Raw genomic sequence first — 72,089 nt, 5'->3', positions numbered from 1 at the left:
AAGTCTAAGAACAAAATTTTTTTTGAGGATTCAAGGTTGCCTTTCTTAAAAGGACTTAGAAATTTATTTAGTATCAAGTGAGAAAAATAGGATTTATAAGACTACCACCAGAATGAGAGCACTTCTATTAAAAAAAAATGAAAAAAAATACATTACTAGAATGCATTAGGATTTTTATTGGCAACACATCCTAAAATGTATGAAAGAGCATGTTTTATAAGCTAAATCAATATGACAGTCACGGAGGCTTGAAAAGTAAATAGTCATGATAAAAACTAGTTGACCGGAGTCGTGTTAATTGTAAAGTAAATAATAAAGTTTAGAGACGCGGAGTTTGTGTTTGACGTGAGGTACTTGTGAATCTCTCTTCTTCTTCTTCTTCTTCTTCTTCTTCTTCTTCTTCTTCTTCTAGTCTTCATGATGATCATAGTGATCATCATCTCCTACTTCCTTGGCATGACCTTGACATGTTATGTCGTGGAAGATCATGGGAAATCGCTTGTTTGCCTATTACTTAAGTTGCTAAGTCTAATCTCTTTGTAACCACAACATCTTCAAAGTCATGAGAATAATGGTAGAGATTTAAGTTGTGTCAAGGTGGATAAGGGAGCACTAGGAACATGCAACTTACTCCACTCTCCTAGAATATAGGCTTGATGCTTGATGCTTGAGAGAAAGAGGCTGACCTTTGCCATTGCTGGGAAATTACCACAGGATCCTCCTTCGACAATATTAAGAATAAAAGAGAAATTGAACTTGAGAATAGAAATACAATCACAACACAAGCAATTTACGTGGAAAACTCCAAACTGGAGAAAAAATCACTAGTGTTGCCAAAAGACAACCAGAGAAACTTTCACTGTATGAGAAATTTATACAACCATATTCTTAGTGACATTCTCTACCTAAGAAACCCAAGACTATCCAAGATCCCAAGAGATATCATAATCCCCACTCTAGAACCTATTCTCTACACTCCCTACATCTTGGAATCTCTCACAATCCTATACCAGAACCCAATTACACCAAGAGATAAATCACAAAGTTTCCCCACATTGCTTTCTCTCTCACTAGATCTGGCCGCCTCTCTAACCCATGTTTAGAGAAAACAAAACAATACGAACTATAATTCTATTTTTGAAGTTATTTAAGACTAAAAAGTAATTAATGTTATTGCAGATAATGTAGAGAAATATAAGTCTATTTTTGAAGTTATTTTAAGAGTAATATGTAGAGAAAATATAATAACTTAAAATATGAAACAAGATTTACATATGAATATGATGAATGTACTGAAGAAAGTTGGAAGAAATAATAGCATTATATCCACATAAAATGACAGAGTTCTAATGTTATCATTTCTAAATAGTGACAATGTTACTGTTTTATTATACAACCAAATACTTTGACTGATTTTCTTCAAATTTAGTTTTTTTTTTTAATTTCCCCATGTTTACATGTGTCACACAAAGTCAATAAAAATAAAAATCTTAGTAATATACCCACATGCAATGACATAGTTATAATGTTACTGTTTTAAAACAGTAACATTAGACTAACATTTATCTGTGTCACCCAACGTCTATAAAAGTAAAAAATATTATCATTATATCCACATGCAATGACATAGTTATAATGTTAGACAAGTTAGACATTAGCTTTAGTGATGTCTCTTTGGAAATTTTATTCGAGATTCTTTCTTGATGCCTCTTTGTCAATCTTATGCTTATGCGAGCGAGGTTGGACCTCGCTTGGATGATGCCTTTTTGGTAATTTTGTGTGAGGCAAGACCTCGACTTTGTCTTACGCCTCTTTGGCAATTTCTTATGAAGACTTGTCATGGTGATGCCTCTTTGGCATATCATTCTAGCTCGTGCGAGGTAATACCTCGTCGTGGTGTGCCTCTTTGGCATATCATTCTCATGCGAGGTTGTTTTTCGGTTTTGTATGATGCCTCTTTAGTAAATGTTTGCGAGGTTGGACCTCCTCTTATCTAATGCATATTTGATAGTTTTGTACGAGGTAAGACATCGAGATGGCGACACTTGATGCCAAGGAGTGAGGTGAATGACAAACCTCAGTACCTGCAAGAACAATAATGGATGACCCTTTGTGGCCTGGAGACACTCCAATGCTCAAGTCATAATTTTGTTAGAGAGAATCAAAGTGCTCTAAGTGGTAAAACTCAAAGTCGACCTCTCGTCTCAGGTAGATGATGCGTTTTGTAGACTTTGTGAGACGTTTGTTGGGATTATCTTATTTTGACTATTGAATCTATTAGGATCTTGATTTGATCCTGGCATTGAGGTTTGATATATGAGATGTTAGGATTTGAGCTGAGTCTGTTGAGACATGAGACGTTAGGATTTGAGCAAATTTTCCGTTTTCTATCTTCATCTTGACTTGACTTGACTTACTAATTAGAATCCTTCTTGTATTGACACTAAATATGAGGTTTTCCCTCCTCTCTTTGTCACCTGTCATGTTGACTAGGCATGTAATTTTTTGTTTTATCCAACCACAAAATCCTTGTGGAGTTAGATGGTTGTCGTCGAAAATGACAAAATCGATGATCGTTGGTAATGTGGTATTACAAAGGATTATTATGATCAAATTTTGGGCTTTTGGCCATCATGCTTCACCAACCACTAACAAACATGCAAGAACCTGACATGGATCTCCTTTCAAGACATCTGTAAGCCAAAGCTGCATGAAAAAAGCCAAGTATGCCTCACTAGGACTTCGATTTTCTCGACTCAATCCTAACCCAGGAGCATTTTTCAGTTCCCTCTCTATGTTTGAGATACTGCTTCGAATGCTTTGTCACCGTAAAGTGGATATACAACGAGTCACTGTCATATAGATCAACTTACCAACTAACCTCCGATATCTTTGTGGGGACGAACCAAATGGTCTATATCCAAATATTTGTTATTCCTAACATTCAAACTGGTATGGGGAGACACAGAGTAAGAGTAGTCATTTCATTTCAGAATGTAGTGTTATATTTTCACTGCCTTGAATATTAGTTAGTTATTCTTATCACTAATTTTTTTTTACAATGGAATGGATATAATGCTTCATGCCTTCATTCATTCCTGAAATCTTTTCCATTTGTTAATTTTATCCTTCCGTGGGTTCATGTTCAGACCTCAGTGCTGATAAACAGTTCACTAGCATGCATGCATGATGATGGTTTTTTAATTTGAAAAAAGGCCAGAAAATGCGCTGGAGCACAGCACTGTACTTGTTCAATTCTCGGTTACAATATCATGTGTCTTGTCGTTTTAACGTCGCCGAAGGCCTGAGTGAAGGTGAGGCATGATCAGTACAGGTGAAATATGGTTGGATGCCGAATACAGGCTTAGGAACGATGCAGACGGTGTTGTTCATGACAGGAACGATAGCTCCACTCTGAGTGGAGATCAAACATTGGGAAGCTTTTGATGGACTGATATAATGGACTATTTGGGCTGTCTTTGTGCTTTATAATTTGAACAAGTGGATCTGGCCCAAGTTTCCAAGTGAGCCCGCTAAATTTTTTCGGAAGGGCCCAATTAATCCAAGTACAGTTTATGTCCATTCAGGAGGATTGAGATTCTCTCTCAATTCATCTCTAATCTCAAATAAATGGCTTAAAAAAAACAAAGAGCTGTTTGACCTAGTGGTAGGTTTGAGCCGAAGGTTGACATCCTTTCATAATATTCATAAAAGAAATCTATATAAGCAAATTTTTATGTGTATTTTTATCAGTAGTAACAGTAGGGTTGTTAGACCCAAGTTTAGGTCTAATTTGACATGTTTAAAGGAAAAGTTCGATAGTGTCATTCTCGACTAAAAAAAATAGTGGTATGATCATGTAAAAAAAATAAAACAGTAGAAAAATCCCCCATTTACACATCCATATCTGAGTTTTTTTTTAAAAAAAAAAATAAAATAAATTTATGGGATTTATTTAATGAATTCGTGGTGAGGTTCCGTAAATGACATGCACTATATGAATGTGTATATATTTCCAGACAGGCAAACAGCTCATGGAAAACACTTAAAAAAAATCAAAATAAAAACACCTGATGTTCTTAATTTCTTTTTGAACCAGCAATGATGATAACAGAGAAAAATAAAAACCAACAATATTAAAAAAAGAAGAAACAACTCATCTCTTTTTTATCCTAGACAAAATTGTTGTTAGTGTTGATCTAGAATTTGAAAAAAGAAATTGCACACAACTAACAAAACCCAAAAATAGTAGAGAAAGAGTGTGTACATTGCACTTTAGGTAGGCTGCTATATTAAAAAATTAGCAGGTTTTTTCTTACTTTTGATATCAATAATTAGTAAAATAATCTCGAAAAATAATAAATGATAAATATCAATAATTTTGAATCTAAGGCGTTATTTTTGTTGAATAAAAAACAAAATAATTAAAAAAAAAAAAAGGAGTGAGAAACCTGAGTAGTTCTTCTGAGTCATTGGATGCAAAGTGTGTAACATGTTACTTTTTTTTAACAGATCCAATAATTGAATATGTACATGATCCAACGGTCAAAATCTTAAATACTTTCTATTTATTATTTTTTAAGAATATTTTATACCTATATAAATGAGGAATAGGAAGATCTGCTATTTTTTCTACAATAACTACATTCCCCAATCCGTCACAATGCTACTCATCCAAGTATATATTTATTCAACAAATGAGACCAAATTCCAGAAACACTATCCATAGATAGCTTTCATATCCTAATGACCCCCCCCCCCCCCAATAAACCCTAAAATGGACTAAAGCTTTTGTAAACAAATTGAAGAAGAACAATGTAGAATGCTGTAGTTATTGTAGTTGCAGAAGATAGGGTTTTTGAATAAGAATGATATGGATATGGAGCATTATATATTATAACCCCCAAGAAGAGAATCAAACAAAAAAAGCTGTGATATATAAATATTTATGTGCATCATAACTATCACCATCAGATATAAAGTGATGAAAGTATATGAGAATTAAATACCCAAAAAGTGTATATATATATAATTTAGAACTCCTGGCCATCGTGTCCTTCCAGGGTTTTATGGTCCAATAAAAAAAAAACAGAAATTAAACCATAAGAAAAGCTCATACTATCCCCATTTCTTTTGTTGAGGTGGCAACTAGCGAGTAAAGAAGTGTTCATAAACTCTAAAGGTAGGGTGTCCACAATCGATCCGCAAACCAAAAACCGATCCATAATCGTGGTTATTCGATTTTCGGTTCGATTTTTTTGGTTACGGTTTCGGATATGGTTATGATTTTAGTAAAATTTCGGATATTTTTTTCGGTTACGGTTATTTCGGTTACGGTTACGGTTATAACCGAAAAAACCAAAAAAATATTAATATATAGTATATAAATATCTAAACATTATGATATATGATATATTATATTATATATCATATATCATATAAATATCCAAACATTATATACATTATATATATATATATATAAGTTACATATTTAGATTAAAACTCTGATTAATTATATCTTCATAACAAATTATAAATTTATATATCAATTAACCTAATCGTTATATAAATTATAAATTAAGATTGATTAGTTGAAACTCATGGTGACCTTATCATTTTAAAATTCATATAAATTAAGATTGATTATTGCCAAAGTGAAAGTGGGAAGACATTTTCATGTATGTTTTCTTTTTTTTTTGATCATATTATTTCTCTCTCTTGATCATATTATTTCTCTCGGCCTTGTAAATTTATTTTTGGGAGAAGTAACGATTTGGCCCATGTACTTTCGAAAATGGGCCAACTAAGCCCCTGTACTTATTTTCGTGTCAAAGAAGCCCTCCTACTTTGGATAGTGGACCACATTAGCCCTTTTGTCCCATTTTCTGTTAAAACGTGCTGACATGGCAGTTAGTCAATGGCATGTCATTTTTTTAATTTTTTAATATTCCACGCGTATTTCCAGCGTGTCATTGACCAATTAATCGATGACACATGGCATTAAATTTCTACATGCTTAAATTTTGTTACTTTATGAAATCGATATATTGATGCCCTTATACTTTCATAAATGGGTCAAATAAGCCTTTATAGTTGTAGAAAATGGGTCAATTCAACCCTTTGTTTCAATCAGTTCTAAAATGCCCTGTAATCCAGATCAAAAAAAGTAAACCTATCAAATAACACATAACACACAAAGTCCTTCAATTATAATTCAACATAACATGAAATAAGAGCTTCACACAAGTTGTTGTCACGTGAGTCGCATCTCGAGAATGGACTAAAGTATGCTTTGCACCAATACTTAGGATCGACAAGCAACAAATCCTTGGCAGCAGCAAGATGAACTTTTTCAAGCTCTTTGTACTTCATATCAAAGTCAGATTTGTTTGTGCATTTGGCAAGAGCCCAGAATAGGTTCTTCAACTGCCTTCCTGAATACTTTTTGCACCAATTTGCATATAAATGACGACAGTAGAATCTATGTTCAGTTTTCGACCATGTATCAGCAACAGCACCAACCAAGCCCTACATCCAAAAGCAAAGTATTATTAGTATTGTTAGACAGCAAGGTATTATTAATAAAAGTACATTAGCAAATTGCGTACATACCTTTTGTCTATCACTTATCAATGTTCAGCCTTCACCCTCAGCAGAACCTAGGTCATGCTTCAACAAGTTCAAAAACCAAGTCCAAGTTTCTGTGTTCTCCACTAGAACAACAGCCCAAGCAACTGGGAACATTTGGTTATTCCCATCCCTTCCAATTGCTGTGAGCAACTCTCCTTTAACCAAGCCCTTCAAAAAACAACCATCTATTCCCAACACTGGTCTACAACCATTTAGAACAACTTCTTTACAACTCTTGAAACAACAGTAGAAGGCTTTAAATGCTGGTTTTTCATTTTCATTCTCCCTATCAGTAAGCATATGAACAGTGGTACCAGGATTAGAATGCACAAGCTCCTCAGCATAATCCCTAAGCTTTCCATATTCCTTGATACAATTCCCTGCCAAATCTGCTAAGATAGTCTTCTTAACCCTTTTGCATCAAGTCAGATTCACATCTAACTCCAAAATCTTCTCCATAAAGGGCTTCAAGTATCTAATCTTAATATCAGGGTGTGCCGCAACTAAGTCATAAAACTTAGTGGTTAACCTCTTCAAACCCCTTTTAGGCTCACAAGTGTGTTCAACGACATAAGTCTTAATTTGGAAACCATCTATGTCGTTGTTATAAGATGCAAAAATATGCCATGGACAGTCGACCCCCCCAAAACATTTTGCTTTACACCTACTAGGTTCATTCTTGGTGAAACGTATGTCATGCCTAGTCTTTATTGCATAGGTCGTAACAGATTCTTTGAATACTTCATTGCTATCAAACAACATACTGAGTTCAAAGTTAGGGATACCTATATGCTGTTTGAATCTTGGGAATCTGCTCTTCTTTCGGACTGCATCATCTCTTAATTCAATGTCTTCATCAGTGCTATCTCTATAGCTACCAGGATCAGATGAATTGAAATAATCACTGCATGGACCATCTGACTCACCACCAGTATCCAGTTTAGCATCGGCAACATCCAATTCAACATCACTACCATCCATTTCAACATCACCAGTTTCAGCATCCCCTGTATCTGAAGTAACATCCTCAGTAGCAGCAGCTCCTATGGTAATATCATCTTCTTTGTCACTTTCATTTAGTAAAGCCACTGATTTCCATCCTCTACAATAAATTTTCACCTTCTCTCTCGCTTCCGGAGCTTCTTCATCATCCTCTGAAGAATTATCTTCAGGGAGTAATTCTTCATTTTCTGAATCACTGCTACCATCACTACTAGCATTGGGAAAAAATTCTTCATACGCTGAAATTTGCTTTTTCCTTCTAATAGCTCTGGATTTTTTCACCATTTCAATCCCTATACAACAAAATCAATTGAAAATCAAAACCCAGAATCAACAAAAAATTGAAATCCCCGAAATCCCTAAAATTAGTGTTCATATTTTTCGATTTTGAATGGGTCTCCAAAATCGAAACTCATTAAGTGAAATCTAAGCAAGAACAAGCATGGAAAGATAGCTTAATGGAAGATATCATTCAAATCCATCATCGTATTTCAAAGCAAGATCGAAATTCGAAGCACAAAAGTGAGAGATGAGAGAAGAATCGTACCTAGAAAAGTGAGAGTTGAGACCTTTGCAACAGGTTGATCGAAGAAGAACGAAGAATAACGAAGAAGAACGAAGAAGAAGCAAGAAGAACGAAGAACGAAGAGGAGGAATGGCACAATCTGTGTTTCTAGGGTTCTTGTACGAAGAAGAGGAATGACGCACTCTTTGTTTCTAATTTTGTAAAAAAGGTTTAATTTTACACCTATTTTTTATTTTTACTTAACCTAAAGCCATGTCGGCTAATTATATCCATGTCAACACATTTTATGCCATGTCAGCACGTTTTAACGGAAAATGGGACAAAAGGGCTAACGTGGTCCACTGTCCAAAGTAGGAGGGCTTCTTTGACACGAAAATAAGTACAGGGGCTTAGTTGACCCATTTTCGAAAGTACAGGGGCCAAATCGTTACTTCTCCCTTTATTTTTCTTTAATTGTGATGAAATGATATATTTACTATCATTATCATGAATTTTTATCAAATTTTGTTAGATGGAGTTGGAGTTGCTCATAGCTATTTTCTCACTCTATTTGAGATTTATTCATACCTTTTCATTTCTTCAAAAACCGATCCGATCCGATCCGATCCAGAAAATATGGTTATTTCGGTTTGGTTATCTGAACTATATGATTCGGTTATGGATTCTAAAATATCATAACCGAATCGATTCGGACATTTCGGTTATGGTTAAAAACCGAACCGAAAACCGAATGGACACCCCTATCTAAAGGTGTGTTTTGGATAGTTTAGGGATTTGTAGAGAAATGGGGAAGGTTTCATTAAATCTTGTCAAAATACTTCCTCCCAAAATCGGGTCATTTAATTTGAAGGGGAGGGAGGAGAGAGTTAGGTTATTTATAAGTTAAAAACCTTTTTATTCTTCTAGATAATACTTTAGCATAAAAACAATGATAAATTAAATCACTTTTTTTTTTCTTTTTTTCTTTATGATGATTATCCAAATAAGAGAAATAACCAATCATTTACTTTTTTTTTTAATTTACCCAAACATGAGAGAGGAAAAAATATTCTATCTTTTATTTTTTTTTCAATCCCTTCTCTTCCTCCCAAATTCCTCAACCGAAACACATCCTCAAGTAACTAACCTGTTTGGTGCAGTTAATTTTGGAGCTTATAACTTAGTGGGAAAAACTGTAACAAACATACCAGAAACACTAGTTTATAAGATTCAAAACACTCCCAAAAAAAAAGATCCATAGGAGTTTTTTTTTTAAAAATCTTTTCTTTTGTTTTATAACAAAAATAAATAAAATTTACCAAAAACTTATACAATAATAAACTACAATAATTTTTACAATTCTTATATTTTGTGTAGTTTTTATTCTATGTTTTAAACTAAACATAATATACTTTTTCACAACTTACAAACTAGCGTTAGTTATAAGTTTCACCAAACGACCTGACAACTTATTTTATATCTTATAAACTAACTTATTTTTTAGCCAGCGTTGAAATTGCAAAAATAAACTTTACCAAACGAGGGGTCAACATTAATTTTTTAACATGAAAACCGCATCCACTATCTTTGAATGAACATTGAAAAAATTCATGGGTCCACACAATAACTAATAAACTACAATGTCATACACAGTGACAGACCCAAGAATAGAAATCACTGGGGGTACAAAGTTGGTGCGGGGGCTATCCCTTGAGATATTTTTGGGGTTCTTTATGTAATCTATTTATGCCTATCGCAACTTCATAAGATGGAAATTGTTCTGTCCACAGAGGTGAAATTGCCGTGAGCTACTGGGCTTAGGGCTCCATTGACTGTTGGGACTTATTTGCCGACATATGAGAGAGAGAATGATATTGAGAGATTGAGAGGAATTGAGGGGCTTGGCAGGTGGTCTTGACAAATGACAAGGTAAAATTAGGGCCTAAGATTTATGAGGGTTGGATTGGGTCAAAGTTAGTTAGTGGGTTGGGTTGTAATTAGTGAACTAGGAGCCTTGACTGACACCAAATAGTGCGTGTGCGTACATACCCCAAGTGTAGGGTAGTCGGCAAGTAATAAAATCTAAGAGTCCGGAGTCGAATCCATAGGGAAGCAAATGTAATTTTTGTGGATAAATGCAAACAACTAACTAAAGAACTGAATGCAAAAAATAACAAATAAAGTGAGGAAAAGTAATAGGGCCGAGAGCTCGATAAGCATGTGAACTTGTTTGTAACCAAATTATAGCAAGATTTGATTGAAAACATACAATTGATTAACAACATCTAGCTCCTAATCCTTCCTGGTAAATACTCATTTCTCATGTTCGAGGTATAATTGCAAACACGCACAACCATACACAATGCATTATGCGATACTATTAACTATGCATATGCAAAGGAAATTGGTCATGAAGACTTCGATTCCTATATGGAGGCCATCGGACCTCTTGGTCTACAATGAACGCAAAAGGATAGACACCTATTCTTATGGATTAATGTTCCCCTTTGGGGCTCCGCTTTACTAACACCCTAGTTTCACACTCAAAGACCAATTAACCATAACTCTTCCATGCATATTCCGTAAAATTCACAAAACTCCATCATCAATACACACAATCAATAGCTATGCAATAAAAACTCAATTAATTGGGGAAATCATGGATTGGGCATTAACAATTCATGATTCAAGCATATTAAATTCAATCCCTAGACTATATAATCCAAAAACACAATAAACATGCTAGTCTCATGCACCCAAATACACAATTATCGCAAAACCGAAAGAGAGATCGAAGCTACGACTCTTTAGACATACCTTGAGCAATTGAAACTTGCATCCACCCTTCGAGACTAGAGACTAGAAAAGACAACTAGTCACTCATGATTATTACAATAAACATCAAATATATTGTATCTAAATCAGAGTTTATACAAAATCAAAGAAAGGAATCAAAAACAACAAAGAAAACCTAGAGAGAGTTATTCTACACTACTCCTATGATGGCTATTGAGAGAACGAACAATGTGTAAAAAACCATTATCCTAGGGTTTAACCCTCTTTTTTACATGTCAAAAATACCTATATACCCTTACAAGTTGATTCTCATTGATTACAAACGTTTAATGCCCAAAAATCCCTTACAAAAATCAATTTTTGAAGTGTAGATCCGCGACAGTTGTCCGGATAGCTCCTATAGGCGTATGGATAGTTGGTCTTCATCAAATGCCCCTCGAAGGCTCTGTTTCATTTTTCAAAGGAAGTGGAGGTATCCCAACACCTCATTGTAAAAAAATGCTTAGAAAGTGCTCCAACTTGCCCAAATTAGATCCAATCCTACAAAACAAAATGTAAACACTTGTAAGTGTAAAACTAAGCTAAAACACAATAAAATACATTAGTTAAGTGCTAGAACACTCTAATTAAAGGATATTGTAACCTCAAAATAGAGGTCCAATTAGGCCTCATTTTTTTTTTGATTGGGGGCCTTCAATCAATTTGTTGATTGGGGCTCTTATGATCAGTTTGTTATAAATTTAAAGTGTAATTAGGGTTTTTTTTTTTATTTGACTGGGGGCCGTGTCCCAGTGCCATAGCACTACGTCTGCCTTTGGTCATACAAATGCATGGAATTCCTTGCACGGGTTTGAACTTACATTACAAGTGAGTAAGAGACCCCTTCTTTCTCAAAATTCATGAGTTGTGAATACCACTTATTTACAAACCAATCAACATTCACATTTCTTTTCCATGCTTGAGTGAAAAAGTGATCAACGTTTTCTTTTGACTGTTAAGGATGACAAAAGCATTGCGATTGTGATGACATGCTACAAGAACATATATAATAGTTTAATTTGCAAACATAGACAGATAACATAGGTAAAATGGAAAGAAGAAGCACTACTCATTGGATCATTGATTTAGGTTCGATTCATTTATAGGAAAGTTTGGCAACAACATCAAAAACGAAACAAAGAGGTGTCCCACATAACCCATTAAATTGATCAATAAGGAGGCTCGCGTGGGTCGACCACCGGCTCGTGATTCGGTCACCGACCACACCCCAAATTGTTGCCATTTGTATGCAGCCCTAAAATTACACACCATCATATATTCATGCTCAAAAGCTACTATTACTGGCCATACAAGAAATCAAAAGTTGCCGCCCAATTTAATCATTAATTATCCGTGTATATTATTTTTTATTCACTAGAAACATTATATATATATATATATATATAGGAATTCTCTTATGTGGATCAAAAAGTGTGGATTAACTTTGTGGACCAAAATCCAATGGTTATAATAAAACACAACATAAGTGAGGGTCACACATTTACTATAGGACCCATCACATCTATGGTTGAAAAACAAGTCCACAAAGTTGGTTCACACTTTTGATCTACATAGGAGAATTTATGTGTGTATATATATATATATATAAATGTTGTTTGTTGATGATCATGTTCATGCTGTGTTGTGTGTGTACATGCATTATTCTCGGCTCACTCACTCTTCCACTAGCTTTGTTTTTCCTTTCTATTTGTCGAAACCTCCATACTTGTCCTATGCAAGGCAATGATTGTCAAGTGGACACCAACCTCTTTTTCACATCCCCATTATTTTATAAATGCACTTTTTTCTTAGCTAATTCTTGACAAGTGTTGGGTATATATACTTCATTGGCCAATTCTTTATGTAGATTGCTTCATCTTTGTTTAACTTGACCAAGTGGATCTGGCCCAAGTCTCCAAGTGAGCCCACCAAATTTTGTCTGAAGGGCCCAATTAATCCAAGTCCACTTATATATATGTATAGTCCTAGCCCATTCAGGGAGTGAGATGCTCTCCCTCCAATTTTTTTACAGGGGAAGGGATGGAGAAGTTCGAACTCAAGACCTATGTGAGATACCACACACATGAATATCTTCTAAGTTACTCGTGATTTTCGATTCTCTCCCTTCGATTGAAATCCCTTCAATGCCTCTCTAATATCAAATAAATGGCTTCAAAATGTAAAAAAAAAAAAAAAAAAAACCAAGGATTCTTTGACCTAGTGGTAGGTTTGGGACGAAGGTTCACATCCTTTCAAACTAGTATTCATTAAGAAACCTATATAAGCAAATATATGTGCATTTTTATCAGTAGTAACAGTTGGGTTGTCATGTAAAAAAAATAAAAAAATAAAAATTTCCCCCAGTACACATCAATATCTGAGCTTTTTTCTTTTATGGGATTTATTTGATCTTTAATGAATTCATGGTGACGTTATAAATGACATGCACCTTATGAATGTCTATATATTCCAGACAAACAAACACCTCATGGAATAATAAATAATTATAAACTATAAAACATAAAAACACCTCAGTTTTGTACCGGCAATGATGATAGCAGAGAAAAAAAATAAATTCAACAATATTAAAAAAAAAACAAAGAAACAAACCCTCTCTTTTAATCCTAGACAAAACTGTTGTTAGTGCTGATCTAGAACTTGAAGGAGAGAAGAAGTGTGCACATTGCACTTTATTTTTTGGCATTTGATGTGTTGTAGAATGATTGATACAGGTAGCTCTGCCGGCAAATCTAGTTGATCATGTCAATAACTATGTATGTATCTATATATGTGTGTGTGTCACAATGTTACTCGTCCAAGTATTTATTCAACAAATTGGACCAAATCCCAAAAACACTATGTCTAAAATAGCTTGAGGAAGAACAATGTAGAATGATGTAGTGAGTGTTGTGGCAGAAGATAAGGTTTTTGAATAATAATGACATGGATATGGAGCATTATATATTATAACCCCCTTGAAGAGAATCAAATATAAGAGGCTGTCACTATATATATATATATATATATATACACACATCATAACTATCATCATCATGAGATGTAAAGTGATGAAAGTATATAATATAAGAAATACCCAAAAAATTTATATAAGAAAAGCTCATACTTTCTCCATTTCTGCTGTTGAGGTGGCAAGTAGTGATTGAAGAGTTGTTCCTATGAAATCCAGTTATTAATCAACTTCTTATATATGGACCCATTAATCAACTCCTGGTGCTGGTCCTCACCCCATTATCTGTGTGAACACTTGGACATTTAGGGTTACTAAAAGGTTCCACTTTACTTCTTTTTTTCCCCCATAAACGGATAAAGAAAAAAAAAAGAAAAACTAAAAATGGTATCTATCTATACTATATATAAAAGCAGAGGCTGTAACAACTGTTGATATATTTTTGACAACTGTATCTCTAAAACTGTCAGGTTGTGCCTACGTGGACTGTCCAGTATTTCTCCTCTCTATTTCTCTCTACTCACAATTTTTCCAAGCAAAATTGTGCAAAGGCAAGGAAAAAAAATTAAATAAAAATAACGTACAACGTCACCTTGAACGTTTCATCTTCTTCATATCACAGCGATTTCGGTTTTCTTTAATTCCTATTTTTCCCTTTCAATTAGATATGGGATGCTTTAATTTCTTGGGTTTCTTTGCTTCTCTCTTGAATCTTGATGGTCTCTCCCAGATTTCGGCGACACATCTTTCTGCATCTTCCATATCCGATAACTTAGTGGACCAAATCACGATGCCGATGAGCTTTGTACGTTCGGATTAGCGATTATGGTCCGAGGATCTTTTCAACGGCCACTTTTCGCTCGGTGGCATCGAGGAACCTGATTGGTGCGTGTAGTCGGGAAGCTCATGTTCCCTCTCTGACCCTACTAGGTCCTGGAGCAGTATGGGCCTGTACCAAAAGGAGAAGATGAAGCAGATCGATGGATCTAAAAAAATTATCAAAGCGGATGGTATGTGGGAGGCAGCTCAGAAAAGGAACCAAGTGGATTTGAGTTTCTCAAAGCTTAGTGATCGAGACCCTTTTCTTTGCGTTATTCAATAAGATTTCTCGAAGTTTGCTAAGTTTTATGATAAGGAGTTCCTGAAGCGCAACACTGCTGGGAAGAGGTGATGTAGAAACCAACACCCTTGAGTTTAGGTACGAAATAATTTGACATTTATCGATAAGTTAAATTTTGTTTGATCAAGTATGCTGTTGAGACAAATTCAAAGGGTTTGCTTCTAATGGGTTTGAACAATTTTGCTGATAAAATTGAGGAGGAATTGAAGCGACTTACTACAGGTTAGGATATGAAGTTTGCCCAGCGAATTCTGGAAATTCGTTACGGAGAAGAAAGGGTGGAAGAACTCTTGCCAGTGGCTGTAATGTTGGCAATCGATTCCTTCGGTGAGTTCTTCGAAGATTATGGTATGTTCCTGTTTCTTTACTTGATGTTTCTACAAAAAACAATTACAGCTTTGTCATTGTACGTTTTGTCATGTTTTTAGAGAGCATTGATTCGTTATTGTGAAATATTTTGTCGTCAGAAGCAAATAGTATATTCCACATGTTTCTATAAAAGAACCAAGTTTGGTTTATTAATTTTATCTGGGTGTGGATTTTTGCACGCAGTGTAAGCTCCTTGCCCTTGCAGGCAGTTATAATTTTTAGGGCATATGGAAGATGATGGTTCCTTATTGAAATTTTACAACTCAGTAATAGATTTCACTGGTATACTTGATGCACAAAACAAGATGCCTTAGGTTTGCACAAAGTAAAGTTACCTAAGTGATGGGTCCTTTTATCCAGAAACTGTCCTTTGGCTATTTTGGCGCACTGATTGTATATGTACATGTGTGTTATTCACATTAGTGCATTATCACATACTATTGCATTGTGATGCTAAGACATGGTGTATTTGTCTAATAACCATAGTAAGAGTCACAAAGTTCGTGTTAATATTTTTGAGGGTTAGATAGTTGTACTATCTGTTATTTTTCGAGATGTTATATAGTTTTCATGTTACAAGTTTGGAGAGGCAATTAAAAAAACAAAAAAAAAAAGTAAAAGTCGTTTCGTGGTCTACGGACCTGTTGTCTGCTTTCTATCCCCGACTTAATTTGCAAGGTTTGAGAGAAGCTCAATCTCTGATTTCGCTCCACCAAAATTCTCCCTTTAATTTCTGGCCCACTCGCACGTTTGGATCTAAAAGGCGGAATCGCCACTTGACTTGCTTTGTCTGAATGATTTTTCGACATAGACCTAGATTGACTCGACCAAAGACCACAATGTTCTTGTGGCCGAGCATGAGGCATAAGTGAGGAAGAAGGCTTGCAACAGCATAGCACGCAGCCGGAGAGAGGATGATCTGGTGGAGCTCAGTTAGAACATGCTCAAGAAGCGCCGCGAGGGACTCCTCCACCCATCCCATCAGCAATTCCTAGATGCCTCACAAAATGCCGCAGCCATGGAGAAAAAAAGGTGCTCATTTGATTTTGTGTGCATGCTCTCTCTATATTGGAGTTTTGTTGTGATTAATGGGTTTTCTCGGATTCGTTGCTGGGCGTGATCAGAACATTGATTTGCAAATGGAATATTGGTCTTGAGGGCAATCTGGAATCTTGAGTTAATTAGGTACTGTACTAAGTACACTCTATTTGAATGATATGATTTTGATCAATCTGCGCTAGGTAAGCAAGACATGGGAATTTATATCACCAATTACCAATTTTCTAAGGGTATGATTTTGATTCATCTCTCTGTTAGTATTAGCTTACCTTATGAATGGCATTCATCCTTAATTTTATTAAACTAATGTATCATTCCACTTTCTTCTGATTCATCAATGCGCACATTTTTTTTGGTCTGATTTTGTAATACTAGCTTATTGTAGTCTGTGTGCTTTGTCTCTGTAGGAACGGGAGCAATTATCATGAAGTCTATTGAACTTGATTATTGTGGATCTTCTTAATGGTATGGATCGTTCCACTTATGGTTTATGATATACAAACATACACTTCCTTCATTATTTTCTACACCGTAATTGAAATATAAGACCTTAAGGTTAAATTGTATAAGATATCTATAGTAATATAACTCAATCTCTTCATGTTTTTGCTAAGGTTTGATTAACTGTTTCACTGTGCTCTTAAGCATCAGTTTAGTGGGAGAATAGCTTTGTAATCAATTAAAAAGAGATAAATCAATATTTTATAGGAGATGCCTTCAATAATATTTTAGAGATTCATTAAGGTGAAGGTACTTCTTTCTTTGACTGTAGGAATTGCAATAATCTGATAATACTATTGATTCTATACCATGAGCACAATTGAGATGCTTGAAGCAGGGCAAAACTACAAACAATATTAATTCATTGTTAGTGAAGAGGGGGGTTCTTCGATGATCAGCAAATGGCTCTAGCTCCTAAATCCTTTAAATTGTACGAACATAATATGACATGTTCTCCCAATATTCATGTCGTGCTTATATTTTTCATTGTTAGATAATCAATATTTTCAAGGAAATGACTTCAAATGATTGTGGAGATGCATTAAAGTGAAAGTACTCCACTCTGACTGTATAAATTGCAATAATCTGATAATACTATTGATTCTGTACCAAGAGCGCAATTGAGATGTTTGAAGCACAGCTGAGAGAAACTACAAGCAATTTGGATTCATCGTCAGCGGAGAAGGGGTTCTTTGGTGATTAATAAATGGCTCTATCTCCTGAATCTCTTAAACTGTAAGAATATAATACGGTATGTTCTCCCAATATTCATGCAATACTTATATATTTTCATTGTTAGATTATTTATGTTTGATGAATGGGCATATACTTGCTCATACTAAGAAGAAAAGGCTAATTTACTGGTGGCTACCTTCATATAGAATATTTTTTTTAAAAAAAAATGAATTTCTAGGGGACAGCAAGAGGTAAGTTACAGATCTATGATACCGTTAATTAAATTTAACGAGGAATGGTGTTATAAACTAATGCTATATGTTTGGGCAGTTTTAGATTATGCTGTTATATTCATTGATTTTCTAATAATCAACAAATGCCATCGCTTTGGGAGATTATGTTGTTATATCAATGCTCTAACGAGTGTTGATATTATTTTGACAGCTGGCTTGCTAAAACTCTCAGTTGTTCCTACATGGACTCTCCACTCTTTCTTATTTCTATTTCGAACACTCACGTTGTCTCCATTACAACATCTCCAGAGGCAATTAAAAAAGTTTAATGTTCTACGGACCTGTTGTCTGCTTGCTGTTCCCGACTGAATTTGCAAGGTTTGAGAGAAGCTCAATCTCTTATTTCTATCACCCCTCATCTCTGAATTTGGTGGTGTCAGTTTTTCATTAATTTTATGCTAATTATATATCCAGACACTAAAATAGATGCATCTTGCTCTTACCATTGCCCATCTCTTACAGCCTGTTAGGAGTTTTGTAGGTTAGTATGGCATGCCCCATTGAAGGAGAGTGGTTACATAATGTTTAAGAGTCTTGATCAAAGATTTAAGAAATAACCACAACATATTTATCTCTAATCATTTTTTTATTGCAAATAGTAATCTTCCTTAGGGAGCCAAGCCATTGTTGTGGCTTATCAATTGCGTATAAATTAAGTTCTACTCCAGTATGCAAAAGATTTTCAGTATTTTGATAATTGAAGTCATTAGTATGATTAGATAGTCAAGAGCTATGTAAATGACTTAGCGGAAATGAGGTTGTGGGGCGTGTGTTCTCCTCCATTCCCCTTTTCTTACCTGTAAAAAGGAACAATAGGGAATGTAAGGGTTAACCTATAGTCAATTGGTAAAGTTCCTTCACTGCAGTCATGGGATCATAGGTTCAAATCTAGGAAATACATCTTTGCAATGTCTGTATCTTTTAATGAGTTCTATAAATTAGAAGCATCTCTTTTTAAACCATCGTTGTTTTATTATTTAACCATGTGTAGGCTGCACTTGGTAATGTTTCAACTTTTATGGCTTATTCTCAATAATAAAATGCTCTTTTCCTCTTGATTGCAGGAGCTATACCACAATTTGCAGATTGATGACATTGAATACATGCCAATCATATCTATCAAGAATTTATGACAAAATTCTTCAATTCGGTTTTTGGATCACTATCGCTGCCTAATTACCTTCTTCGGACTAACTATATAAGAGCTTTGGAGGCAAATATGAAGGTGTTTTTTCATGTCTATCATGGAATATTTATGGTATGTATATCAAGTGTGTGCCAAAAGTTCATTGTGCTATACAGGTAAGGAAAAATGTTGTTGATTTGTCAAGGCGATTGGCACAAGAGAGGAGAGCATCTAAATAAAATCCCATGTGCATGCTTGGTCGGCTAATGAAAGACGAGGAAAACATTGCTGGCCTTTGAACAACATGAAAAGGAGTTGTAAGTTCATAGTTAAATATGTCTAGCTATGGAAAGTAGCATTTCATGGCACCTCTCCATGATGGATTCACAGCTGCTAATTAATTTTCATTAATTTTATGCTAATTATATATCCAGGCACTAAAATAGATGCATCTTGCTCTTGCTCTTGCTCTTGCCATTGCCTATCTTTTACGGCCTGTTAGGAGTTTTGTAGGTTAGTATGACATGCCCCACTAAAGGAGAGTTGACATAATGTTTAAGAGTCCTGATCAAAGATTTAAGGAATAACCACAACCACGTATTTAGATGAACAATGCAAATTTTTTCTAATTATGAAAATTAATATATTGTAAATACATTTTAATTAGTTTGATATAATTTCTCATAAATAATTATTAAATCAATTTGAAAATCAAAATAATATCTCTGTATCACAGTATGTGAAACTTGAACAACGAACTTGAAACAAATAACATATGAATGCAACAGTTAAAAAAATATCAATTAAACAAAAAAAACCCGCGCTATGCGCGGGATTTTGACTAGTTGGATTATATGTACAAAGAAATTTAAATCCAACAGCTGCATAGAAACAGGATGGGCCGCAACAGGCAGACATTGATCGTAACAAACAAAAAACTTTAGCCAAAATCCGGCTCAAATTGTCCATTAAAAGAACTCTAAAATTAGCCTATTTGATGCAATTTATTTTGGAGCTTATAAATTAGTTGGAGAAATTGCACCAAACATCCAAAAACGCTAGCTTATAAGATCTAAAATGGTTAAAAAAAATAAACTAATTTATTAGTTAACATAATATTTTTTTTTATAACTTATAAGTTAACTTGTTTTTTAGTTAACGTTGAAATTTAAAAATAATTAAGTACTACTAAACGGAACGAACATTACATTTTTACATGAAAATCCATGTCCACTACTCTTTGAATGTACACTAGATAAATTCATGGGTTCACGTAATAACTCATAAACTACAATGTCATACAAATACATGGAATTCTATGTACGGGCTTAGATTTACATTACAAGTGGGTAAAGGACCATTTCTTTGTCAAAAATCATGAACTCACTTGTGAATTGGGTTCTACCCACTTATTTAGAAACCAAACCAAACCAATTAACATTCACATTTCTTTTCCATTCTTGAGTGAAAAAGTGATCAACGTTTTCTTTTGACTGTTAAGGATGACAAAAGCATTGCGATTGTGATGACATGCTACAAGAACATATATAATAGTTTAATTTGAATAATCAAATCAACAATAATTGCAAACATAGACAGATAACATAGATAAAATGAAAAGACGAAACACTACTCATTGGATCATTGATTTATTTAGTTTGATTCATTAATGGAAAATTTTGGCAAAAACATCAAAAACAAAACAAAGAGGGGGCCCCAAAAAACCCATTAAATAGACCAATAGGGAGGCTCGCGTGGGTCGACCACCGGCTCGTGATTCGGTAACCGACCACACCCTAAATTGTTGCCATTTGTATGCAGTGCAACCTAAACACCATCATTCATGCTCAAAAGCTACCACTACTGACTAATACTTAAGACTATCACCTCATTTTTATTATAAATTCATGTAAAACATTGAATGTTTTCTAAATTCATGTGAAACATTGAATGTTAATATATCTTACATGTGTGTTTATAATCAATAACTATCCCATATAACATATGGATTGAAGATAAAATGAGGGTCATAAATTGGGAGTCTGTAGTATTGCTCTATCAGAAATCAAAAGCTATATACCTCACAATTTTTATCATTATCTGTGTATTATATTTTCATTAATTAGAAACATATATATATTTTTGACAAATTGTTTTTTGTAGGTTGTTGATGATCATGTTCATGCTGTGTTGTGTCTACAATATTCTTGGCTCACTCAATCTTCCACTAGCTGTGTTTTTCCCTTTTCTATTTCTCGAAACCTCCATACTTGTCCAAGTGCAAGGCAATGATTGTCAAGTGGACACCAAGTCACCAACCTCTTTTTCACACGTCCATTATTTTATAAATACACTTTTTTTCTTAGCAAAATTCTTTCCATAGATAGCTTTTATCTTTGTTTGATTTGCCAAGTCTCACGTCACTTAAGTGCAAAGATTGCGCTATTAATTAGTTTTTTGTTGTTGCAAACAAAACAATAACCAAATAAGCACTAATATGTACAAATGGACTTCTAATCTAATGTCTCAAGCTATTCTTTGAGAGACGAGTGCGAGATAATTAGGGAGGGACGTTTCGGAATGATTTCAATAAAAATTCACATATTTTTCTATTGAAATCTTCTCGAAGTCTCTCTGGAGTACAAATAAACACTATTTTTTTTTGATAATTTAATTAAAATACTATATAAGTATGCTCTTTGAACATCCGAATATGAGTGTAAACTACGATAATCAAACCCGCACGAATAAAAGTTTTCCACTTGATAACAAAATAAATTGGGACAAAACGCTGCTCACGACTACAAATGTATTCATCAACTAAACTCTTACTAAGGTGGTTGGTTGGAATAAACACTCCGCTTATATATTTTATTCCAATAATATCATATATATGTAAAAAGGGACCTCCAATTATGTCTTAATCAAGTAAGGTTGTTAGTTGTTAGTAAAGAGAGTAGGATAGTGTGTTGTAAGCCAATCAATAGGTTGATTGTGAGTTGCCAAGTGGAAGTGAATTACATGATTTCAATCCGGCCACTGCATCATCTATGACTGTGTTTTGACCTCCAAAATCCAAATGATAATGACAGAGACTAGACTTAGTCAAAAACTCAAAATTTATTTACTTTAGCTGGTGAGCACTCGTACATTTCTGTGTATCACAATGGGTTTGTTTGGGAGTGCTGTCAACTGCTGTGAGGTGTGGTACGGTGCTGTGAGTTAAAAAACTGTGGTGCTGTGTGGTGTGTTGGAACGCAAAAAGCTGTTTGGCGCATAACATTTTAAAACTGTGGTGCGGTGCTGTCAACCGTAATTTCGCGTTTTACGTATAAAAATAATTAATAATATTAATTTATATTAATATTATTATTTATATTAATATTATATTACTATTATTAATTATATTAATATTAATTAATCATATTAATATAAGTAATCATATTAATATAAATTAATCAAATTAATATAAATTAATAATATTAATATAATTAATAATATTAATATAAATTATTAATATTAATATGATTAATTATATTAATATAAATTATTAATATATATTAATAATATAAATTATATTAATATAAATTAATTTGATTAATCATATTAATATATTAATATACTTAATCATATTAATATATTAATATACTTAATCATATTAAAATATACTTAATCATATTAATATAAATTAATCATATTAATATAAATTATTAATATTAATATAAATTAATAATATTAATTTAATTAATCATATTAATATACTTAATCATATTAATATACTAAATCATATTAATATAAATTAATCATATTAATATAAATTAACGAAATGTTTACATTGCATAATAGTTTAAAATAAAGTAGTTTACATCATTTGATGACGTTGGTAAATAAAAAAAAAAAAGTAATCTAGTACGATGCAAACATTTCAGCCGCAATCATATCGCGAAGAGCTGCCATCTCTAGTTCCTCACCAATGAATGGTTGGTGCTCCGAAGTGCTCGCTCCAACTTGGCTGGTACTGGCTTCCATGCCTGAGACATGAAGAGTGTGGTCATCATCACTATATGCAGTGAAGTCCGGGTCATCCAATGCGCGTAATCGTATGAAATTATGTAAAACTGCGCAGGCAACCACGATCTTCACTTGAGTGCGAAATGAGTAAGGGGGCATTGTTGATAAAATGTGCCACTTATTTTTTAGCACACCAAATGTGCGCTCAATAACCGAGCGGAGAGATGAGTGAGCATGATTAAAGGCTTCCCGTGGTGTCGATACATCGGGACCATTTCGGAATACCTCTAGATGGTATCTCTGTCCCCTATACGGTGCTAGATATCCACTTTGATTCGGATATCCTGAATCAACCAAGTAATATTTTCCTGTAACATATTAGGACAGTTAATGTTACTTACTAATGAATTTTACATTGCATAGTAGTTTATAATAAATATGTTCATATGCCTCACCTGGGGGAGGGTGGGGAAACTTTGAGTTTCCATTAGAGAGAACTGTACTAAAAATTCGCGAATCATGCGCCGATCCCTCCCAACCCGCACACACATATGTGAATAACATATCAAAGTCACATGCCGCCATCACATTCTGCGTGGTCACGCCTTTTCGCCCAATGAATCGTGTCCGATCATCATTAGGGACTGATGCATGAATATGCGTACCATCAATTGCCCCAATGCAATCCCGAAAATATGGAAAATATATCTCGTTATCTTCTATGTACTTCGGGACTGTCGAATATGTTGGATCCCGTGGTCTAATAATATCGTCTGACATCCGAATCAAACTGGCCAATACATTATGAAATTGGCGATGGACTGTTTCCCCAGAATGTTGGAATCTATCCTGCACCGACCGATTGCCGACACCATTTCCAACAGTGTAAACAAACATTCCGACTATTTCTTTGACACTAAGCTCACGAGATGCTTGAAGGCCATAACTCGTGCTTAATTGTCTACACAAGTCCCTGAACACACTCCTATCCATCCTCAAAACAGACAAACATTTGATTCTGTTACCACGTAACAAGTCTGTCATGTACATATGGCCTGTGTAGCATGACCTCCAACAAGGTATTCGTGGAATATGAGACATAACCTCACTGGCCGCAATAATTGCGACCCCCGTAATAGCCGCAAGTTCTTCCAAAATAAAATGATCAGTTTCATCGGCATACATATCCATCTCCTGTTAAGAGCAATGAAATATATTAATGTTAATATTTCTTACCACCATATTCAGATTTAACACAATTGCATGGAATAACAGCACACCTAATTATAAATTCAGCATTTCACATTGACATTTAATTCGAAGCATAACTTCATAAGTATACTTACTGAAAAGATAAAACAAAATGTCAAAATCTAGAAAATTGAACAACTCAAATAATTTTTTTTAATAGTCTAAACATAAAATGATTGAAAATTGAAGCTTAATTTTTTTTTCTTCATTTGCTGCCCCCTGCACCACCCCCCTGTGCGTCCTCGTACATCATCTTCAACCACGCAAGCTGCCAGTCCCTGCGTAACATTGCAGTAAAGTACTCACGGTGGTCTTTGTTATGGAATAGTTTCAGAGCAAACAAAAGCAAATCTCCCATCTCAGCGGTCTCTGGAATTTCCTCTAGAATACGCATACACTCAGCAATTTCAGCTTTAGCACCTGAAACAGGGGTACTGGCTATAGAATGAGATCGGCTATTCACAGTAGACACTAAGTTTCCCAAGGACTTGCTAATGTCTTCGCGATAGTCAGATGCAGATGCCCTACGCTTCTTCTTTCCACGGGTCCCTGATGTGCCTGACCTCCTCCTAACTTGACGAAGTGGTGGAGTGGGAGAGCTAGTTACTTCATTACTTTGCTCAATGTTGATGTCAAACTCTGGATCAGGAGAGTAATCAGAGGAGATGTGAAGAGAATCCACATTTTCTCCTATGCTTGACTTTCGCATTTGATCATTATGGTTCACAGCATTCTCGTTTGATGCTCCTGCAAAAAATGCAAATTCACCAGTGGCCATAATTCCATCAAAGAGTGTCTCCAACTGCTCAAGGTTTTCAGGTCCCTGGATTCGAAACTTGGCAACCTTTTTGTCTTCCTGAAATGTAGTACAAGAAAGTTATGTATTATAATGCAGTCAAAAAACATGTTATTTAGCATTTACATAGCTATATACACATGTATTAAGTGCAAGCTGCTTGTAATTTCAATCATCCCCAACTGATCCTAATTCCTAGCAGCCTACTTAAGTGAAAACACCTACCATAACTCCTGACCCCACATTTAAAGCTTTATATCAAGGGATCCAACATATCAGTGCCTTGTGCTCATGCTCCTAAATTGTACAGTTACCACTAATCTTTCACAGAAAAGAGAAGAAAAGAAAAAATAAAACAGGCAAAAAGAAATCTAAAAAGTCGAACAAATAATTGAGGTAAAACTGAAGAACACAGTCTTTTCAGCTAAATCCTTGAGATAGAGTTGATTTTGTGCAACAACTCATGTACCCGTTAGGCTTCATGTATAGGTCAAATGGGAACAATGGATCAAATAATTATGTATACAAAGTGTGCGATTCAGCAAGCAGGCAATTTAAAAAAAAAATTGAAGCAGATAGGAAGAAGAAAAAACAGATCTAAAAGATTTTTAGGGTCATGGTTCATCCTAGTTGCCGTTTCTCCCTTTTTTCCTGCCTTAAAAAATAACCAAAGTCCAAACTTATCATTAAACTGAAAAACTAAAGGACAGAACTTATGCTCCTTCTGATCAAGTTTTAATTTTAAATTGAATGGGATAATTGAAATTACAAGCAGCTTGCACTTATTGGATGCATAGAACAATGCATTCACAGCTAGCAACTTATATACAACAATCAATATAGTGCATCATCATTTAATGTTCGAGCCATTGTCCTATATGCATTCAAAGATTACAGCTTCTGCATCTGTCCTATAAGCATCATAAAATTCACTTTCAGGTCCAATTTATTGACATATATACATTCAGAGTGAGCAAACATTGAGTAAACTTTATCGAAATTGACATATGTTTGATATCGTGGCCATTAACATTAACAGATTACATTACATTCACATAATCATCAAACTTACCTGAATTCTTCTCTCCCACCAATCATTGTCCGCCAGAATAGTGTTACGAACATTGTCCCATCCAGTCCCAGTGTCATGAATACGCAGCTTCTTCCACAATTTGTACTCCTTCTTCAGATTATCCCATTTGTTCTTAAACTGTGGTTGATCATATCGCTTCCCGGTTTTATCAAAAAAACCAGCAACTATCTTCTGCCAACCTTCTTTGGTGAAGTGTGAACCAGGCCTACGCCCTTCCTTTAATTGTTCGACACAAAGATCAACAAAAACTTTGTTTGGGCAGAATCCCAATTGGCCTTGTCTGCAGCTTGTGTTGATGGTGCAAGAGGTGTGGTATTGCTCATACTACGTGGCAAGGCCCATTTGTATAACTTAGACACAAAATAATATGCTACGGCACACAATTGTACAATAATTGAACAAAAAAAAAAATTTGATTGGCATACCAATGATATAAATAACCAGCATTTAGAGAAAAAAATATAGGTTGCCATGAAGGAATTTGGATCTATAAACAAATGAATCATTACAATCACACAAACACAATGCAAGCAATTATAAATTTCCACTTAAATATGTTGTCTTTTGCTACGACAGTCTCATGTTCTGCATCATCGTAAACATTGAAATACAAGGATTGCAATAAGCACCAACAGTAAAACAAGCAAATCATAATCCATATTGCAGTTTGGTTCAAAAATAGTAACTATAAATTTTCTTCTTAGCATAAGATTTGGTACTCTGTAGAAATAAATTGTTCAAAAGTACTCCTCCCTCGTAACGCAAGCCGGACATTTTTTATTCAAGGATCCCACCTCAGCAGCTTCCTTCTTAGGATTATCCCCTGAGGCAAGCATTAGCACACCAACAGCTTCTATTTAGGTTGTAGGATAAGATGCGGGAATTAATACCCTAGACCCTAAATCCATGACACAGAGTGTCAAATGGTTAGCTTTACAACCCAGATAGAGCTAACCTGTCAATGAGGATCATGTTGGGAAAGGGAAGTTCGGGAGTAAAAAAGGGGTGATATCTGAATTGGGTTTGAGTGGGATTCTCTTGGAGATCCACAGAAGCACCAAGGCATCCCAAACAAAAAACTGCAACAATAGAGCACTTCGAAAATAAAGAACAACAAAGCAGCTAGTAATACTAATTTTTTATTCAAGGATCCCACCTCAGCAGCTTCCTTCTTAGGATTATCCCCTGAGGCAAGCATTAGTAAACCGACAACTTCTATTTAGGTTGTAGGATAAGATGCGGAAATTAATACCCTAGATTAGGAATCGATAAGTCAAGAAAGAATGAGCGGGAGGGCTAGGTTGAAGACATTCACATTTGGAGAAAGCGTATGCAAATTGTCTCAAACAATTTCATTCAAGCAAATAAGAAATCAAGCCCTAACCTCACGAAATCAAGCCCTAACCTTGCGAACAACAAAAAGGGAATTCAAAATAGAAGGAGCTAATTGTGTAATACCTGATAATCGGAGTTGAGATGTGATTCTCCAGCTATACGTATCAGTCCAAGCTTCGTAACGGGGTGAAGCGTAGCTACCGCTGTGCCTGAACGCTTCTCGTGGAGAGCTTCCCGTGGTTGCGCCTGAACGCTTCTCGTCGACAGCTTCCCGTGGTGAGGTGTTCGTACGATTTAGGTGAACTGATGAATTTGGGTTTATCGTGGACTCAAACGTCGTTTAATGAGCTGCAGGCCGCAACACAGCTACTGGGCTCACCAAACATGCAAAGCTACCGTTGCGGGCCGTTACGGTAAGACACAATTGGAACGCGGGCCTTTAAACGTGTTGCCAAACTGGGCCAATATATTCTCTCCGCGTCTTTATCCACGCGTTTGTCGGCGAGCGGACTTCTAGGGCCCCCAGTTTGACTTTCTTCGGACCAGAACCCACGACTTTTACAAAGAAATTGGAGTTTGGTAGCCCCACCAGCTATTTCACACGCTCTCCGTCGTGTGGGACCTCCACTTCTCGCTTTTTTAGTGTAAACTAATTTTGTAAGTTTGTTTTTCTATCATACATGTGATAATCCCATAAAAAATATATAACCCTCAGTTTTATTATGGTTTATTGGAATAATTAGATTTCATGTTCACATTTTTGATTCACATGTGAGAATTGTTGCGTGTATATGAACACGTGTGTGTGATGATGATTCATGAGGCCAGAGAGCTTGAGCTTTGGATATGTGGAGGATTCTGGCTGTAACATGTGTTATGATAGATAGTAGTAATCCTAACCATAACCTAAGTGGCACCATGATAGCTTTGTAGGTATGGGTGTGTTTGTTGTGGTTTGAGAATGATGTGCATATTATTTATATAGGATTAAGGTTTTACGTTCTTCTTCCTCAATCATGGTGTCCACCGTTGGGACATGGAGAGGAAATAATGCTATTAACTTTTACAAATATATACCATACATACATACGTAGTTGAAATTTGACAAATTACGAAAAAAATAACATTCAAGGAGAATTGTGTTTAGTTGTAAATGATGAGGAATCATAAATTGTTAACCTATGTAAATGTTTTTTTTTTATCATTGAACCAACTCAGTTGTTCATTGGACAATTGATTAATAAACCTGAGTCAGCCTTCGCAACTCTCATGGACCAATAGATGCCTGAGTAATACCCAAACGTTGTAGTATGAAATCAAGATTAATCAACTTTCACAGAAGGATCTTAAACAATAAAGGGTTCACTCCAATCAACTCGACCACCTTGAATGCATGATTTAATTTATTTTGGGATAATAACTGAGATCGAGCGTACTAACAAATTCGCAATTTTAAGATCTCAAATGTAGCCCATTGGGCGCCCACAACTTATGTATTATGGATGCCCGTATAAAGAGACTCTCCCCTCGAATGTGTATCTTAAGGTCATTTTTTTTAACATTATCAAGTGCTGAACATACTTTAAACGTTTTTAATCCCAATGATATATGGCAACCACAAAAAATGGTACTCGTATTTTAGTAAATGAAAGAAGTGTGAACCATACATGCAATGATAATTATATATGGATTCAATTCACACACCAAAAATCAAACTTCTGGTCCAAAAAAGGAGCCAAATCGTCGACCACTTAAAATTCAAACATTTCAGCTCCAAATAATTGATATGTGAACGTGAACTACGGTTTGTTAACTTTATCTTTCTTCAGTACATGAATTAGTACAATATTATCACATACATCAGACTAGTAAGCAGTTTTTTTCTTCCTTTTTGCTTGAATTGGTGGATATTTAAGGTCAAAGGAGCCGAAGTAGAAAATATCACCTGACTAACAATCCGAACACATAAGGAGCTGGGAGCTGATAGGCCCCACAAGGAGAACGGAACAACATGTAGTTCCCACGATCCGGAACCATAAACCCTAAACTTCTCAACTCAAAAGTTAATATTTACAAATCGAGGTAAAAACTTGTAACCACTACAAACTGGGAATTAATGTGGGTGCCCGTGCGTAGGTATTAAAAATTATGCAATAATGGTTGTTAATTTCAAGTGAAAAGAATATGAATTTATATATAATTAGTGTTTGATTGGGTCCACATATATATATATATATATATATATATACATACACATACATACATACATACATACATGAATTCTCTCTTAAGGGTAATTTCACTTAAATCAACGGTGAAAAAGGTGTTCCGTATTCTACAACCTTATGTGAATCCCTCATATATATATAGAGAGGAATTCTCTTATGAGGTCTTAACTTTTAGGGTTCAAAACCTTTTTACAAAAATTTAGAAAAAATATATATTTATTTTGATCGGTCTTATGAACTAAAAGAGATTTTTTTTATTTGAAACAAAAATTAAATTTAACATGAAAAGTGCATGATAATTCTGGATTATTGGATATAAATAAAAAAATTTCATACACTTTATAGATTGCGTTTGATTTTTGTTTCAAACAAAAAAATATCATTAGGTTCATAAAATCGATTAAAATACGAATATATTTTTTCTAAATTTTAAAAATATTTTGAATCCTAAAAATTAGTTACTCATTTTATATGTATATACACACACGGCTGGAAATAGGTCATTGTTACTAGTGTGCTACGGTTTTAGCTCACAAGACAATCTCCTAAGGGTAAGCTAGTTAATTAAATGAAACTTGAATTGTAATATATATATTTTAAAATTATCGAAAAAGACATCATAGGAATTTACCTTCTTAAAATTCGATATAAATATAAACTCTGACCGTCACACCTGAACTCTAATCCCCAAATAGTCAAAACACAACAATAAACTATGATTGCACCATATGGTTTAAAGTGAAATACTATGTCTATCTGTTTAAAAAAAAAAAAAAAAATTTTGGCGTGTCAAATGTCCAGCAACAGTCAAAGGAACAGAAAATTCGTGCAAGCTAAAATTATTTGTCTTTGACTATATGATTTTTCCTATGATTATTTTGTTTATTTGTTTTCTGGTTCCTCTATGAATTATATGATTAGATTTCAAAATTCAGAGTGGTATTTATTAAAAAGTAGGGGTTCTTTAGCCATTGATACGGCTCTTGGAACTGTATATGAGCCACTAACTAAGAGAGTTATATATATATATATATATATATAGTACTTAAGTTTGGATATAATTGGTAGCTTTCAATATGAAAAAAAACCTTGGATTTCTTAGAAATATAAAAAATGAAGACTTTTTGTGGAAGTATAAAAAATGGTTCACAAAAGCTATAAATTATAATTAACATAACATCACACTTATCCGATTACAATATTGGGCATTTCAAAATTCAAACTATACATATAAAGATAAAAATAAATAGTAGTTTAGTTAGTGCAACTGTCACCAAATTTAAGGCAAGTTCCCATGAGCCCAAAGGGGAAGAAGCTTTATAATATTACTTTACAAATCAATGGATTAATTGAAGGCTACAAGCCCTAACAATCTTGTCGGAGATCGAGAGTTCGATTTTAAACTAATACAATTATTTCCAAGTGATTTGCGCAGGGGCTCGACCCAACTAACCTATCAAACAAGTTTGCGCGTGTCTAGTCTGATTCGAGTTTGGGTTTAGTTGCCTGTCAAAAGAAGACCTACTGAGTTATTCTCGGTTACCAACAAAAAAAAAAACCCTTCACAAGAATTATAACTTTCTTTACAAAATAACCTTATTTGTGCATATAGAGGCAAATTAAAGCCCACAATAACCTACCAGAAACCAAAATGACAACACAACAACTCACATTGTTCATGCATATTATAAAGATATCACATAAAATCTTATTTTTATCCTTTTTCACTTAAAAAAATATGTGTTTTCTTCAAGATTCTTGATTTATTTACTCTCTGTGACCACTAATAACAGCCAAATTACAAGCTGGCCCCAAAAGAAGATTAAAAAGTTACATTGGTGTCCCAAGAATATTCTTGATCCAAAACCATTCTTGGGCACTGAGGACCCCAATCCCAACTGGTGAAGTCATCATCCCACAAACCCAATTGGCTCTTATTGTTGAAACCACAAAGCCACTCAAAGTCTGGACTTTGCAATTCTTGGAGGATGTTATTATTATTTAAACCAGAAGAACAAGAAGAAGATGATGATGGAATCAATATCTCATCAGCCTCAATCAATGGAACTTCATCTGTGCAGAAACTATGGATCATCTCCTCCATTGGATCAAACATTAATGTGCTCTTCTCTTCCTCTCTCATGACTTCAATGATTGCTGATTCTAATGATGTCTCTGCTGCTTCCTTCTTATTTTCTTGCTGCTTCTGTTCTTGTTGTAATTGCTGCTGTGGTTCTTCAATGGTGGAGAGTGGCTTGTGAGTCAGAGGATCAATGCCCATTTTTTTCAGCTTTTTCTTGATATGTGTGTTCCAATGATTCTTTATCTCATTATCAGTCCTTCCCGGTAGATGTGAAGCAATTTTTGACCATCTGCCAAAAAAAATAAAAATAAATCATCAATCAACTTTACCAAAATTGGTTTTAACTAAAAAAACAGAGTATGGAAGAAGAGGAGGTGCATAAACAGGGGATTTAATTCAATAGAGTAAAAAATAAAACCTGTTGCCGAGCTGAGCATGAAGATCAATGACCATTTGCTCTTCATAGTCTGACAGAAGACCTCTCTTCAAGTCTGGCCTTAAATAGTTTGTCCACCTTAGCCTGCAACTCTTCCCACACCTCAACAATCCTGCAATCACATAATTTTTTTTTTAAATTTTTTGTTTCTGTTAATTTCATGGACACTGATTTTAGCTTTGTTTATTTGGAAGCAAATAGGAGTTTAGGGCCACAGGCAGACCTGCAAGCTTAGGAATAGCTCTCCAGCAGCATTGGCCATTGGTGAGGATGAAATTGATGAGTTTCTTGTCTTCCTCTGCAGTCCATGGACCCTTCTTCAATCCAACTTTCTCACAACATGGTTGCCTCCCCATCTTCTCCCTCTCCCTCCCTCTCACACACACAGAGAAATTATACCACAATACAATACTGAGAGAGTACTCTTTGAAATGTATGCAGATAATATGGCTACAATATAGCACTAACAACCACTTTATATACATGATGCTTCCACTCTCTCTTCCCATGGACCTTGGCTACACTTGCTTTTTTACTTTTATTTTTTTTTATTTGTTTCTTATTATTTTATGGTCGAGAATGATAAAGATTCTGGTACTTAGTATTCCAGTATCTCATTAGCTGTGTTGAACACACATGATTCAAGCAAATTCGTAAGCTCCACATGTCTCATATGAGGCACATGAATTCAGTGCGTACAACTTAACATCTGTGATAATTAAGATACCAATTGTGACTCTTTTATGTTTATACTTGGGGTTTCTACAGCAGAGCCCACTGTAAAATCAATATGAGTGTCTAACATTTTTCTTTTATTTTTTTAAAAATTACATTTGTATTTTGATCGGCTTTACAAATCTAATGACATATTTTTTGTTTGAAACAACAATCAAATTCAACATGAAAAATGTATATAATATTTTCGATTTATATCCAACAATTCAGGATTGTCATACACTTTTTATGTTAGAATTTGATTTTTGTTTCAAACAAAAAATATACGATTGAAGTCGTAACACCGATTATAATATCAATACAATTTTCAGATTTTTTTTTTTTAAATTTTAAGTTCCCTTATGAAACTACAATGAGGGCTGTTGTAAAAAAAAATTACAGCAGCCCCATGTCATCCTTACACTTGTGATGCTTCTTTTAAATGTTTGGGTTTTGTACACGTGTAACATGTTGTGGATGACGCGTACGGGGACAGACCTAGTCGGAAAGGGGCTCCTCATCCACTCTTGCTTTGCTTTCGTTTCAAGCGTTGGATTAGCTAGCACTCTTATGGCCCCACACAATGGGGAAAGTATTAAATAAAAACAAATTTAAATCTTTTTATCAAGTAAAAAGTATATATGTATTTTACTGTATATAGATATTACTATTTTTAGTATGTACTAATGTATTATAACAAAATATTAACCTTACTTGGGAATGGTCTGTTGGACAAAAATGTCAGAAAAACATGTGAAAACTAAAATGGTTTTTCACTTGAAACATATGTCTTTTGTAAAAAGTTATTGAAAGAACGTCTCTTGTTTGGTATCTCGTGTGAGCCACCACAAAACTCTATAATAGAGTTTTTCTCCAACCATTTTGATATATAGTTTTTGGGTCATTCATTAAAAATCATTCTAGCATTTTGGAGAGTTCTTGAGAAAGTTTTGATGACAAAAATTTGGTTCGTTATTTGCTTTCGATTGTGCTACAGTTGAGTAAACCTGGGAGAAAAATTTGCATTGAACTTAGGCAAACAATAACCAAAGAATTGATTCTTTGCTCAATCAGTTTCTTTCTGTTTCATATACACTTGTAAGTATCAGTGGCGTACCTGAGTCTACGGAGGCCCTGGGCGAACTCTAAACAGGGGGCCCTCTAAATTTTTTTTGTAGCGATTATCATATAGTTAAAGTCTAACTCCAAAAAAAAATATTACTTAAATATAACTCGTTTAGCATTTTGAGATGCAAAATCACTAATTACATTAGTATAATCAACCTTTTCCGCCAAATCACTCTCAATAGACAACATAGCTAACACATTTAGCCTTTCTTGCGACATGGTGGACCGAAGATATGATTTTACCAATTTCAACTTTGAAAAGCTTCTCTCTGCGGAGGCTACCGTTACCGGAATAGTTAACAATATTCTATATGTAATCCATGTATTTGGAAAACCACCATCAAGCAAATGATTTAATATTTCAATAGGTTTTTTTACTTCTTTAGGCAAGATGTTACACAAAACTTTTAATTCTAAAGCTAAATCTCTTGCATCAATATCATAAAGATTATCACACTTCAAAAAATTCTCAAGTTTAGTGCAATACGATATCAAACTTTCATTAATAGAATGTAACTTCTTCAAATCAAACAAAAATCCAAAAGTCTCTCCATATAATTGAAGTTGTTCAAACCTACTTCTAAAAGAAGAAATCGAGATTGCAAACACCAAAGAAATCATAAAGATAAGAAAACAAAAACCCTAGAAAATCAAAACTCAAAGAAAGAATTCCCTGCAAGTGCAACTCTCAAGACTCAAGTCTCAAGTCTCAGGCTCTGGCTCCTTCTAGTTCTAAAATCTCAAATGAAACCAAATCAATGTTGAAACAGGAACTCGAAAGTCGGAAGTTAGTGTCATATCCTGATCTAATTTTACACTATTCATAGTATCTTATCGTGGTGGTTGAGGTGGAGTGAACCTCTGTGTTGGTGAATCGGTATTTGAAGAGAATAAAATTAAAGTGTGAATAAATATTTTAATAAATGGGGAATTTTAAAAGAAAATTTTTGGAGTAAAAATTACTTAAATCAGATTTAAATTTGATTTGTTATGAATTTTGAAGTAAATTGTAACAATTTAGTTGGGGGTGTTTTTGACAGGTGGGTGTTTTTGATAAGTCAAAGTTGTTATAAAAGAAAACTTAAAATAAAAAAAATAAAATAAAAATTCTTACGCATTTTCTTCTCTTCTTCCTTTTCTCTCTCCCGTACATCTTCGTTACTATTCATTTTCTGAGTTCGACGACGGTGAGCGACACCACCGGTGTCAAAAGAAGCGTATTGACGAGACGAGTCTAACCCAACTTGAATCACGTCGATCGGAGTTGTGGTTTGGGAGATATCGGAGTTTGAAGTTCCGATTTCCTCGGATTTCTTTTGGTCGATCCGGCCGATTCCGGCAACGGTTTGACGTGTTTCAGGTACCTATGAGTTTATCTCATCGAGTTCTTCAATTTGATATAAGATTTGACAGGTTTGGGTGGTCGGATCGTCGGCGATGGGGTTAAATGGGTTTCCGGCGAGTGGACCGAGTCAGGCCGAGTTGACTCGGTTGACCGGCGAGTTAACTCGGCTGGGTACTATTTGACCCGGTTCGGTACTATTTGACCCGGTTACAATTTGACTGTTGACTTTGACTCGGTTACTATTTATACGTTGACTTTGACCAGTACTATTTGGCCGTTGACCATAGTTGACCGACCGTATTTTTACAGTATTTACATATATTGTGTTTTTCGGTGTAGACGGTGGTCACGGTTGAGATTCGGAGCGGGTTAACTTTTGGAGTTAGGGGTTGTCTGGGACGCGTGCTTGGTTTTAGCACTCTGATTTCCAGGTAGGGGTTTCCTTACTCTTGCATGTGGCTTTAGAGTTCCGGTTTACGGACTCTGGTGATATTATGGTTTTGTCGGTTTCCGGGGGTGGAAATACGACCTATTTGCATGTTGATTTATATTCCCTGTTATATATATCACTGTTGGTATGTTTTCTGAGAGTGAGGTGATTGGAGGTGTTGGATATGGATGTGGATGTGGATGTGGATTGTGGGCCCATATAGGCGCCCAAATGATCAGATATGGATTTCTGATGGATGATATATATACATATACAGACCGGATATATACCGGTGGACCGTCTGAGATGGGGTGCATCACAGGGGACGCCCTCTGGTGTAGGCTATGCTATCGGGATACCCGATCCTCATCCAGTTTCGGTGTGGACCTGGATTGGGAGACACCCTACGGGGATTAGGGTGGGTCCAGGGGTGTGATGGATTGTTGGAGATTGATGTGGTGATTACAGTGTTGGATAGCCTTATCGGCTACCATTTCACTTGATTGGATTGGTGTATGGATTTCTGGAGACCAGTGTTGGTGGTTCCAGTGTTGCTTAGCCTGATCGGCTATTGTGCTATTTGGTTGACTCACTGATGGATGTATATTTCCTGTATTGCATACTATGCATTTCATTTCTGGATTTATCATTATTATTTATGGATATTGGCGTTTCCTCTCTACGCCCTACTGAGCTTTGTGGCTCACCCCTCTTCTTTATTCCCTTTCAGGTGAGTTGGATGTAGGTGATGGCGGTCAGCAGCGGGATGCGTGAGCTGGTGTGTAGCATTGGGCTGACTCTTTAGTGGGTGTGGGAACTTTTGTATTGTATTTGTATATATACTATATGGTTTGGTATCGGGTAGATATGTTTTATTATTCCGCTATTGTATATGTATACAGGTGGCTGTACCTTGTGGATAGTATGGTAGTTATTATTATTATTATTATTATGTCTGTTGGGTTTAGTTGTAGATTTGGGATCTGGTTCGGGGGATGGGGTGTCCCCTGCCGGTCACGTGCCTGTGGTATAGGTATACTTCGGTATATCTTAGGAGAGAGGGGCGTGACAGTTAGAGTCGGAACTTGGTCTCGGAAGTCAAAGTTGAAACTCGGAAGTCACAAGTCAGAGTCGAGAAGATAGAAGTAGAATTGAGAAGAAAAGGGAATAAAGAACGGACAATTGGCAATAAGAGCACTTTAGACAACTTAATTGTAAAAAGGTCATGGACATTTTTTAAATTGTAAAAAAGTACAATTTAAGGGTAATTTGGTCATCTGACTTAAGATATTTTTTAGTTTATACCTACAATACCCTCCTTCTTCTTCTTCTTCTTCTTCTTCTCCTTCTCCCTCCAACTATCCAACTTCCTCTCTTTCTCTCATTCTTCTCTACTAAAAGTTATCTCCTTCTTTCTCTTCTTCTTCTTCTTGTTCTCGATCTGAATTTGTTCTTCGTTGCCTTCTTCTCCGTTTTTGGTCGAGTTTCTCCTCTCTTCATCGCCTTCTTCGTCGTTGCTCAATATGGACTGCGTCGAGTTGCTCTGCCTTGTTTTTGACAGATCTGGACGATGCTTCGTTGTTCAATCTGGGCTGTGCTTTGTTTTTTTGCAGATCTGAACTCTGGTTCGTTTTTTGCAGAGATGTATCACTATAGTATCACTATAGTATCACCATAGTATCACCAACACCAAAAAATCACTAAAATGATACAATGAAACTAGTATGCATACTTCATCTTCCTAATTACTTTTCCTTTCTTGATTTTCTTTTCTTGGTTACCTCTCTTATTCGTTTTGGAAAAACATTTACAAGTGCAGAGATGTATCACTATAGTATCACCAACACCAAAAATTCATTAAAATGATGTAATTGAACCAATATGCATACTTCTTCTTCCTAATCACTTTTCCTTTCTTGGTTTTCTTTTCTTGGTTTGTACATCTCTTGCTCGTTTTGGAAAAACATTTACAGCTGCAGAGATGTATCACTATAGTATCACCAACACCAAAAATCCACTAAAATGACATAATTGAACTAGAAAGACATGTAATGCAATCAAATTTACATTCTAACATTTATATCATCATTTTATAAGCAAAAAGATATAAATTGAACACTAAATTGGATCTTCTATTTAAAAGTATCACTATTGTATCACAATTCGTGGAGAGAGAAAATCAAATTTGAGGTTATTTTGGTAAAAGATGATCCCAGTGTACTTTTTTAAAATGATGTTTTAGTGACTGTACTTTTTTACAATTAAGTATAATCTGGTGTACCGGCCTCCAAAAGTCCCAATAAAGAATGAGACTTAATTCTTTTACTTCAATTAGTTAGGCCTCTCAAATTTTCTTGGTTGTTATTGATTTTTTAGTTGGGCCTCTCCTCAAAATTTCATTCTTTCTTGATGGACTTTATAAACTAACACATATAAGGCTTTAAAATGGGCTAAGAGAGTAAGAGGATAGATGGACCACCATATAACTTAACTAATACTATGAAAAATTGGGGGCCCTAAAAATTGGGGAAAATTTGGGGGCCCTGGGCCACGGCCCAGCTCGCCCACGCCCAGGGCCGCCCCTGGTAAGTATGCATGTATGCATTGTTCTTATTTGAAACCATATATATACTTGTTTCTTGTTTGCATATTTATGTCCCAGTTAAACCATATTATATATGTACTATTATTTCTGTACCATTATTATAACAATCTTGAGACATTTTATATCAAAATTATTGTATGATCTGGTGCATATATATTTAATATCAATATCATAGATATATGTATGATCTGGTGCATGTATAAGAGTTGATTTTTGATAAAAATAGCATATATATCTAATATATATGCGTTTTATATGATATAGTTATAAATATATTTATCATCTGATATTTAATTCTTATATCAATATAAAATTGAAATTAATTCCTACTACATTGATATCATCACAATTGTTGATTGACTTGTCATTTGTATTGATAAAAGAAGCTAAAACGTGAGCTCTTGTGCAATATAAAATCTGTTCATATTTTATATAAATACGTGTATATATATACACATACACTTATAGCTAAAACTAGTGTTAATAACACGGGTGCCCTGTTTGCTAACCCGATTTCTTCACATGCTCTGCATGGGGAGAAGTCCTATAAGTTCCGCGGTTTGGAGCTCAAGAGGTTTCAGCAAAAGATGTTGTTTTACTTGACCACTTTGAACCTTGCACGATTCTTATGGGAGAAGGCCTGGTTCTCAATGAATTGGAGAAAAAAATCTGATCACCTTTGCTGCGATTGAAGTATGAGCACTCGTACTTTTGTGGAAGTATTATATCCTCAATGGATTGGATAATACATTGTGTAATTTGTTTAGTTTAATTCAAAATGCTAAATCACTGTCGGAGTCATTGGATAAGAAGTACAAGGCCGAAGAAGATGCCGGCATGAAGAAATTTGTGGTCAGTAGATTTTTGGATTTCAAAATGGTCGACTTCAAGTCTGCGATTAGTCAAGTTCAACATCTCCACTTGATTTTCTATAAGATTCACGCAGAAGGGATGGTTGCAGTGATTGAGAAGCTGCCACCTTTATGGAAAGACTTGAAGAATTATCTGAAATACAAGCGTAAAGAGATGGGTTTGGAGGATTTGATAGTGTAGTTGAGGATTGAGAAAGACAACCGTGGTTCATAGAAGATGAATAGAATCCATTCTATGGAGGCTAAGACAAATGTAGTGCAATACACTCATAAGACCAACAAAAGGAAACCAATTGGAATAGTTTCTTCCCAAGGTCCTTGTGATGGTGGTGGTGGCAACAAGAAGTCCAAAGGGACTTGTTTTGTTTACAACAAGCCAGGACACCAAGCTAAAGACTACCATCATCGCGAGAAGAAGAATGTACAAGACAACATGGTTGAGAACGTGGACAAGTACGCTATAGAGCTTGATGTAGTTTTGTCAGAAGTGAACATGGAGGACAACCCAAAAAAGTGGTGCGTTGAAACTAGAGCCACATGTCATGTCTCTTCTAACAAAAATAGTTTTTTTGAATATGTAGCAACTGGTGATGGAAAGCAGCTATTCATGGGCAATTCCTCTGTGTGCAAGATCCTAGGCCACGAAAACTTGGTGCTGAAGATGATATTTGGGAAAGAGTTGGCCTTGAACAATGTGGTTCATACTTCTGAGATTAGAAAGAATCTAGTTTCTAGCTCAATTTGAGCAAGAATATATTTAGATTGGTCTTTGAGTCTAAGTTTTTCCTCACCAAGAGTGGGATGCTTGTGAGTGGGGGTTATTTATGTGATGCATTGTTGTAGGCGGCCTTCTGCGCTGGACATGAGATCTTCCTACTCTGGCCCTTGGGGATAGGAGTGTTTGGGTTTGTGATGTAATGATGTGTATTGTGAGGATGTCTGGACTTGCTGTCAATCGAAAGAATTTTGATATGGGATTTGCGCACCAATCTGGCATGTCATCAAATGAGTTGTGTGCAGTACAGTTGGTTCGAGGGTTGTCTTCCTGAAAATGACTTAAAATTTATCTAGTGTCAAGTGACAAAAGTAAGAGATAGAATACTAACACTAGAATGAGAGTACTTATATTAAACAAAATGAAAATAACACATCACTAGAATGCATTATGATTTTCGTTGGGAATATATCTTGGAACGTATGAAAGAACGTGCTTTACAAGCTAAAATAAACATGATAGCCATAGAGACTACAATTATGGATACCTAAAAAGGAAGTAACTGAGCTAAACTCGCTGATGAGAGTCATGCCAATGTAAAGGATAAAGTTTAGACATATGGAGTCCATGTTTAACGTGTGATGCCTGCAAATCTTGTTTCTTCTTCTCTTTATAGTCTTTTTGGTCTTCATAGTGATCATCATCTCCTGTTTTGTAGACATGATCTTGACACGTCCTAACATGGTTGATGTGCAAATATTTTATCATACTTTTATTATTAAATTCATTATGTTCTCAGTAAGTTTTGATGGAATTAGGTTGATGCTATTTAAATTCCTTATGTTTTTATTGTAGGAGAGTTAGAGCAAATGTACGGAGCAAAGAGATGGAGAAACAACTTAATCGGGCTCAAAATGTATTAGATGGCTGTTCCAGTGCTCACGGGCACTCTAGAGGGTGCAAAATGACATTCAGATGATAGATGGTTGTTTTTTGGGCGCTGCAACGCTAGAAAACTGTGCAATTTCAACTAACACTGTTATTGGGCCGCTCTAGCGGTCACTGACAGGAAAAACTATAAATTTTTATTTCTTTTAGGTTTCTTTGTAAACCCTAGTTTATAAAGGAGGCCACGAAATTTAAGAACACACAATTATTTCCTGGGTTTTTTGGGCTGCAAACCTTCTTCTCTTCGAGCTTTTGCAAGAGTTCAAGGAATCAAGACTTGCTTTTCAACCTCAATTTCATCAATCTCAAAGGGGTTTCTTCATCTTCTTTCTTATGTATTCTCTTTTTGATTTTGTTTTTGTTTCTTGGATGATGGGTTGTGACTAAACCTTATTGATAGAGTGTGATGTAACCTAGTATGAATATTGCAAGTATTTCAATTTATTAAGTGTATGATTTTGATTCAATGATTCTTGTCTTTAATTTTCATGCTTATAGTCTATTGTTTGTTTGATTGATTGACCATCAATTCAATGTTCATATAGACTCATCTAGAGAAGACTAAGGAAAGAACATAATTTACGTGTCTTGGTGGAACTGAAATTAAGGAAATCAATTGTCGAATGTTGAGAACACGATTTACGGGATTGATTGGTTGTTATAGTTCTTTAGATCGTAATGAGTCATTAGCGACGAACATGCTTAGTCCATTATTTAATGATATTTTTTGGCACCGCGAACAAATGAACCAATTATTTAAGAAAGAATCAACCCTTGAATTGGAACCATAATTGTGTGCTTGTTGATTAGATACTTGTAATACGATTGCTAGGTGAAATCATTGCCCTAGTATTCTTCTCTTCTTGATAACAAGAATCTGAATTTTATTTCTTTACTTTCTTATTTTCTTTTATATCGATCATTCTTCCATTTCACTACCTTTTCTCAGTCATACATCACATTAGGTACAATAATTAGATTAAAAGTCTCTGTGGGATCAACCTCATACTTGCATACCCTGTGCTATTCGTAGACTCTTGTGCACTTGTGAGAATTATTACATCACTGGTAGATCATGAGAACTGTCTACTCGCTTATTGATTGAGTTACTGACCCAAAATCCCCCGTAATCTCAACATCTTCAAGTTGTGTGGATCATGCTAATGGATCTAGGTTGTGGTTCTTCTTCATGGAGACCGTTGGAGCACTAAGCACATGTAGCTTATCCCAATCCCCTGGAATGTAGGCTTCACGCTTGCTGTTAATGGAAAGAGGTTAACGATTGTCATTTTTGACTACTTTTGGTTGTTGAACATGGAATGTGGCTTGATGCTCAAAGTGTAAGAGGAAGTTAAATTTGAACTCTAATCATTGTGCAATTGCTAAAGATGTATCTGAGATAATTTAGGAGCATGTGGGTTGTAAATTTTGAAATCTTATGAGCCTCTTCTAAGCTTATGCAGCTAAAATTGAGGTCATTAGCTAACGAATTGTTTTTAAATAGAATAAAATAGCTTCAACAAGAAATCCCTAGATTTTAACTTTTCGCACAAAACTCCTTCAGATTCCTAGACTTCAGCTCAAACAAAATCAGATTCCCTGCGAAATGAACAAACAATTAGTACAATGGTGATTAGATGAGAGTTTCCAATGATGAGCCCCGTACTGCCACATGTCATCAGGTGACTGGAGGTTACTTTTGGTACAAACAATATCGGCCGCAAACCTTCATCTTATTTAAGGAGGGGTTTAAATTTTTTGATTTTTAATTTTGAATGATTAGAGAGAAAGTATGGGACTTACCTAAAAATGAGTGGGCTATGTGATACTTGGAGAGCCAATCTTTATCCTTCTTTTTGACCTGGATCCAGAACAACAATATGCAGTGTATCCTTAGATTGTCTGCGAGTTCTTTCAAACATTGAAGGAATTGCAACAAGATAAGGTGAACCAGAGATCTCCGATCTACCTAGTCACTACCTCAAGAAAGAAGGTTCAGTTCACTTTAGTGTATTTTTACACTTGCTTGGGATACCTTTCGGTATATGTTGCGGATATTGGATTTGGTCCACCGAGTGTAGCCACTCCTAAAGAAATGATTGATGACATGTATGAGGGTAATTATGCCAATGGTAAGAATTCTGCGATGAGAAAAACCTATTTACCAAATAGAATGTGGCTTTTGGATGATGTCATCAAGTTGAACTTTTGCCCTCTCAAGCACAAACAAAAGCAGCATGGGGTATTCTTAACCGTGCTTTACTCGATGTACACTAATGATTGGTTCGACGTCGGTGCTATGTTCATTTTCACATGGGTAATAAAAATTAAGAAAAATAACTCCTAACATGTTTTTTCTAAGGATACATCAAATATTGAATATTTAAGGTAAGAGTGCTAGAAATTAAACCTGGTTAGGCTCCGATACCAATGTTGATTCTTACCTTTCTTGAACATCAAGTATAGAAGAGTGCGTGTCAAGCGATCCTACAACGGAATTCAAACAAGAAAATCATCTCAAATCTCACCAAAAGTGGAGTATAGAAGAAGGGAGAGCACTAGAGTTTGTATCCTCTGACAAAAAAATGTGACAAGAAAGAATAATTCTCTCTTTATAACCTCCTCTATTTATATAAGGAGTAAAAATTCTACTTAAAGTCATACAGAGTTTCTAGTTCATATAGGATATAGTCTCCATCCTTTAATTGCATTAGACTATTATCCCTATACAAATTGTAATCCATATCGTAACTTGAATATGATTTTATCTCTATCCATCTAATAAATTGTGCCTTTAGTTTGGCTCAAGCTTATCATGGGTGATCCAACCGAATCATTTCCAACATGTAGTATCTCAACCTTTTGGAAAAAATTAAAATATTCACAATATAACTTTAGACAGACAATTGTACGACTATAGAATGAACCTTAGGTGTAATTTGGATTCAAAAGGTTCCACCGATAGTAATAGTATCATCTGTCAATAACTGCTATCAAAGAATATAAACACAATCTTAGCTGTCTATAACCTATTGAATATAAAGAACAACATTCTTTCATAAACTTGCTATTGACATGAAGGAACAAATCCAATAATGAAAATTAGATTCCATTATTTGAATTGAAAATTAAACAAGTATTTAGTCTCATGAGATGACATGTAAGCACGTGGACTGACTGAACTAACAACAAATCTAACCGTGGCATGACTCACTAAGGTCAGTGGCCAATTTGGAACATTTGAAACGTCAGAGACTGAATTGTAACATGATCTATCTTTCAATGGCTAAAAATAACATTTACTTGATTTATACCTATTGTCTGATATCTATCACAGTAGGTCTTATTTTCATTGCCTCCATTACCAAATATCAGTAACAAGCTTATATTTTTTCGATCCACTCAACTCTTTTTTCTTTATTTAATCATACTAATCATAACAGATTCCTTAAAAATAATCTTGTCATGATCTTCATAAGGAACCATTCCTGATCATGATCGTCACTTTAGCGTAGTCTTATTCCAATGAAAGCTGATGATTCTTTGGGCCTAAGTCTTTATAGGCTTTCTGTATAACTTATTGAATTGAGCCTCTTCTGCCAGGTCTCTCCACCTTATGTCTGGATTTAGGCTCACATCTAATCCTTAATGGGCCTGATTGCTTGGGTCGACTCAAATCTATTTTTAGGTAGACAATTATACATAACATAAAAAAGTTAATATATATGGTTTAGGAGACTAGAGTATTGTATAATGAATCAAAATGTGTATGTATTATGGAACAAGCCAACTCAGATTTGATTTTCATCAGGTGGGTTGGGGTATGGGTTTTATATAGGATGGTAGGGGATAGGTGCAATTTCCCTCATGTGAGGTCTTGCCTAAAAAAGATGTTTGCACTTTGCATTGATTGTTTCTCTTTTTTTTAGTTGATAAAGAAGAAAAGAATAGGAAAATAAAAACTATAAATTCTACAAATGCTCAAGGTAAACTTGGATTGAGATTTTGACGAAGAAAGATGAGGTATTTGGTCCACCATTCTTGGATTGAGGGGGAAGGAGTGAGGAGAGTATGATGAAAGGGTGGACTTCACCCTCTACCACCCTTATTTATGTGAAATTTCAAATTTCAAATTTCTAATCTCTCAATTTGGAAGTTCTGAGGGAAAGAGAAAATGTTAATTTTTTCTGCTAAATGTGCCCCAGTTTTTTGAAACCCTAGTTGTCGAGTTTTGAACAAAGTCTTTCATTATTTTCTGTCGTTATTCTTATACAAGCTCATCGTGTCTACTGTCAATGGCATGCAAGTGATATGTTGATTCAATTGTCCGAAGAATGAATTATACAATTTTCTAACATAGGATTATTGTCTAAGGTCCATGCTTAACTGAATGGGTTATGGATTGCACATCAAAAAGGTGTCAGCAATTGAGCACAATTTAGAAGGTATAGGGCATTGGTCTTCCTGATCAATGACCAAACTTTTGATTTCGAAAAGTTACCAAAAATATGTGTTTTCGGCTCATTAGCACAATGTATCAAATTGAGAAATTTCTTTTGAACAAATTAACAATTATTTTGAAAATGCATATCTCCTAAAAAGGGAATAATTCCATAGCAGCAATGTCAAAAAAATCAAAAGAATCAATCTATTCAAGAAAGCACAACATATTCTTCCCTTGTTGAAACCAAAACAAAAGTGGAAGACAATCATGACAAGATTAATCAAATCTTATCCAAGAAACTTGACAAGATTAAAGTTGAAGACAATATCCCAAAAATTCACCATCAATTGAATTTTGGTCCATGGTATATCGAAGACATTGAATGATGATTGACTAGCAAAGTCATTTTTTAAATATTTTAGGCAGGTCACATGAAGTTTCCTGTGATTATCAAAGTAATGTTATACCATATTCAACAAACATACAAGTATAACAAATATTTTTTCTTCTAAATCACCAACATCATTTGATGGTGTGAGAAGAGAAATTCTTTTAACCTTATTAGTTTAGGCAATTAGCATGGTAGACAAATGATAATTTATTGATCTCCCAAATTCTCAATATCCAATGAATGGGTTAGCTCAAGAACAATACTTAATTGAAAAAGACATTCAGTTGAATACACATGCCAAACAAATTTTATGTTCAACAAGACAGACAATGGTTATTGATAACAGACGAATCTTCAGAGTTCCAAACTAAAGAAGCATAAGAATTCTTAGTCAAAATTTTACGTCATCGAGAACAACTTGACTTGTCTCTCTTTGCAAATGGACGATGACATTGAAGCAACTAGACAAAAAGATCAAGAGCACTTTCTGAATACATTATCACTATGCACAATATCAACAATATGATGGAATCATACTAGAACCTTTGCTTGAATCACAAGTAAGAGAAAAGGTAATGGTGAATAAAAATTCAGCACATGGAAGCAGCCAGAAGAAGACAAAACTATTTTTGGAGGTGTATTCCTATACACTAAAATTTTATTGACACATCAATAACACATTACCAATTCATCGTAAAAGGCGGGAGGGGCCATTTATCATGTTGTAAACGACTAATGTAAAAAGATCATATATGTAAAGTAGAGTTTGCGTAACTTTGCTATTACAATCGGCTTTGACAATAATATCTATTTTGTGGTATACTTATTCTGTTGCTTATATAAAGACTGAAAAAGATATTCGTTTCAGCAACTGGACATTTGAGATAGTCATTCATTATAAACACATATGTAAGGCTCTCTTAACATTCAATATTTCCATATGAATTGGAATAAAATACGAATCATAATTAGGAGTCTCAAGTCTTTTTTATTTTATTATTTAAGGGCCCTCACTTAGCTCACGTCACTTATCCCCACTTTTAACTTCCTCTTAATTTCAATGCAAATAGAGGGTAAAAGCAATTGCAATAGTGAATGGGCCATCAGATTTCTTTAAGAATTGTCATTTGATGACATGACAAGGAATAATTGATATGTTTTGGTCACAATGATGAATTGTTTTCTCCAAATGGGGCTCTAACATGACATAAAATAAGCCAACATAGGGACAACAAAAGTCGATTCCCATGCCTAACCCAACAAAAAGAGACCATCAAAATGACATTGTTGTACCATCCCTTTGATCGATGACCCAATAAAAATAATAAAAAACACATACATGCATCAATATATTGCAACCATTACAATTTCTCTTTAGTCAATACACTCATACTAGAAAATGGACACAACAACATCGTTTTAGGATTAGATGGTTGTTTTTTGAAGGGACTGGTTAAAGGAGAGCTATTAACGGCTATTGCTAGGGATGGGAACAATCAAATGTTCCCAGTGGCTTGGACTATTATACATGCTTCTACTTCAATACTATTATATGTAAGGATTGGTTGGGGCTGATGCATAAACATGGTCCAAAGCTGATCACAGGTTCTGCTATCATCATTTGTATGCAAATTGGTGCAAAACACACTCACAGAGGTATTTAAATAACTTGTTCTAGGCACTAGCTAAGTCCACCAATAAGTTTGACTTTGATGGGAATTACAAAGAGCTTGAGAAGGTACAACTAGCTGCTGTTAGGGATTTGAAACTATGTGAAGATATCATCCCAGAATGAAGGTCATGGTGGCTTTTGAAGAATCCAGATTATCAATCTATCTTGCATTTCTGGTGTATGTGTCCGAGAATTTGGATATCTATGTTTTTCTTTGTGTGGCTGGATATCTATTGTTTTGTTGTTGGATTTGAACATTTATTGTTTCGTTGTTGAATTTGGATATCTTTTAGCTTGCATGTTGTTAAGTATGCAGGGGCTTAATTGAACCATAATGAATAACTTAAGGGCTTCATAAATTCTAAAATAATAATTCAACAACTAATGAAAATGATTAAACTCACTAATTGTACATAAATTTAATTATGACAAGTAGCATATTTTGATTGGACATTTTTCATGTGCCTGACACGTGGAAGTTGAAATAAATAAATAAAAATTACATATCAATAGTTAACTATCACGTTATGACGGAATAGTGCCGACTTTTTGGATCATCTGTTGAAGTCGAGGGGTTGATTTGGTACGAAAAAAAGCTTGAGGACTCAATTGACCCCTTTTTGGTAAGTTTAAGGACTTCTGTGATACTTATCCTAAAAAAATATTCACTTCTCTCAAATCCTTTAGATCTGTTTGGAGGAGGAGGTGAATATCCTTCTTCTCCACTTCCTCCTCACCTACTATTGTGATACAGGAAACGAAACGCCCAAGGGGAGTTAACGAAGATAACACGGGCCCACAGAGATGGGGGCCCAGGCCCAAGTCATAAAAATGAGCCTAACAAACCACCAAAAAACTGGCTGACCAATGTTGGGATTGCCCACACTTATAAACTAGGCTTCTTACCCATTTATGATCAATGTGGGATACTCCCACATCATTCCCTCCCTCTTGCAACATGCACGTCTCCGTGCACGTGCACGTGCACGCCCATTCTGACCACAGGAATCATGTCGTACAGACACACAATCACCAAACAAGACCCCGAGGCTCCTGTTTTGGCTCTACCAAATTTTGAGGTCTCTTTGGATATGGATTGTAATGCTTCAGGTGTGGGAATAGGGGCTGTCCGTAGTCAAGAAGGAAGACCTATAGCTTTTTTTAGTGAGAAATTGAATGATCATTGCCAGAAGTACTCTACTTATGACAAAGAATTTTATGTCATTGTTCACACACTTGAGTTTTAGAGTCATTACTTACTTCCAAAGGAGTTTGTGTTGTTTTTAGAACATGAAGCCCTTAAGTTTATCCATGGACAACACAAATTACATCGTAGGCATGCTAGTTGGGTGGAGGTGTTACAAGCCTATTGATTCACCATCAAACATAAATCGGGAATGTTTAACAACGCGATGAATGCTCTTAGCCGACAACACTCTCTGCTGGCTGCTCTTGGGTGAAAGTTTTGGTGTTCGAGGTTCTCAAGGAGTTGCACCAGCATAATCCTTACTTCAGTGGCATACTTATTAAGTGTTTAGATGGACCAACTGATTCTTTTCTCTTTCAGGATGGGTACTTGTTCAAAGGTTCCAAATTGTTCATTCCTGATTGTTCCTTACGAGTGGCCATTGTTTCCAAAGCTTATGGCGGTGGACTGGCGGGTCATTTTGGCTGTGATAAAACTTACTCACTAGTCTCTTGTCATTTCTATTGGCCTCGTTTGGACTTTGACATCATGCTTTTTTATAAAGCTGCAAGACTTGTCATATTGCGAAATCTCACAAGCAAAATACTGGTCTTTATACTCCCCTTCCCGTACCTACTGCTCCTTAGGAGCAAGGTAGCCTAGATTTTTTTTGGGTTTACCATAAATTCTGGGGAAAAGGGACTCTAGTTGATCGCGTTTCTAAAATGGCGCATTTTGTGCCTTGCAACAAGACTATGGACGCTTCTAGCATTGTGGATCTTTACTTCGACAATATCATGAAACTTCATGGTATTCCCAAGCCATTAGATTCAGATCGTGACAATAAATTTACAAGTCATTTTTGGTGTTTCCTCTAGATAAAACTCAGTATTAAACTCCTTTTTAGTTATTCCAATCACCCTCAAACTGACGGGCAAATTGAAGTTGTTAACCGGAGCTTGGAAAATTTGTTATGTAGTCTTGTGGGGAAGAATATTCATCAATGGGAACTAGTACTCTCTCATATGGAATTCGCTTATAATCGCACCCCGAATCAAACTATTAGTTCTAGTTCGTTTGAGATAGTATATGGCATTAATCCAACCACTCCCCTGGACTTGGTCCCTTCTGTGTCTTTACAGACTTTGATCAGACTACTCTAGAGAGAGTCAAGCTCATTCGACAAATGCACACCCAAATTCGAGAGAATATTCTCAAGCACAATGAGAAGTATCATACTTGAGCGAACCAACATTGCAAGCCAGCTTCATTTCGGGAGGGAGATTTGGTTTGGATTCATTTAGGAAATGAGCATTTTCCTCCTTGTAAGCACAGCAAATTAAGGCCTCGCGCTGATGGTCCTTTCAAGGTCTTAAGGCGTATTGGTGAAAATGCTTACAAGATAGAACTTCCAGGTGAGTATGGTGTTTTTGCAACCTTCAATGTAGCTGACCTTTCTCCTTACTATGAAGACGAAGACAAAACAAGATTGGGGTCAAGCTTCTTTTCAATTGGGGGAGATTGATCAAGGAGGATGTCCCTATGTTATAATATTATTTATGTATCTCTTGTGTTTATCTGGATTTTGTCTAAGGGAGGATATACTAGTCTTTTCCTGAGACTGGGAAACGATTTTAACATAGAATCTTGGTGGGTGAAGTTAGACTTGAATTTTTAAGAAAACGTTGGAGTGTAGCCTCGACGTCGACTTCTTCCTTATCCTGCAATTTCTCATATTTGAATAGAGTGGTGATGTAACGCCCAGACCTGGAATGCGTAAATTTTGGTACCGTCTAAATCAAACCATAATTAATTAATCATCACACCACTGAAAATTTCGACAGCACCTGCCCATAATACGGAAGATGCGCAACAATATCACAAATATATACACAACCTAGGCAGGGCCTCCGGCCACCTAACAATTCATATCACAGTTAAATTCTCAAGTCTAAACAGGGCCTCAGGCCACCTAACAAATCATATCATCAATCAATTTCAAATGTAAGCAGGGTCTCAGGCCACCTAACAATCACGCATAATTTCTCCACACACAATAACATGTATAATCAACAACCAACACAAGTAGCAATCCTGCAAAAATAAGAAATCGTCAGGACACAAAATCTACAAACCCAGTTCGGGAGTCCTAATCACACAGAGCACCCTCCCAGCCGTCCATCCCACCATCGAATAAGGATACCACACAATGTGTCTCAACTAAGAACATAGGTACGACAAATAGTAATAACATAATCAAAGTTTAGAACCATCTAGTCCTATCACTCTCTAGGGGTCTATCCATGTCACGCACCCTCCTCTTATCCTGTGACCCTAGTACCGGAACTAGACTCACCTGCGAGAAGGGAATAGGAGAAAGGAAACGGTGAGCGAAAGGTCCAGTAGGAAATAATAAAGAGTAAGTGAATAATATAAAGCTGAAGTACTAAAAGAGGCACAAATGCAACAATATGATAGCTAACATCATGTACACCAAACACAAGTAGATAACCACACCATACGAGATCCTAACTTGGCCCACCGGTATCCCTATACATATCGAGACCCTGAACAGCCCAACGACATCATCGCATGGTGCTTCGAGCACATATGGAATCCTGACTCGGCCCACCGGCATTCCCGTACTTATAGGAATCCTGAACGGTCCAACGGCATTCCACATTTCACATCAATCACGACTAGGAGATATACGGATACATACCCGACATCTACCATGCAACTACAATGCATGTCCAACATGGCGATGCAATAGGATATACATAGAACCTACATATATATATATTACATGATGCATGTTCAAGAATAATTCATGCTCAATGGAAGATTGAAAGTAGGGTATGCAATATAACTCAATTCATACAACGAAGAAATCACAAAGTGGGATTGTTCTCCCTTAGGTGCAATTAAGGCAAGAACGAATTATAATGAACAATGAGAAAGACAAACGTTCTTAATAGGAAGACATATTCAAAGACAATAGCAAAGGGTGGAATTTTCCTACCTTGCACTCCAAAATTTAGCTATGTAAACCAATACTCAATCTTGAATTTTTCCGGCCTCAACCAACCTATTATTTGATAAGCCCATCCTCCAATCAATATACAAACAACTTCAATTTCACATATCTAACACAAATTAATCCAATAAATCAAGAAACCATTACTTTCTCTTATCCAAAACTTTCCAAGTTCTTGAACTTCACCTACTCAAGCTTGCTACTCCAATCAACAATATAATCTAGAAATACAACCATAAATAAGTCTAAATCAACCTATTAAATAACTAATTTCATCTAATTTAAAGATTTGCCCCCAAATCTACAAACCCATAAAACCCTAGAATCCCAAATCACCCAATCTCTAAATACTAGCTTTTTAGGTTTAAGAAAACTTACCAAAGTTGTAGAAACAAGTAGAAGGAAGGGATTCAAGCTTTCTTTAGGCCTCAAATGATGTAGGAACTCATGGGTTTGAGTTTAGATTCAAATCTTGAAAGATTAGAACAAAGAGAGGAATTTAAGAATATGTAAGCTAGAGAGAGAAGTCATGAATCCAACTTGAAACAACTTGAAAGAGGACAATCTTACCTTGGTTGATGATCTTAGATTGATGGGAAGGAGGAAATTTGAGAGAAAATGGGGTTTAGGGTTTGTTTAGGTCAGGTATTTTAAGAGGAATCACGAAATGAGTGTTTTTAAAACAATTCATGGGTTGATTTTTAAAGAGGTGTCCGGACACCCTGAATGGCTGTCCTGACACCTCTGCCTATTTGGTAGATCTGCACCATTTTAATCAAGCTGTCCGGACAGTTACATCTGTAAACCAAAGTTTCAGTTTTTAAACCACTTGTATGCTCCTAACTCACTTGGTACTTATTTTTAATGGTTTTAAATATATCTGTCTACTCAACACATGTTGGTCCTACCTAATTTCTAAAAGAAAAAGAAGTTCGAGGTATTACAGGTGAATGCTATTTCCATATCTCTTTCATTCTGATTGTTGAGTTGAGGGTTGGTTCATTGGGATAACTAGCTCTGTCATGCGTGGTTGTAATATATGTGACCTTCCTTTTAGTTATGTCTATGCTAATCTGAAGTAAATGCATCATTCTGTGGAGTTGCTGGTGATATATTTTCTGTAGAGTTTTGGTTGAATAGTTGAGCAATGAGTTATCTAACTTGTGTCCCTATAGCGTTATTGTATTAGATATTGATACAAGAAATGACATGCCCAAAGGGATTTAACGGAGATAACACAGGCCCACAGGGATGGGGGGCCGAGGCCAAAGTCACAAGAATGGGCCTAACAAATCGTTGGAAAATCGACTTACCAATGTTCGGATTGCCCACACTTATAAACTAGGCTTCTTACCCACTCACGACCGATGTGGGATACTCCCACATCATTCCCTCCCTCTTGAAACGTGCACGTCTTCGTGCATGCCCAACCTGACCATAGGAATCATGTCGTACAGACACACAGTCACTAGACAAGACCCTAGGCTCCGATACCAATTGATACAGGAAATGACACGCCCAAGGGGAGTTAACGGAGATAACGTGGGCCCACAGGGATGGGGGCTCAGGCCCAAGTCACAAGAATGGGCCTAACTAACCACTAGAAAATCGGCTTACTACTGTTAGGATTGCCCACACTTATAAACTAAGCTTCTTACCCACTCTTGACCGATGTGGGATACTCCTGCATCATACTATTTCCGATCTTCTTCTTTATGCACTTTTTTCATGTTTTGAGTATGAATAAGGTTTGATTCAATATTTCTTTTCTCCAGGTCTAGATCTCCTCCATTCGTTGTGTATCTTTAATCATCAGCGTTTCTAGTGTGTTTCGACGACGTAGTGATGAGACTCTAATATCTAAGGGAGATTGACCTATCTTCTTGAAAGGGAAGCCAAGATCCTTGATTTAGAACCATGTCACTGTTTGTTTGATTTTTTTGTTTAGTCTATATAACCCGACATAGTCCGGTGGAGTATGATGTCATTCGATAATTGTCCAATGATATTCGATGTGATGCGATATCATCCGAGAGTGTCCGATGATGATTGTTAATTGTATTTTTTAGTTCTCTTATAATTCATTTTTTTGGTGACCCGAGTACATTAAGTCTTCAAATTGTCGTACTCTATGGATAAACAAATACATGACGTGCCTAAAAAAAAAAAAAAACCCTCCCCCTTAATTTGTATGGAAGGCAAGGGCAAGTGTGGCTTTATCGGTATTGCAATACATACTCAGCAGAAAACGGACACAACATCATCGTTAACAACAACAAAGCTTGGTCCTTTGCCTCTTTTAGTCGGCGAAGTTTCCTTCTTTTCTTGTTTGTTTCTGCTACGGTTTCCCTGCCTTAGGGTTTATCATACATATTTCTCACAAGAGACTCGCCACTTTGTCATCGAATCAACAAAATTTTCGAGATGAGTTTGTGGGATTCCCTTCTCAACTGGCTCCGGAGGTAACTTCTTCGTCTCTCTGTTTGTTTATTTTTCTGTTCTGATTTCTGGGTTGGGTTCGACTGTGCTTCGTTTGAATGTTTTAATGGGTATTTGGCGAATAGAGGTGTAGAATTGTAAAATTGAACTCACATATTGTTCTGCTTGTTTCCGGGATGAAGATTTTACTAAGTTAGACGGGCACTTCTACGATTGCTTCCCCAGTTTGTGTTTATCGTTTCCTGATTTGTATTTCTCTGAGTATCTGTCTTTTGATGATTCAAATTTCTTTAGGTCATACAGAATCCAAGGTATCCGAAAGTGCAATTGTGGATTATCCACGGAAGATAATACTGTTGGTTGAGAATTAACTAAAATAAATTTTGAAATTATATTATTTTTTGCATTCTGATTGACTATTCTTATCTGCAATAGAGTTTGAACCCTGGACTACTCTGTTGAAGTTATGCAAATACGTCATGTATTTTTTATTGGCAGCCATAACTCTTGAAGTTGCCCAGTGATAGAGTTACTGGTGTGCAATATAGAGGTAATAGGTTCAATTCCGGGAAATAGTTTCCCCGCATAACTCTCCGTATATTATGTGGTGTAAGATCTGCGCCTTGGGCTTATTAATAGAGGTACAGAGCAATATGATGGGAAAAGGAATGGTAAAAAATTAGTATAATGATTACAATTGCATAAACATTATTGGAACTTACAGGCTTTCTCGGAATCTAATTGTGTGGCGAGCTTTATTATTGTGCCTGTATATTCGATGGTGCAGAAAACAAGTTCTAGCAAGCCCCTCAAGAGAAACTGATTTTCTCAGAATCTAATTATTTGGCCAGCTTTATTATTGTGCCTGTATATTTGATGGTGCAGAAAATAAGTTGTAGCAAGCCCAGTTTGTGTTTTGATCCTACTTTGCTAAGAAAAGAGAGAGAGAGATGGGACATGGGTGTATGGAATTGGGAAAAAGAAACAGAAAAATCAGGAGAAACTGAACCCATATTGTATGTTCGTTATCTTATATAAGCTGAAAAAGGATGTAACGTTATATGATCTTATCTCATGATATTAATTATTTTGACTTATTTTAGTTGTTTGCTTCCTATATGAGTCTCTTTTATTTAATCATTGATGCGAAATTTTTCATGAGTTCATCTCAGAGTAAACAGACTTTACTCTCTCTGTAATTGCTGTGCTCATTGAAAAAGGATGTTTAACTTCTATTCCTTAACATCTTTGAGTTTTAACTTTTCTCTGTGTGCAGCTTATTTTTCAAACAGGAAATGGAGCTATCTCTTGTAGGCCTTCAGAATGCAGGAAAGACGTCTCTTGTAAATTCCATTGCTGTAAGTTAGCACACACTCAGGAATTTCATTTATTTATACTTGTACAGGATCCCTTAACATTATCCCTTTTATGTTTATCAGACAGGAGGCTACAGTGAGGACATGATTCCGACTGTATGTATCTTTTCCTTGAATAAATAGTTCTTATCTTATTGTGACAATATAAAATTCCGGACTTTTGACATTATTAAAACCAGGTTGGGTTCAATATGCGAAAAGTTACAAAGGGAAACGTAACAATAAAGCTTTGGGACCTTGGAGGGCAACGGCGGTTTCGTACCATGTGGGAACGTTATTGTCGTGGTGTTTCTGCAATTGTGTTAGTCCTTAGTCCTCAATATATTTTCTCATTTTCCGTATCTTTCTTCGGTCTATGATTGCTAATGAACTTGTTGTGGACCTAAGGAGAGATTTATTTGTGAGCAAAACAGTCTCCCCATATTTAGGATGTTAAAGCAGACTTAAGAAAATCATTGCATACCAACGAGAGGTGGTTGGCAATTGGCTGTGTAAGATATATGTGTGCCCAAGGTTCAATTCTAATGTGAAGCATATTTCTCAGCAGTATTTCGAAAGAAAAAGAAAAAAAAAATCGTTGCATGACCTGCATTACACGATCTGAACGAAATCAGTTTAAGCTGTCCACCACTCTTTTAGAGCGTCATATTGAGAGCAGAAGTGCCACAACTACTATTTTCGAAAGAGAAGTAAAATTTTATTTATGTAGAGACGCACACAATACACATAAACACTGCACATGACGATTATATATGTAGTTGATTTCTTGGAGGCCATTATAATTTTTGGATTTCCCTGATAGATTACCTTCCTAAATGTCTCATTGAACTCATTGAGACATTGCTTTATTGGCATGTAATCAACCTCGGTCTAACTGAGAACTACAATCTTTAACATCACAAGAATACTGCTCATCTTAACCATTAGAGAATTACTAACCGGTGTCAACATTAGCTTAAACTCTGGCCAAAAGTATTCCTAATTTCTGTGGGTCTATAACTTTCTGGACATCTTGTCGCAGAAGTACTTATGCGCAAGCATTAATGAATCGTGTTGCTATTCTGTTCTCATTGATATCTGTACAAAGATTCATTCGTTTGTCTCCTTTGGTTATTTGTTGAAAACAGGTATGTGGTTGATGCTGCTGATAGAGACAGTGTTCCCATTTCCAGAAGTGAATTACACGAACTCCTGACGAAACCTTCGTTAAGTGAAATTCCTTTGCTTGTTCTTGGTAACAAGATCGACAAGTCAGAAGCACTTTCCGAGCAAGCTTTGGTGGATCAATTGTGAGTTTGGAAATCTTAAGTTGTTCAATCATTTTGCATTATCGACTTATTTGGGAAATGTGTTATGTTACATAATTGTTTGTTCATCCAAGGACGTTGATGCCAATTCATTTGTCAATTTCAGAGGCCTTGCCTCGATGACAGATCGAGAGGTTTGCTGCTACATGATCTCTTGCAAGGATTCCGTAAACATCGGCACTGTCATTGACTGGCTTATCAAGCACTCAAAAACTGCAAAGTGATCCATATGTTCACTGCAACACTCAACGTGTTTCGATCAAGAAATATTTAAGGTCCTTGCCTGGAAGCAGAGTATGCGAGGACAACCGTTCATGCTGGAATTTGTTTACTAGCATTTCATTTCAGTTGAGCTGCAAGTGAATGTTCTGTACAGAAAATGTAACAATTGAGTTGAGCTTTCCATGATTTTTTTTTTTAATCTTTTTATGCACTAATTATTGTTTTTAAAAGTTGATGAGCCTCATTGGTTTGATTTTATTTTTTAATCTCTGTAATATACTTTGCGTTATGTGATTGCTTTCACGTGTTATCAAAACTCACTTTCCCTAGATGTTTTCCAGTTTCCACAAAGGTTTGGGTCAATCTGAGTTTTGTGATTCATGGGTTTGATTCTTCTCGTAATGCAGCTTTTGATGAATTATTTCAATTATAGCATTTATGAAATAAATAAAGAATAATAAGTAATTAATTTCTTGATATCAATTGAGAAAAAAAAAAGTAGTAAATTTTCATGAGATACATGTGAAGTTTATACATATATATATCAGGAATTCTCCTATGTGGACCAAAAGTGTGGACCAAGTTTGTGGACCAAAATCCAATGGTTGTAATCAATCAAAACATAAGTGGGGGCCACACATTTATTATGGGGCCCACCACATCTATGGTTGAAAAACAAGTTCACAAACTTGGTCCACACTTTTGGTCCACATAGGAGAATTTCTGATATATATATCAGGAATTCTCCTATGTGGACCAAAAGTGTGGACCAAGTTTGTGGACCAAAATCCAATGGTTGTAATCAATCAAAACATAAGTGGGGGCCACACATTTATTATGGGGCCCACCACATCTATGGTTGAAAAACAAGTCCACAAACTTGGTCCACACTTTTGGTCCACATAGGAGAATTTCTGATATATATATATATATATATATATACATAATTAATCTTAATCCATATCATTAAGCTGTTAGAAGAAATCAATTTCATTTAATCAACAAAAAAGTCAGTAGAAAAGAAAATGATACTAAGCAGAAACCTGAAATCATTACCGTAGGCCTGTCTACCATGAGATCTAACTGTACTAATTTTTTTTAAAAAAAAAAAAACAGGCTTAAATAAAAAACAAGTCTCATTGTCCGAAAATCAATTTAAAAAATAAACATCGACATTTTTAATTAGTGTACGAATATTTTTGTGATATTTGGGTGGGATCCAAATTCCATCATCAGCCAAGTCAAATGTGCTCCTTATCTATCTGGCTAATTGGATTTCTCTTTAAAAAAAAATCAAATAATTATGTAAGAAAATCCAGCTTCAGTACATATGCATGGACCATGACAGTGCATATATATTCTCTCTACATTTATATGCCACCACGTTATATATATATAACTATAGCTGTATGTGTGTGTGAGATTTGGTTTCCACAGTGTCATTACATGATTTGCAAAACATGCTTGCCACCAAATAACCTATATATATTATTACTAAATAAGATCAGAAATGATACTATGATTACTGCACATGCCTAAGTGTTTATTCAAGTTCAATGAACCCCACACAAGGAATCGATTCATGCTATTCTCTCATTAAAACAATTACTTAAATTGGCATTTGATTTATACTGAATTATGCTGCTTGTATTATTGCATATATATGAGTTGGTTTCCGGGTTTGTCGTGGTGCATCTTTCATTGATGTTTCTCAATACGATCTGTCGCTTGAATTCTCTGCAACTTGTCTTGTCAATAAGAACAGACAAATTGACATAACAATTAAGTCCCCCCAACAAACTCCACCATTTATTTAACAAACCTTAAAACATAATTAAGACATTGTTCATGGAAGCATAAATATCTAACTTAAGACTCAAATTATGCAATGAAAATGACTGGAAAGGCCATTTGCAAACCCTAGAAACCAAGCATTCCCGTTAGAAAGATCATGATATCTTGCCAAACATGTCAAGTCTCAGTTAATTAACTCATTATGCTCCTAACTTTGAAATGAACTTTGCAACAGACATTGGGTTTATTCTTCATAAAGCAATCTATTAAAATGCTGCAGTCTAGATAATTAAAAAAAGCTAAAGCCAATGTCCATATATCAAAGCTAAACATGCATCAAAGCAAAGCAAAAGAGTGGGACCAAAAGAGAATTATATTGACAGTTATTCAAACAAGAAAAAGAAAATTCAAATATTGAAACTTTATACCCTCCCCATTACAATACAACACCAAAGGCTCAAATTACATAAAAGGAAAATTAACAAGAAAAAGAAAAAAGTAACAAAGCATAAAGAAAGAATACAAGAAAACACAGGTTCTCAAGAATATGAACCCAAGAATGAACAAACAATTGAGAGTTTGAAACTCCAATTAATTAAGCAATAAGCATAATGGCTGTGCAGTAATTATATCGACTTTCGGTCCTTTGCTAAGGTGGTGGTGCACCTGAATCGACCGAGTAAGTCTCGTTCACTACAATGTGCTCTTCCTGCGAGTTTCCGTGGCAAAGCTCCTCAATTTGGCCTCTCACCATCGTCATCGAAGGGCGGTTATCAGGGTATTGGGCAGCACAATCAATTGCAAGTTGTAGAAGTTCAACCATGGCCTCTTCAACATTCTGGTACCTGAGGAGTTCGAGATCAAACACCTCGGAACTCCACTCGTCTTTGACCACAGACTGGACCCATCTCGGAAGGTCGACCCCCTCCTCGTTCAACAGTGAATGCGTAGGAGCCTTTCCAGTTAGCAATTCCAATAAAAATATGCCAAAACTGTAGACATCCGCTTTTTGGGAAATTTTACGAGCGTCAGTCACCTCCGGGGCACGGTAACCATCAATACGGTTAGGGGTGGAAGCAGGGCTCGCAAGATGTGCAAGGCCGAAGTCAGACACGCGAGCTTCAAAGGATTTAGTGAGGAGGATATTTGAAGACTTGATGTTACCATGGGAGTTTGCAGGGCCTTGTGAGTGAATGTATTCAATGCCCTTGGCAACTCCAAGAGCAATACCGGACCTGGTATCCCAGTTCAACGGAGTCCTACCAGCACCTCTGTTTCCTGTAGAGAAGAGACAAGACCAAGAATTTTTCGATGTTGTTATCTCCAAAATCATCAGGTAATTCATGCGAAACATGGCAACATATGGACTAAATATGTCGGACATTTCAGATAAAAGCATTCATTAGCATAATAACCGTCTTCAACAAAATTCAACATCTAGCTTCACAAAACAACAACTATTGTTGAACAAGATAGCTTAAAGCATTTCATTGTAGTTTTTGTGTGCAATTAGAAGGTAAATTACTAATTATAGCAAAATAATTCCATTACGGAAAAAATCTCAATTTTTTGTGGCTATTTATGAATGCAAAAGAACAGAACAAAAAAAGTAATGCAATCAAAATGAAGGTAAAGCAAGAAATGCTCACCATGTAGAAGTGCAGATAAGCTTCCCATAGCCATGAAATCATAAACAATAAGCTTCTCATCTCGGCTGTAATAATAAGCCCTCAACAGAACCAAATTCTCATGATCCATTTTCCCAACAGCCTCGATCTTCTCCCTATATTCCTTCTCCGACACCGTCACATCCTTCAATCTCTTCACAGCCACAACGACTCCCATATCTAGTGTGGCCTTATACGTAGTCCCGAAAGTCCCCTTCCCTAAAACCTCCGCAGAGGCCCTCAACAAGTCCTCCAAATCATACACCCTCGGTGTGTTCCCAAAAAACATCAAACTCTTACTTCCACTACTCTTAGCGTCTGCTCTCACAGCACCAGCAAACCCTCTACTCACATTCTCATTACCACTCTCAGTTACATCCTTTTCGTGTGGCATCTCGATCCCATTCTGCTTTCCGGGCTCCACATCCATAGACCTCGATTTGTCACTTCTCTTTCTTCGACACAAGAATATCAATATCATTAGAATTAACAAAAACCCAATCACAGATCCAATCGCAATCCCTGCAATTGCTCCACCAGACAATTTGTTTCCATTCTCATCAGTCCCATTGCAGGAAACCAGAGGCTTACCACAAAGAGAATTCCCAATAAAAGCCGTGTTGGGCAGGCTCGATAAACTATTGGGGATCGACCCAGTTAAGTTGTTAGACGAAACATTAAATTGGTCAAGTTTCAAATTCACATCCGGGATCGACCCGGTTAAGTGATTCTCCTCCAGGTACAGAGTAGCCAACCTGGTCAAATTGTTAAAGCTCGGCGAGATGACGCCGGAGAAGTTGTTCTTTGCCAAATTGAGGCGAACAAGGTTTTGCATGGAGAGCAGAAAGTCGGGAATCTCACCTGAAAAGAGGTTCCCTTGCAAGTAGAGGTTCCTAAGAGAAGCAAGTAGAGCTATGTCTGAAGGAATAGAACCCGTGAGAGCGTTGAAGCGGAGAGAGAGTGTGTGTAGCTCCGTGAGGTTGCCAATAGCAATGGGAAGCTGACCGGAGAGACCCATTCCGGGTAACCTCAGCTCGACGACTCGGTCCTGTTGGCAGGTGACACCAGGCCATCGGCAGGGGCTGTCGGAGATGTTCCAGAGGAGTGAACGGCCGCCGACGGATCGGCGGAGAGCAAGCAGAGCAGCCCTGTCTGAGGCTAGATCTGATTCCACTGTTGATAGAGAGTTAAGACTGCAAAATGCGATGAATACAATGAACAGAATAATTGGTGGCTTTGGTTTCATTTTGGGTTTATTTGGAGTCAGAAGGTCCCGACAACTTCTGCTTCTCCCGGAGGTATTGAAATTGTGACGGCAATGAGTGGAGTTTGAAAGAATGAGAAGGAGACGGAGACACAGAAACAGGGAGAGAGATGTCTAGAGAGACCAGGATTGGATTGTGGTCAGAAAAACTTCAGTTTGTGTTCAATCCAGCAAACTTCAAAGTGTAAAAACAAAGTGCAGCAGCATGTAAAGTAAAGAGCAACCACAATGCTTATTGTGTTAATTTTGGCTAATTAGGTCAACAAAGCTTGAGAAATGTGTAAAGTGGAGTATGAGTTGGAAAAGAAAATGTGATATGTCACAATGACGTAATTTTATTGGTGCATAAAGTATATTTTTTGTAATATTTTTAGTAGTGAGAAACAAAAATGTTAGGGATCCCAGTAAATAAGATCTTAGTCATCTCAGTAATTCATTTTATCATTTAACTGATGTAAATGTAAGTACTCACCCATAAAATTTAATGATTAAATCAGAGAGTGACATATCAATCATTAGGATGACTAGGATCTTATTTACTGGAATCTCTATCACTTATGAGATAAAGAATGAGATTGGTAGGGAGAATGTGTAAAGTGATCCCCAAATAAGTTAAAAGTAAGTCAACATATAGGCCAACCAAGTTTCATGCCATATTATTTGGCCCCTGCAAAAATGACCTAGTAAAATGTCATTATTGTATCCATTTATTCATTCACGCCCTAGCAAAATCCATTTTTCTCCCATCCATGACCCCAGCAAATTGTCATTACCGTAATTGCTCATGTGCTCTCGCTCTTAATCACTTAAGAGCATTCACATTGATTACAATAAAATAAATATGGATCGACATGTAAAATACAGTCAAGTGGAGATTTTACAAAAAAAACTATTGTGCGTTGGTATCTATTGTAAGAGTATCTGCACAAATTTCTCTTAACAAATTCATTAAAATACAAAAAAATTGTCACTATTCTCTATTTTATAGATTTTTTATCAAACCATCACTGCATCATATTACCTATCATATTCTCTATTTCATTAAAATAATATTTCTTTCTTCTTTCTTTATTATTCTATTAATATTAAATTAATGCTATTTAAAATAATAGATTAATTCTATTTAAATTAATAAATTAATGCTATTTAAAATAATAAAATAATTTTATTTTAATTAATAGAAAGGAATTTGATTGCTTAAATTAGTTGGGTTGTTGTTATTGTGGTGGTGATGATATGAGGAAATAATGTGTAGGTTTTGGGTTTGTCGAGAAGAAGCTATGAGGAGGATGTTGTGGAGACCAAGCATGCTGATTTGGTGATCAGGTGGGAAAATACGGTGAATGGGTGTGGGTAATGGCGGCAGCTGGTGATTGAGGCGGCCATGCTCTGGTGGTGGGTGGTGATTGTAGGTGGAGAGAGATCGGTCTTATCTGGATTGAGCATCAGTAGAGACCTGCAAATTGTAGCGATTGTAAATCGATTATAGGTCGGTTTTAAGTTGGACAATATCATGCGTTTATGAAATATTTACATGCGGACCCTAATTCGGATTGGATTTCGGACGTACTTAATTGACCAAACCCAGAATAATTTAAATTCGGACAAGTGAATCTGACAATAACCTATTCCAAGTTAGGGTCTGGAAAAGTAAATCTGATAAGGTTTCTGTGTTTGAACCTAGACTTGGTTTTAAACAGGAAAATTTTTTTGTGTTTGGACTCAGATTTCGAACATATAACTTATGTATAAATTTGGTTTAATCCGGATATAATAAATTAGATAATCCAGATCTGACAGAGTTTGTCACCCCAAAGTATGTCAGACAGAGAAGAGAGAAATTATTAATTTAGTTGTAGAGAATGTTACAGTTATTATCTAAATGTAAGTAACCACAGTAACATGTCTTTAAAATAGGGAAGTTTTAGGTAATCTGATGCACATCAAAGACTTTTTTGAGGGAAAATGATATTCATACATAGAGATTTTATACATAAGTGTACATAGTCTATGTGACATGCCAACTCAGCATGCCACATAGATTATTTTGAAAAAAGCAATTTGAATAACTTTCAAGTTCCCACTTCTCTCTCCTTACCCTCCCCAATTAATAAAATCAGATCTAGGGCTTTTAGATTCCATTTCAAACTCTCTCCTCTACTGGTGGCTGCCACAGTCTTATTATTTCTGCTCCCATCCACTTCCACCACCACATTCGGCATCACCGATGATGACTGCAACAACCTCTTGTCCCCTACCAACAACTACTCCGGCCACACAATTCTGTCCACATCCTTTTCTTCCTCCTCCTTTAACTTCTTATTTTTCGTCTTTAGCATCTCATGAGCAATATCGATGTCGGTCATGTTCTTGTTCATCGCGCGTATGCAATTGCACATCTCCTCCAAGTGAACTTGTCCATCCAACAGGTTGTGATGTTCAATGACTTCTCCATCCCATCCTTTTGGGACATGAGGTTGCTTATTTAGGTTTCTCTGAATATGTTCACTTTTTATTTTTCTTTTATACCCATTGCTCATTAGAGTTCGGATCTTTGCATTTTTCAATCCTGGCAATTTTTTTAAGTCAGTATGGGAACTTTGTTTGTCTTTAGTGAGTGGAATTTCTCCATGTGAACTTTGTTTGTCTTTGGTGAGTGAAACAATGTAATAAGAGGCTTAAACAACGTAATAATAGGATGAAACAATGCTCTTTTCCTTTACATGCCGACTTTGTCATGCCATATTCAAGTCATTAATGACGTTTTAGTCGTTGTCATGTGTTTCAATGGTGGTGAGTAGAAAATAGGACAAAAGTTTTGTGAACCCACAATTATCAAATAATAAAGTTAAAACAATATAATAAGAGGTTGAAACAATGTAATAAGAGGTTATAACAATGTAATAAATGTATGTGTTGATAAAAATAATAATAAGAGGCTAAACCAATGTAATCAAGGTCTGGGTTGATTGAAAACAATGTAATAAGATGCTGAAATAATGTAATAAGAGGCTAACACAACGTAACAATGCGCTTAAACAATGTTATAAGATGCCGAAACAATGTAATAAGAGGCTTAAACAATGTAATAGTGTGTTATGGGTGAAATGAGGAAGTTTTATTAATTTTAATTTTGTTTAAAGAGGGAGAGAAAATTCCGACTTGTCTCACTAACATGAGCTCGATTCCGATGAGTTAAGCTTCCCACGGACAATTTGGACGTTCCTATAAAAACAATGTGATATAAGTATGGTTCAATGAGAAAATAATGTAATAAAAGACTTAAACAATGTAATAAAATGTTTGAAAAATGTAATAAGAAACTAAAACAATGTAATAAATGTTCGTGATTTAATTGTTCCAGATCTTATTACATTATTCACGAGAAAAGTGTAATTAAGAACGATCAAGCGAAACATATCGACAATGGATCTTGTTGAAAAGAGTTTTACATTCTGATTACGAATATGTAATTTTTATGGAAATCGAACATGTATTTTGAGAGATAAAACGTTTTGAAGTTCGGTTAAATAAAGAAAAAGTAAAACAAGTGAGAGGAAAATACATATCCCTTTTTAATTTTCATTTTTTTTGAAATTTGAATTTGCTTTGTCATCAATACATGTGGCATGCCACATGTGCTATGTATCATTATGTACATAGATTCTATGTACAGTTAGCGAGACCTTTTTTGAGTAGTTATCTAGCATATTTGTTCACTATTTTAGAAAAAGAATCCTGTTTAGCTAATTTGACGTGGATATTTTGATTTTGAAAAATTCTGACCATCCACGTGAATGCAAGAAGTCTGGCACCTCGCCTAGAAAATCCCGACTTTCAGCGATAACAAATGCAATAGCGAATGTAAAAGGGGACGAAAATGACTCTACTTGATCAACGAATTATGAATGACAAATGTAAATAGCATGCATTTATTTTCATTTAATGGTACACATATTGGTTACTTTTAATTCATTATTTAATAATATTTTTTATTAATAATAACTTCTAAAAATAAAATATAAAATATAATGTAATTTGTAAACAATTATATTTTTACTTAAAATCAATTATCATAGAGTTGAGATTTACTTTTACTTCGACTTCCAGTGTATGTAATCGATACTTCCTAACATTTCAAGAAAGTCTTCGCCGATAACAAATGTGATAGCGATTTTTTTAGTTCATTATTAATAAATACTTTCAGTTTATTATTAAATTAAATTAGGATTCTAAAATATTTCCATATATTAAACTTATTGTTGAATCAATTATTTTGTAACTATAATAATACTCAAAAGACACACTTGCCAGTTTTTTACATACCGAAGAAACACATTTGTTAAAATAATAGAGACTCTTTTAAAACATTCGTAGAAGAGTGTTCTAAAGGTCTATGCATCCACACTATAGAGAAGATAAATATATGTGAATGTCTGTAGTGACAAGATATTTATGGTCGGGGGAGGATTGACTTGGCTCTACCACTGGGCCACCCAATAATGGCTAGACAAGATATTGTACATATCTTGCAAGTGTGGATCTTCTCTCAACCATTAAGGTGGTCGAGTTAATTGGTTTAAATTCGACCCATCACATCAATACCACAACCTTGTATGAAAAAATAGCATGCATGCATGCATATCTATATATATTATTATAAGAAAGAAGCATACATAACAAGGTTATTTGCTCTAGGCGTACTGTAAGGTTTTGATCATGATTGGAACATTCTACCTACCTATACTGTTTCGGTTACTGCAGTTTGGGGGCATGTCCCCAATCTCCTGAGATGCCCTCCTATACTGTTTTTGTTTTGGTTGAATATATTGTGGCTTATAAAAAAAAAAGTCGAATAGTCGATCCATCCATGGTATAGTGATACTCAAATCTTGTTTAACTTTAGATGAAACTCAAAAACAAGGCCATAGATTCGATTCACATGGAATCATGTGCAAGCAGGTTTTTTAAAAGAATGCTATAATCCCCCTAATAATGTGATATCTATATATCTCTAATTTTATATTCTTTTGCAACATATGCGGTACTTATTGATTAAAAATACACGTATAGAGCCTATTTAATATCTAATACTCCACATGCATTGAGCTAAAATAAAGGTTATGAAATGGAGATCTCAAGTTTTTTTTTTTTTTTAATACTTATTCATTGAAAATTTTCTCACATAGAAATTCTCTTTATTGTTATAAGAGCAACTGCAACTGTGGTAATTTACTGGGAGAATGGATGGAGAAAAAGTAAAATTATTATTGAGGCATGAATGAATAAATGGATACAATAATAACATTTTACTGAGTCATTTTTACTGAGCCAAGTGATGTGACATGAAACTTACTTTACATATTAGCTTCTTTTTATCATATTTGGGATCCGTCTCAATTATCACTCAAAAGGCCAAAGTTACCCAGAAAACCAAATGGGTCGGTTCTATAATACGTCAAAAAGAAATCGGCGACATGACTTGTCAACAGCTGGTTAGTTCAATGTCATGCAAAGTGTGGGGCCACTTGGTTCATCTTTCACACCATGACTTTCAACGCCTTGATCCGTGCAGGGTCCCACTGTCATGTAATTATACATGGGTTATGATTTTGTAAGAATAATTGGCAAAAAAAAAAAAAAACATACCATGCACCCTGCCTGTCCTCTTTTGTATAATGATAACAAAAGTTTTGGCCTTCACGTGGAAATTTTGTCCACCAATATCAATATATTGAAAGTATATGTTTCATTTCATATCTTTTGATTTCAATGCAAATGCTACTAAAATTAGAAGTGTATAATAAATAGGAATTTCATGAGAAACCCATTTTGGTTATGTGACAATAATGAAAAGTTCAAATATTAACATTGAAACAAATTTACATTCATGGGTCAACCCGACCCGTTGATCCATTGGGGCATGTCAAAATGTGACCCAAACAAACATACATCTAGGGGTGCACACCGGGTCCTGAAACCTGATCCGCCGGAGAGACTCGGTCCGACCCGGACCTTATCGGGCTAACCCGATAAGGTATTTATCGGACCGGGCCAAATCCGGCCCAGAACTTACTTAACAGGTCCGGGTTTCGGGTTGGTATTTTGTTAGTTATCGGGTTATCGGGTCATCATCGGGGCCTCACCTCCTCACTCTGTATGCGTGCTTGCTTCTTTTGTATGTATATCAGTATATGCCTTTTGTTTTTCTTGTGTCTTCCCTTCAACTAAGTCTGCCATTTAATGATATCAAATTATCAATAGCCAGGTTTTAACTGCTTTTGGTATAGAATTGCAAAATTCGTAAGTTTATGTCATAATAGAAGCAAGGATGAAGAATATTGGTGCCAAAGCTTTGTATTAAGAATGTTTAATATGTAGTGGCTGAATGTTTTAAATTTTTAATGGCTTTTTTTTTCTTTAATGACTGAATGTTTTGAACTTGTTATTGTTGGCTACTTGGCTACTGCCTACTTGGCTTGCTGCAAGTCTTTCAAGCTTATTGTTGGCTACTTAGCAGGAGCATGAAGCAAAGTTTTTCTCTTTATGATTATGGCTTGAATATCTTTCAAGCTATTTTTTTTTTCTCTATATGATTATGGCATGAGTGGAATATTTGTGGTGAAATGGTACTGTTATAGTGTTATTATCTGTGATGTGTGGTGAAATCGTGAAAATTTTCTCATGGCATAATTCTCTCTTTTGAAGTTCAGTTCAATGAGAAAGAAGTATGGTTTGTGCAATTTATATTCTGCCTTGCTGCTGCCTTGCTGCTTATGCAATTTATCTCCTATATATGTTGTAGAACTATCGAAGTTGGTGATATATGTTATGCAATGTTTGACTACTTAAGCCATCCCAAAGGTTTGAGATGAAGTATTGTTGTCATGTATATGTTATGACTTGTTGGATTAACAATTTGTTTTCATTTTCTGGTAAAGGTAGAGCCCGATAGTTATTTGTTCTTGCTCAAAGATGAAAAATGAATTCCTTATCCACCCACATGCTACCACAACACTGTCAATGTCTTTTTATTATTAACAATTTGTTCCTATGTTGTAGAACATGTGTATGAGTTAAATAATTATATTACCTGAATTGCTCCTGCAACTGAATCAATGAATTGGGTTCTTAATCATACAGGTTACCCGAAACCCGAACCAGATAATCCAGTAACCCGGTGACCCGAAACCCGATAACTCGGTAATCCTTAACAAGGTTACCGGATCGGGATTTCACCTCTTAAAAAATATCGGGTCGGGTAAGACCCGGTTCGATAACCCAGAACCCGACTCGATATTCATTTTCATCAACACCAATAGTGTTTGGGCCAAACAGGCGGTAAGTTAAAATAGTGCTTGGAATCGAGAGTCTGTTTTGGATTGAATCAATGGTTTGTTAAGGTGAGGGTAACGATAGTGAGAATTTCGGATTCTCCCCAGAGTAATGGACTTAGGTAGAGGAAGAAGACTAGATATTTATAGATGAAATTTGAACTAGCAAAAAACTATTGGTGTTGGAGAAATGTTATAGGTACAAACAAGCATGGTCTTGTTCCCCGCACCATGAAAATATGAAACTAGTTGTTTAAGCAAGTTATAATTTTGCTCCACTAAAATTTTATATTTCACCCCATTGGATTTAAAATTTTTGATTACTATCCTAATATCTATGACTTTCTTCCCCTTAACTCCTAAATATAATTCTTATTTATTTTCTTGATTTGTCTAGACTCTAGATGCTCTAGTAACTATAAGCAATTTGCTTTTTGCTTTTAGCCTTTGTATTGTATAAATAAATTCTATTTTTCATAGATAATATTATTAGTCGTTTTTGGTGTAATAAGCTATTTTTTCTATGAATTCTTGAGATCCCAAAAAGTGACTTCCAAAATATCCCCAATTAATGTAGAGTATTGTTGGATGGTAAATGAGCCCTATATATGTGCTTTTAATAAATGATTATTTTAATACAACATAAATTGGGGGGTCACAAAATGAGAATGTAGCATTATCCTTTATAATAGTCATTTCCTACCATAATTGATATGTCTTTGATTAAAAAGTATTTGTAAATTACTTTTTAATTATTATTTATCGTTATTCTATAACATTTTGATTTTTAGCATTGTTTTTCATTATTTTGAAGTTTTAATTAACAAATAACCAAAAACATTTCAATGACGTTGCCCTTGGATCCCTGCCATAGCTTTACCTCTCAGAGATAGAATTTTGCGTCCACCTATATATACTTTTGTCCAATATCCTTAGATAGTGGATTAAGCTCACTAATGGGCCTTGATATTTTCTTAACAATTAGTTGAACTTACTATATAGTCCACCTACCTCTTGATAGTTGTTCCTTAAAGGCATTGATTGCGAGACTCCCTAAACTCTTAATCGTGTGCCTTAGCATCATTTAGGAAGGGATACATAAATATTGTATCCTCCTTATTTGAGTCACATTTCAAACAAGGGTGTTGCTACTGTATATTCTATTTGGATGAATGCAATCTTCGTCTCTGGTACATATACAAAAACCCTGAAGAGGACCCATGATCCAACTATAATTTACATAATTTTCCACACCCATTTGCACTAGTTTTTATTAGCATTGATATTACCTAAATACTTGTAATGTTAAGGTGTATCGTAACAGAGTTATCTAGTTGTTATTATTATAAGTTATATTTATCACCAAATTGTTGTAACTATCTTAGCTGTTTGTTGTAACCACTAGTAACTCTTATTTATATCTGTAAACACCAACATAGGAAGTAGTTGTTTACAACACTTGTATTTATACGTTCAAGACAATGAAATAAATTGAGTTTGTTCAATATTTATTGTGGTATTGGAGCTCTTGTGATTCTCGACAATTCCTTCTTTCTTTCACTCTGTTATTCTTCTCCTAAGCCGACACAATGTCCACTGATGCCTCAAAATCCCCCACCCCCCAGGGGCGGACCCAGCCTCCTTACTCTATCAAAAGCATAAGTTATGGGCTTTTAAAATGCAATATTAATAATTTACAAGACTATACTAAGCCCATTTATTGGGCCATTTATAATTTCTTATGGGTTATGACCCATTTAACATTCTAACTCTAAGATTATATGAAATATGTTATATGAGTGGGGTCAAAGTCAAATCTATATAACTAACTATATGAAAAAAATAAAATTTGTGGGGTCAATTGACCCCATAACCCTTGCCTTGGGTCCGCCCCTGCCACCCCCACCACCACCACCACCACCACCACCACCACCATTCACAACACCAATGAAACTGTTAATACTATCATCAGTATTAACACTGCCGCCCAAACTCATCTCAAGCAACTATCTATTCTGAAAGTTGCAGTTCCAAACCTTGTTTATAGGTTATGATCTCCTCGCCTATGTCGACGGCTCCCTTCCCTGTCCACTAGCAACCATCATTGTCAATGACACCACCCAAACCAATCCCAAATATACTATTTGGAACTGACAGGATTAGCTTATTCTCAATGGAATCATTGGTTCCATCTCTCCCACCATCATTCCCTGTATCGCCCAAGCCAAAACATCTCTGGCCACCTAGGATACCCTAGCCAATACACCGCATCAAGCAAGTCAAAAGCCAACTCAAACAAGTCACCAAAGACTCCCTCAATGTAACTGAATTTCTCCAATCTGTCAAAGCTCGTGCTGATGAGCTTGCTCTCCTTGGTACACCAATTGATGATAAAGACTTGACTGAAAAAATTCTTGATGGCCTTCAAGAGGAATACAAGTAGCTGGTTCATGCGGTCCAAGCCTGTGATACCCTTATTACCTTTGAGGAACTTCATGAAAAGTTACTCAATTTTGAGGCAACCTTGCAAGCACTCAAACCGGCTCCCTCTCACTTTCCTGCTTCTGCCAATCCGACCACTAGAACCACCTTCAACTGGCGTCCCCCACATATCAATCCAAGCAACCAATCTGGTCACCGAACAACCAATGGCAATACCACATCCAACCGAGGAGATGATCAATACAAAAATGTGCGTGTGTGTACTTACCCCAAGTGTAGGGTAGTCGGTAAGTAATAAAATCTGGGAGTCCGAAGTCGAATCCACAAGGAAGCAAAATGCAAATTTTGGTGGATGAATGCAAACAACTAACTAAATATTGCACTTTTTTGAGAATGCCTACATTGCTCAACCACCAGGATTTGTTGATCAAGACAAACCAT

The 72,089-nt window shown here is 35.6% G+C and overlaps 6 protein-coding genes and 1 long non-coding RNA gene across 8 annotated transcripts; 3 read left to right on the top strand and 4 right to left on the bottom strand.

The window, feature by feature from the left end:
* Positions 1 to 16,559: 16,559 nt before the first annotated feature.
* LOC120011787 lies at positions 16,560 to 18,272 on the top strand. 2 transcript variants are annotated; one of them, XR_005471123.1, is made up of 4 exons: positions 16,560 to 16,614; positions 16,896 to 16,953; positions 17,603 to 17,740; positions 18,109 to 18,272. It is a non-coding gene; the product is annotated as an uncharacterized LOC120011787 (long non-coding RNA). The 2 variants fall into 2 exon arrangements; XR_005471124.1 differs by lacking the exon at positions 16,560 to 16,614 and adding an exon at positions 16,675 to 16,718.
* A 4,717-nt stretch (positions 18,273 to 22,989) lies between these two features.
* LOC120012533 (putative nuclease HARBI1) lies at positions 22,990 to 24,285 on the bottom strand. The gene is made up of 2 exons (XM_038863979.1): positions 23,550 to 24,285; positions 22,990 to 23,462 (listed from the first exon to the last, which is right to left on the bottom strand). The coding sequence occupies exons 1-2, from the start codon at positions 24,283 to 24,285 to the stop codon at positions 22,990 to 22,992; spliced, it is 1,209 nt and encodes a 402-aa protein (XP_038719907.1).
* Positions 24,286 to 24,550: 265 nt separating this feature from the next.
* On the bottom strand, positions 24,551 to 29,606 carry LOC120012531 (L10-interacting MYB domain-containing protein-like). Its single transcript, XM_038863978.1, has 6 exons — positions 29,515 to 29,606; positions 27,982 to 28,124; positions 27,640 to 27,872; positions 26,660 to 26,721; positions 26,214 to 26,520; positions 24,551 to 25,201 (listed from the first exon to the last, which is right to left on the bottom strand). Exons 1-6 carry the CDS (start codon positions 29,604 to 29,606, stop codon positions 24,551 to 24,553), a joined length of 1,488 nt encoding a protein of 495 aa, XP_038719906.1.
* Positions 29,607 to 31,493: 1,887 nt separating this feature from the next.
* LOC120013644 (transcription factor MYB20-like) lies at positions 31,494 to 32,740 on the bottom strand. Its single transcript, XM_038865525.1, has 3 exons — positions 32,540 to 32,740; positions 32,299 to 32,428; positions 31,494 to 32,169 (listed from the first exon to the last, which is right to left on the bottom strand). Exons 1-3 carry the CDS (start codon positions 32,670 to 32,672, stop codon positions 31,620 to 31,622), a joined length of 813 nt encoding a protein of 270 aa, XP_038721453.1. The 5' UTR covers positions 32,673 to 32,740; the 3' UTR covers positions 31,494 to 31,619.
* Positions 32,741 to 48,870: 16,130 nt separating this feature from the next.
* Positions 48,871 to 49,429, top strand: LOC120012530. Its single transcript, XM_038863977.1, has 2 exons — positions 48,871 to 48,912; positions 49,007 to 49,429. The coding sequence occupies exons 1-2, from the start codon at positions 48,871 to 48,873 to the stop codon at positions 49,427 to 49,429; spliced, it is 465 nt and encodes a 154-aa protein (XP_038719905.1).
* A 4,579-nt stretch (positions 49,430 to 54,008) lies between these two features.
* Positions 54,009 to 57,478, top strand: LOC120012133 (ADP-ribosylation factor-like protein 8c). The gene is made up of 6 exons (XM_038863417.1): positions 54,009 to 54,265; positions 55,519 to 55,600; positions 55,682 to 55,714; positions 55,798 to 55,919; positions 56,746 to 56,907; positions 57,032 to 57,478. The coding sequence occupies exons 1-6, from the start codon at positions 54,228 to 54,230 to the stop codon at positions 57,147 to 57,149; spliced, it is 555 nt and encodes a 184-aa protein (XP_038719345.1). The 5' UTR covers positions 54,009 to 54,227; the 3' UTR covers positions 57,150 to 57,478.
* A 1,818-nt stretch (positions 57,479 to 59,296) lies between these two features.
* Positions 59,297 to 62,106, bottom strand: LOC120013691 (probable inactive receptor kinase At1g48480). The gene is made up of 2 exons (XM_038865580.1): positions 60,591 to 62,106; positions 59,297 to 60,219 (listed from the first exon to the last, which is right to left on the bottom strand). The coding sequence occupies exons 1-2, from the start codon at positions 61,852 to 61,854 to the stop codon at positions 59,591 to 59,593; spliced, it is 1,893 nt and encodes a 630-aa protein (XP_038721508.1). The 5' UTR covers positions 61,855 to 62,106; the 3' UTR covers positions 59,297 to 59,590.
* Positions 62,107 to 72,089: the final 9,983 nt, after the last annotated feature.

This window comes from Tripterygium wilfordii, chromosome 13 (assembly GCF_013401445.1).
Source record: "Tripterygium wilfordii isolate XIE 37 chromosome 13, ASM1340144v1, whole genome shotgun sequence".
Lineage (NCBI taxonomy): Eukaryota > Viridiplantae > Streptophyta > Magnoliopsida > Celastrales > Celastraceae > Tripterygium > Tripterygium wilfordii.
The sequence above is the reverse complement of the archived record's forward strand: the minus strand, read 5'-3'. Positions and strand labels throughout refer to the sequence as shown.

Bases quoted from the DNA above. Each gene is read 5' to 3' on its own strand.
- LOC120012533 (XM_038863979.1), bottom strand. From the start codon at position 24,285: ATGGATATGTATGCCGATGAAACTGATCATTTTATTTTGGAAGAACTT. The intron at 23,463-23,549 runs GTGAGGCATATG...AATATGTTACAG, and splicing joins GTTTCCCCACCCTCCCCCAG to GAAAATATTACTTGGTTGAT.
- LOC120012531 (XM_038863978.1), bottom strand. From the start codon at position 29,606: ATGGTTCCGGATCGTGGGAACTACATGTTGTTCCGTTCTCCTTGTGGG. The intron at 26,722-27,639 runs GTTAGGGCTTGA...ATTTGTTTATAG, and splicing joins CCCTTTTTGTTGTTCGCAAG to ATCCAAATTCCTTCATGGCA. The intron at 26,521-26,659 runs GTATGCCAATCA...CATCAACACAAG, and splicing joins GCTGGTTATTTATATCATTG to CTGCAGACAAGGCCAATTGG.
- LOC120013644 (XM_038865525.1), bottom strand. From the start codon at position 32,672: ATGGGGAGGCAACCATGTTGTGAGAAAGTTGGATTGAAGAAGGGTCCA. The intron at 32,429-32,539 runs GTCTGCCTGTGG...ATGTGATTGCAG, and splicing joins AGCTATTCCTAAGCTTGCAG to GATTGTTGAGGTGTGGGAAG. The intron at 32,170-32,298 runs GTTTTATTTTTT...TTTTTTTGGCAG, and splicing joins CATGCTCAGCTCGGCAACAG to ATGGTCAAAAATTGCTTCAC.
- LOC120012530 (XM_038863977.1), top strand. From the start codon at position 48,871: ATGAAGCCCTTAAGTTTATCCATGGACAACACAAATTACATC. The intron at 48,913-49,006 runs GTAGGCATGCTA...GAATGCTCTTAG, and splicing joins TGGACAACACAAATTACATC to CCGACAACACTCTCTGCTGG.
- LOC120012133 (XM_038863417.1), top strand. From the start codon at position 54,228: ATGAGTTTGTGGGATTCCCTTCTCAACTGGCTCCGGAG. The intron at 54,266-55,518 runs GTAACTTCTTCG...CTCTGTGTGCAG, and splicing joins CTTCTCAACTGGCTCCGGAG to CTTATTTTTCAAACAGGAAA. The intron at 55,715-55,797 runs GTATGTATCTTT...TATTAAAACCAG, and splicing joins GTGAGGACATGATTCCGACT to GTTGGGTTCAATATGCGAAA.
- LOC120013691 (XM_038865580.1), bottom strand. From the start codon at position 61,854: ATGAAACCAAAGCCACCAATTATTCTGTTCATTGTATTCATCGCATTT. The intron at 60,220-60,590 runs GTGAGCATTTCT...TCTTCTCTACAG, and splicing joins CTTATCTGCACTTCTACATG to GAAACAGAGGTGCTGGTAGG.